The sequence below is a fragment of the Sciurus vulgaris genome, assembly GCF_902686455.1.
Source record: "Sciurus vulgaris genome assembly, chromosome: 1".
In the NCBI taxonomy this organism is placed as follows: Eukaryota; Metazoa; Chordata; class Mammalia; order Rodentia; family Sciuridae; genus Sciurus; species Sciurus vulgaris.
Genome location: NC_136461.1, coordinates 31,052,304 through 31,124,392, shown reverse-complemented (window position 1 = coordinate 31,124,392; position 72,089 = coordinate 31,052,304). Strand labels below are relative to the sequence as shown.

The 72,089-nt window shown below is 45.3% G+C and overlaps 1 long non-coding RNA gene across 1 annotated transcript; it reads right to left on the bottom strand.

The window, feature by feature from the left end:
* Nucleotides 1–31,564: 31,564 nt before the first annotated feature.
* LOC306663325 lies at nucleotides 31,565–62,998 on the bottom strand. Its single transcript, XR_013764451.1, has 4 exons — nucleotides 62,926–62,998; nucleotides 61,964–62,094; nucleotides 32,877–32,916; nucleotides 31,565–31,682 (listed from the first exon to the last, which is right to left on the bottom strand). It is a non-coding gene; the product is annotated as an uncharacterized lncRNA (long non-coding RNA).
* Between the last annotated feature and the right edge of the window lie 9,091 nt (nucleotides 62,999–72,089).

Here is a 72,089-nt window from a genome sequence, read left to right as displayed (position 1 = left end):
CCTACTCAGTCCTGGATTTTCCTTTGCTCCCCCCCACCCCCCACCCCACATCCGCTGCCTTTCCTTGTGTCTGTGTCCATCCCACATGTCTCTTCAAGACATTTCAGGTCAGAACCTGTCAATCCTGACCTTCTCCTTCACCAGAAATCTGTGTGCACTCACCTCTCTCTCTCTCTCTCTCTCTCTCTCTCTCCCTCTCTCTCTCTCTCTCCCTCTCTCTCTCTATCTCTCTCTCGCGCTCTCTCTCTCACACACACACACACACACACACACACACACACACACACACACACGCTCACACAAGCACACACTGCTCACGCTCACAGGGAAGCCCTGGGAAGCAGTCTTAGCCCACAGTGCATTCCCTGCTCTGTGGGGCAGATGGAAGGCAGAAGGTAGGGACTCAGAAGGTAGGAGCAGCCTAATCGCCCTACCCCAGGACGTGGCCTCCTGTTTCCTTATTCAGACCCACCAGAAACCCCGCCCCCATGTGCTCCTGCCGCTTATTTGCAGTTTCAGTACACACTGTGCTGTCCCCTGAATCTCTCTGTCTCTGCACACTCTGCCTAGAATGCCCTCCGGCTCTAGTTGTCAGGGACTCTCAGAGTTTTCAGGGACCAGAGAATTTCATGGATCAGTTAAAACTTCAAGAAAAAGTTTGGGGAGTGACAGAAGGTTATCAATTGTGGTTTTGTGAGTAAGGATATTTAATATAGAGCAACGATCCTCTCTCCATGACCATTTTATAAAAAGGACAATTTAATACCAACAAAGTAGGAAGGGCATAATCTCAGGATCAAGAGTAATCCTTTATGTTGAACACATTTAGCTTTATTTAAAACCCACCGCGTTGCCCTTTTTCTCATTTCGCCCCTGAGCCGATGAAAACTTCACCACAAATCAATATCTGGGACCACTGAGTCCTCGGCTCACACCGCCTGTCCTCCTGGAAGCCTGCCTCACGCCCTCAGGCCTCTTTCTCGGGTTTCCCCAGCGCGGGTCCCTGTCCTCTGCACACACAGCCACAATCATCATTGTTTCTCAAGGGCCCACCCAGTTAAGCACTGCCAGGTGCTTAACACAGATTATCTCGTTTTATCCTCATAACCCTGAAAGGTGAACATTTACAGATGGGACACTGTTAAGTGGCTTCCCCCGATCCTGAAACCCCTCACTGGATCCAGGGAGTAGTGGAAAGAATTGCAAAGACAGGACCAGCTGCCACTGTAGGTTTGCCCCTGCCTAGCTGTAAGATTTGGGCAAGTCACTTCACTAGTCTGAGCCTCCATGAACTAGAAAGCATAACACCTACTTCACCATGTCCTGAGGGAGTACATGCCAATCTCCTGCGCCAGTGCCAGGCACACAGAAGAAACTGGACAGCATGAGTTACTTCGTCTCCCATATTTCCCATTCTCCCCTCCCAACCCCTGTGACTTTTCTATACTGCATTTTACTGATGGTCTTTCTAGCTGTCTTTCCCTGACTTCTGTGTTAAACCCTATAGCTTTCTCCTCTCCCAAAATGGAGTGGACCAGGAGAAAATCCTTGGTCCTCTTCTCTTCTATCTAGTCTCCCTCACCAGCTGAATGCATCCAGTTTCAGGGCTTTCAATATCATCAATACACTGACTCCAAAATGTGACTTTCCAGTCCTGATCTCTTCCCAGAATCCAAATCTATATAATAAACTTCCTACTGGACACCTTTCCATATGGCCTCATGGGTCTTCATAAAAATTTTTTAAAATACATACAAAACAGACACTTGATTCCTTTCATTCCAATCCATTCTTCTACCAATTTTCCCATCTCAGTAAGTCACAACATCTCGTCCAGCTGCTCAAGTCAAAATCACATTCCACTCTTTTCTTTCTCTCATCCCTCACCTACAATCAGCATATTTCACCACTTCATCTCCAAAATGTAGCCCAAACCTTTCATTTCTCTCCATCTCCACTAATGTCACCCGAGTCTGAGCTTCCAACTTCTCTCATCTGGTTCATACCAATAATATCCTAACTGGTCTCTGCAACTACTTTACTCCTTTAAACTACTACTTTTAAAGACCATCTTCAAATCAGGTGGTGCAAGGCCTTCAGCTTTGTTCTTTTGCAAAATTGCATTGGCTATTCTAATTCCTGTGTATGTTTTATATCAATTTAAGAATGAACTTGTGATTTTTAACAACAAAAAACAACCTTACAGGGGTATTGATGGAGATTGCTCTGAATCTATAGATCAGTGTAGGCATACCAGATATCTTAACAATATTGAGTCTTCCAACCCAAGAATATAATCTGTTGGTCTATTTATTAAGTCTTTATTTCAACATTGGTTTATAATTTTCAAAACAATGTTTTCAGTATTACATGTGTTTTGCTAAATCTATTTCTAAGTACTTGATGTTTTTAAAAAATATTTTTAGTTGTAGATGAACACACTACCTTTATTTTATTTATTTATTTTTATGTGATGCTGAGGATGGAACCCAGTGCCTCACACGTGTAAGGCAAGCACTCTTCCACTGAGCTACTACCCCAGACCCAGTGCTTAATATTTTTATGCTATTTTTATAAGTTCTTAAATTTTACTTTTCCAATTGTCTACTGCTAATGTATGGAAATACAATTGATTTTTATATATTGACTTTGTATCCTACAAATATGTTAAATTCCATTATTAGTACTAGGAGTTTTTTGAAGACCCTTTAGGATTTTCTATGTAAATAATTATGTTGTCTACAAATAAAGGCAGTTTTATCTCTTCCTTTCCAGTCTTTATACTGTTTATTTTCTTTTCTTACCTTATTGCATTGTCTAGGACTTCCAGGGCAATATTGACTAGAAATAATGAGGACAAGCATTTTCACTTTATTTCTGAAGAGGAGAAAAGCATTAATTCCTTCATCAGAAAGTTTGGTATTGCCTATTGATTTTTCAAAGACACTATTTAAAAGTTTAGGAAGTTCTCTTCTACTCCTAGTTTGCTGAGAGGTTTTTTATTTGTTTGTTTGTTTTTGGTACTGAGGATTGAACCTAGGAGTGCTTTACCACAGAGTCACTACGTAGCCCCTTTTATTTTTTATGTTGAGACAAGGTCTTGCTGAGTCCAGGCTTCAAACTTGCGATCTTCTGCCCCAGCCTCCCAGCTTGCTGGGATTACAGGCATGCACCACTGCACCCAGCAGGTTTTCTGTTTTTTCACATCATGAATGGGTATTGAATTTTGTCAAGTGCTCTTTTTCTACATTGATTAAGATGATCTTATTGTTTCTTTTATTCTGTTAATGTGGTGAATTATATTGCTAGTTTCTGAAACGTTAAACTTTGCATTCCTAGAATAAACCCCACTTAGTAATAATGTATCATCCTTTTTATTTATTGATAGACCTGACTTGATAATATCTTGCTAAAGATTTTTGCCTCTGTTCTTGAGTGATATTGACCTATCGCTTTCCTTCCTTGTAATATCTTTGTCAGGTTTTGCATCAGAAGTATGTTAAAGATTGCTGCAATTTTTTTTTCTGCTCCCCTATCAAGAAGTAAAGTCTAATTTCGTCCCTTTTGTATCTGGGCTGCCTTAATGACTTACTTGACCGACAGAAGTGTACTTTCAAAGCCAGGTCAACAGGCAGTTTTGCAGTGTCTTCCCAGGCTTCCTGCAACACTTACACTCAAAGATCTGGGCTGCCGTGTAAAGACTCAACTCCCCTGATGTCCCATGCTGAGAGGGAACTTAAGCTAACCAAGAGGCCATGTGGAGAGGACAGAAGGATGCCCAGCCAGCCTCCAATTATTACATACCCCAGCCATTTGAGCCTTATGGGCCAAGGCCCTATTGTGGAGCATAGATGAGCCATCTCTGCTGTGGTATGTCCAAATTCCTGACCCCAGAATCACAAGATAGCATAATAATAAATTGTGTTTTAAACTGCTGCCTTTAGGATAGTTGGTTGTACAGAAATGACCAGCAGAAGGATTCTGCCAGGTTCATGAAAAGAGTTGGACTGTGTTCCTTCTTCTCTGTCTGAGAGTTTGTGTGAGATAGATATTATTTATTCCTTAAATGTTTGATATAATTTACCAGGGAAGTCATCTGGGTGGAAAATTTTTGTTATAAATTTAAATTTTTAATTGTTATCAAGACTTTCTACTTTTTCTAGAATGATCTTTTAAATGTCCATAAATCATATCACTTCCCTTATGAAAACCCCACAATGGCTTCCCCTTGCACTGACCATATAATGAAAGTCCCACCACAACTTAGAAAGTTCTTTGTGACCTAGCTGCTACCTGCCTTTCTCATCTCACCTGGAGCTGCAATCCTGATTTACAGGGCTGACTCCTTCATAAAGCTTAGGTTTCAGCTCAGGTGTTACCTCCTTAGGGAAGTCTACTTGATCAACAAGTCAAAACTCTCCCTGTGTCAATTGCTGTATATCATATTACCCAATTTAAAAATTTTATACCATCTATCATTCTCTGACATCATCTTTATTCTTAGTTCACTTATTTATCTTTATATGATCACAGTAACTTTCTAGAATTTTAGGTATCTGTAGGCAGGGAACTTGTTGGTTTCATTCATGTCTATATCCCTGGAGCCTAAAACCAAGTGTCATAAAAGGTCACAGAATATGGCACACCTATAATCCCAGCAACTTGGGAGACTGAGGCAGGAGGATCATAAATTTGAGGCCAGCCTCAGCAACTTGGCGAGGCCCTAAGAAACTTAGTGAGAACCTATCTCAAAAAATTAAAAGGACTGGGAATGTAGCTCAGTGGTAAAGGCCCCTTGGGTTAAATCCCCAGTACTCCCCGCAAAAAAAAAAAAAAAAAAAGTCATAGAATATTTATTTACTAAATTGTTGACTTGTTGCCCTGGACCTCCATCCCTCACCTAATTTCTCTGATTTGTTCCCCCAGAAATGACCAGCATCAGGTAGAAGAATGGGCAATTCCAGTGGCTACACCTGCCCATAGGTGTTCTCATCCTACCAGGGTCAGACTCCAGCTCCCTGTCATCATTAGCAACCAAGAGGCAATAGGCAACTCTGAGGCTACTGAGGAGAAGGGACCAGTGTAGTACCTGGGAGCAAAGCTGTGGCTACTAATTCCAACTGAGAAACTGCTCAGTCCATGTGCCTCTTTGGATAAATAGCTTCCGGTCTCTGGCTCTCGCCTGCTGCATCGTATACAGTCAGTCTTTCCTGAATAAAGATCAATCCATCCCCATATTTCTATGGTTCTAACTTGGCCCAATACCCTTGTTATAGGTGAGGAAACGGAGGACATCTAGGCTAAGGAGTTCTACCCATGCCACAGAGCAAAATAGCTGCAAGTGCTGGAGTTCATAGATTTTCCCCTGGATTTATGATCCCACCTACGAGGGCATCAATTGCAGAGATTAACAGCTGCAGATGATGGCATCAAACCTGCTGCCCCAGCAGCCCTCCAAGTGCATCTCCAATTCAGGTTTATCTTCATTAAGCAAGTAATTCATTACGGGCGGTAAGCATTCACATCAGAGAGAGAATATTAAAAAAGTAATTATATTTTTCACAGTGCAGCTTTCTGGGTAAATTGTATGCAAATTGCTGTCTAAATCAGGCTGGCAGATCCTGAGCCGATCTCCGCACTATTTGGGGGGATTTTTTGGAGGCTGGACTAGTCACTCTACACTCACCTCTGTGAGTATCCAGCACAGGGTCTAGCATTGCATCAGGGAACGCTCAAAATGGTAGCCATTGCCATGGCTTAACTCCATGGAGCCTCAGTTTCCTAATCTGTAAAGTAGGGCCCCTATTAGGACTAAACAAGGGAATAAAGAGGACAATCTCTGGCATAGTTTCTTCCTGGCATGGGCACTGGGGGCAAATGACTTCAGAAAATGGCAAGACATCCCTGAGGAGGACTGCAGGTTATATGAATGAAGCATTGGAATCTACGGGCTCAGGGCGGGGGCAGCTGCTGGGCTAGGCAGGGGGTACTGGTGAGGGGGCAGTAGGCCTGGTTTCCTTCTCATCCTGGCTATGCCAACAATTCACTGTGTATCTTCAGTTCACCATGTCTCCCTTCTGGACTCTGGTTCATACCCAGCACCAGTAAGTCCCGAGTAACAGTCACCAGCTCATGCACATGACCACATTGCTCCATGATTGCACTGACCTCTAACCTCTGGGAGTAAGGAGGCCCCTGCTGGAAGGGGGACCCCAAAAGTAAAAACATCAGTCCTCTCAGCTTAGAGGGGAAAAGGAGCCCAGAGAAAGGTGTCAATGACTTAGTGTCACATATCTGTTAAGTGAAGGAGTGAGGTGCAGAGTTCCATGTCATGGCTGCTCCAGCACATGCCATCAATACCCGATATCAAATAGGGCACTTCAAGGCCTAGGTTGGAAACGAGAAAGTGCAGTTTTTGCACATCTCGGGGTTGATATGTGATCCTGGGCTGGGATCTGGGGCAAGTTACTTCCCATCTGAACCTCAGTTTCTCCATTCATCAAGCCAGGTAGTTGGGAAACAGCTCTATGGAACCTCATTGTAAGACTTAGGAAATAGAATTTGAATGACATCCTTTCCCTTCCCCCAGGGAAAAAAACTCTGAGAAGAGATCTGAAACTGCCCAGGGACCTAAAGGCAGGGGAGGTTGGTTCCCAGCCTACTCCAACCACATACTGAAAACCAGCTGATGGGGATGGTTTAAGAAGATTCGCAGTGACTCTTTGTGAAGAGGCCACCTGCTACAGAGCCCCAGCAGGCCAGGGTCCATGTTACCCCAGAGACAATCCCAAGTAGGGTCACACAATTCCATACAAAGGTGCTACACTGGCATACAGTGCTACTCTGGGGACATGGCTAATTCTGGCAGCTACAGTCAGCAAAAATGTATCCACATCCAGACATACCCTCTGGTTGGCACACACCGCTACACCCATGGAATGTGTAGACAGGAACAAATATCCATACCAACCTGTCTGGATATGATTATGCCTGGTAATACTTTGACACAGGAACACCTACTGGTGGCCATCCAGTGGAGATACACCACAGTCACATGGGAATACTTGTTTACCCTCAGACACAGACCTCGCCAACCCAGCTCTTGTTCACAAAACTTCAACTGTGCAGACTCTTGATTCCACACTGATGGGGCTACCCCACCAGGACAGCAACTGCCCAAACTGCATGCCTAAGCAACTGCTTCCATACGTGGCCAGACCCACATGACTCTGCACCCGTACCTGCAAAAACCTTCTTGCTCTCCTGCCCAAGCATCACTTTGGAGTCATGCAGGGGATTGGAGAAAATAGCCCAGGCACAGTCTCTGCCTTCCCCCCACCTTGACCTCTCTGACACATAGCCTAGGCCACAAGCAAACTCGCTCTCAGCCAGTCAGCCTTCCACATCCTTCACGGAGGCTGGGTTTAGGGTGGTTAGAGCTGGGAAGGGACTTGTGGGGTTTTCTCCAGGCTATGAAAATCCTCCTGGGAGCTTCCTCTCTGGCTGGTATTTCTTCAACTCATCTTTCCAGAAGAAGCTCGAGTCTCTCCAGAATCCTTTCATGACCATTGTAGCAGCACTGCATCCTGGGTACAGCCATGGTCAAGCCTGGCTCCTGTCCTAACTCACTAGATGAACCTGGGCCCATCCATTTCTCTGGACCTCAGTCTCTCCTGCACCATGGGGTGGGGTGGAAAGGAATGAGGAGGACAGCATTGAACAGAGCTTGACAGACCCTTCGACCCCATATTTTTCAGGATGTGCTTTCCCCAAGGATAGTGGCAACCAGAACCAGACCCTCAACTCTGGACATCTGCTCTTCTGTTCTTTCCCTGTTCTGGACTGCCAACCCAGCACCACTAGCAAAGGCAGAGTGCGGCAGTGCAAAGAGCAGCAACATGTCAGAGAGGGCCATGGGCACACACTGTGCATCTCGAAGTTAGGCATCTCATGGTCTGGATCCGCAGCTTCTCCTGCAGGGTCTAAATACTGGAGTCACTTCGAAGACATTAGCTAAGTCGAATCCAATTCACTCCTTCCTAGCCACGTAGCCTTGGGCAGGCAACTTGTTGTCTATGAGCCTCACCGTCCTCCACTGCAATGTGGAGATAACAGCTCACCCCTGGCTACAGGCCATCACAAGGTTCCTTCGAGACTGTGCGAGGAGGTGGGGTGCACCAACAGGCCTGCGCTCTCACTTTGCTGGTCCCCCAGTGGGGATACCTAGGACTTGGGGAGGAAAAACTGGCCCCAGGTTCAGGATGGGGAGAGTTGACTGAGGAGGGTCTGCATATACAGCCTCCTGGCAAACAGCTTGGACTTCTAAGTAGGTTGCTCGTCCCTCTTGCTGCACTAAGGGTACTGCAAGGCTCCAGCAGGTTGCTGGGCTGTGGGGATAAGAATGGAGGATAAATACTCTCATACCCTCACCAATAAGTCATAGTGCCATCAGTCATTAGTCAGGAAGGAATCCACCAAGGAGAGAGGGCCCCTTTGTATCAGCCAGCGAAGCCCTTTCCAGAGACAGGTTGCTCCCTGCCTTCCAGGCTGCCTGTTCTGTGGCTGGGCAGCCCTCACTGTGCTGAGCTCAGCCTGCCTCCCAGGAGAGTCTGTGTTGGTTGGTCCCAGTTCTGCCCTCTAGGCTGCTTAAATGTATCTGCCCCTTCCGCTCGGGACAGCCCCAGACCAACTGGGTGCCCTGCCTCTGCCCTTCACCTCCCAGGCCTCCTCTGCAGGTGAGACAGCAGAGCAGCTGTGGCTTCTGTCAGCGGGTCTGCATCCTCTCACCTGCTTGGACATGCCCCAGTGTCTAGGCACATGCTTACACTTGCAGACGCACAGGCTCTCATCCTGGGAGGGCAAATCTACCTCCCCTGTGCCTGAGCTTCTGCCCCTCCTCTCCTGGGTCCTCACAGCTGTTTGAACTGCCCTGAAGACAAGGAGCAGGGAAAGGTGGAGGCGGCCCTGGGAGGATACATTTCCCACCAAGAGCCCTTCCTCTTCCCCCTCCCCCTGCCTTCTGCCACTTTCCTATGTCAGGGCCATGCTGATGACACCAGAGAATCCATCAAATGCCACCCCCATGTCAGGTCATGTCACAACATAATTAAAGCATTAGATCTTCGTGATGAAGCCGTTGCCATCAATTCTGAGAGTGACTGATCCAATCTACAGAAAGGGGAAATTCTCTCCGCCCGCCACAACCATCACAGCTGCCTTTTCCTCCCCAAGAAGGGAGATGGCATTGCTCATTCTGTTTGGGGCTCCAGGCCCCAGGCTGGGTGCCAAGAGCTGAGCTATGTAGGGGAAGGGCTGGCCTTGGGTTCTGTACCCCTTTTTCTCTGCATCCACTGGGGACCAGCAGAGCCTGTAGACCTGGGATTCCTCTAGATTCAGTCACCAAGTCATTCTGTGACTTTGGTAAAGACCCTTCCCACTTCTGGGATTCAGTGCCCTCCTCTGTGAGTAGGTGGGGAGGAAGGTAACTTGATCTTTAAGGACCGTGGAGATGGAAGGCACAGGAGCATGGCACCAGATGACGTGGGTTCCAAACTTGACTGTGCAGCTGTGGTCACGTGAGTTCTCTTTCCCCTCCCTGCTCCTGCAGGAAAGGTGATGATGTATGTCTTCTGTGACATTTAAAGATGGGGAGCGTACCAGCCTTGCTCAAAGAAAACGTCCCGACCTCTCAGCACCCCATCTCTTTGCCCTGGGCTCCTGGCGGGTTCTTCCTCAGACATTGGTCAAGGCTTGAATTTAAGCCTGGTTCTTCTTTACCTAGGACTGCTAAGTATGCACACAACAATGTTGGCTCTGCAGAGGGAGAAGGCTGACAGAAGAGATGGAGCAGGCAGGGACAGAAGGGATGCCTGTGCTACTTCTCAGATGATGTCACCATGAGTACGTCCAATATAAAGGGTAGAGGAACCAGGCTCATGCGAACCAGGGGTCAAGGACAACACAGGACAGAAAGAAAACTCCAATCAGTCAAGACCATCAGTGTATGACTGACAGGTCCAGAGAGGGATAAATAAAAACTGGGAAGGTGACCAGAGTCTCCAAACTGAGGCTGATGGGAGGTAGAAGCAAAGGCAAAGAAACCAGGCTGAGGCTATTGCAGTGACCTGAGCAAGGACGCTAGTAGTTTGGATGAAGTTTGAGGAGGAGCTGAGGGATAACTTCAAGGTCAACTGAAAGAGTTACCACTTATGGAGCTACCATTGATCAAGTTTGAACGTTCTGTGGAAGAAGGATGCTGGTGATAGTAATTAGGAGTTGATGTTTGTGACCCTGATTGACATGGGGTGGAAATGTGGAGCAAACAGGGGATCCACATATGAATTCAGGGCAGAGTTTGTGCTGGGGAAATGCACTTGAGACTCCAGAGTCAACAGCAGATAGACAGTCTAAAGCCATGAGCTTGGAGGAGATCCTTCTGGAAGTGAGGGGAGCAAAAAGAAGAGGGGCAAGGACTGAATCTGGTGTGCTGACTACAACATTTTAAGGTCAGGAAAGGAGGCAGAACCAACAACAGAGGCTAAAAAGGGAACTTCCAAAAATAAGAGAAAAACCAGGCCAGTGTGGTAAGAGAGGTGATCATCTGAATGAAGGGTCATGACATCGGAGGTAAGATGAAGATTCAGAACAGGCTGGTGACATTGTGGAACAAATATCTATTGAATAAACAGGGAACACATTGAAATCCCATCAATGGAACTAGGGTGTCAGATGGAATCCTGTCTAGGACCCAGACTCATGGATAGATAACTAGGCGATCCCAGATTAGCAATAGCCGAACAGCCTTGGAGCCCCCAAAGTCCTCCAGCTGTAGGTCAAGCAGGATGGGTTCTGGGAACTGGGAAGGAGACCCAAAGTAGTGATCCAGTGATGGCAACTGTGAGTGGAGGTAGACTTCAGAGGCGAGAACAGATTCAGCGTCAGAGGCAGAATTTAAATGCCATAAAAGCCTACTGAGCTGTGTTATGGGCCATGCACTGTGCAGAACCCGAAGGCACAAAATAAAATCTTTCCTAGAGACACCCCTGTCTAATGGGGGAGAAAACCAGGTGATGGAAACCCGTAGTGCCTGATAGATAGTGGTATTGGCTCCCTCAATTGCCCAGAGCAACTTCCAGAATCCAGATCCCACAGGGCCCCATAGAAAGAACATCTTGATTCTGAAGGGCTCTCTGGCCCATTTGGGGTTGAGTCTCTGGTTTCTGACATCATCTCCTAAGTCTCCTGTTTTGGACCTGACCCTCTGAATATGACTCTTGGGGGGTCCACTTGCACCATGACCCTTCAAGGCAGCCATTCATACAGGACCCTAGCTTGTCTGAACCTGCTCCCACACCAGTCCGGCCCCAGTCCTGCTTCTTTTTCTCTGAATCTGGACTTCTAGGACCACAGAACAAGCTCCCTGATTCTAGAAAATCTCAGTCAATGGGTCCCACTCAAGCCAGCCCCTTCAGTCTCAATCCCCAGACCCGAATTTGCACCATAATTGAATGTGGGGTTAATTTCGCCAACTGTGCCCTTGGGGCTACTATACAAGGAACTGGTTCTTCATCCTGGCCACTTGGCCTCTGCTCAGCTCTGGGCAGTCCCCCACCCCCAGCAGCACACCCACCCTGCCTGACCCAGCCCCTCGGGTGGAAGACAGATGGTCTGTGCTCTAGCAGGGGAAAAACAATGGCTGTAGGAGCACAGAAGGGGGAAGGATTGATTCTAGCCCAGGGGCTCTGAGGCTGCTTCCTGTACATGGTGCGTTCAGGCTGGGAAGGGGGTTGGACGAGTGCAGATACCATTGCGTGGGCAAAAGGAGACACCCCAAAGGACGGGTGAGCACGGACGAAGCACCAGGTCTAAGGAAGTCGTCTGCTGGGGAAAGGAATAGTGATATGCCCCTCAGGGTGGAGATGGGGCCCTGGAGGAGGAAGCTGGAAGGGGTGTTGGCAACGGCCACCAGCTAAAGCCTAGAAGTCGCCAAGTGTGGCTGAGAGTAGGAAGTCCCCACTCCTCCCACTGCCACAGCCTGCTGTGGACTGACCAGCTGCCTAGTAACGATTCTTCCAGATGCCCAGGTCTGGTGTTCCTGGCTTCATGATCCAGTGCCTTCTATCCAGGACAACTAAATTGGCCTCCAAAGGCTGGGTCCCCTGGATTAAGGTGAAGGGTGTCTGAACAATCCACAGCTTACTGTGGCCTGCATTTCCCCCAAGCCTTGATCCGATCCAGGGTCTTCAAAGTGTAGCTGCAATCAGCAGCTTAAAGATGATCTTGGAAATGATCATGTAAAGGGAGAGAAGCAGAGGGTCAGAGTGCCTGGTTTCTCTCTGGAGACCTGGGCTGGAGGAAGAAGGGAGTCACAGATGGCCCCGGGGGTTGGGGAGAGAACACGCAGAACCTCAGGGCACAGGATCAGAACCGAGATGGACCTTCAGGGTATGTGGTCACCCCTGTGCAGTTCCTCCCCATGCTTATCCTTGTCAAGTAGCTGCCCGGCCTCTGAGTGCAAACCACCACTGAGAGGGTGCTCCCTAACTCCTGAGGAAGTCCATTTTATCCCTGGACAGCTCCGAGTTCTTCTGTCTACATCTGCAGTCCATTTGAGCTCAGAGTCTATGCCTTTAGCCTCCACATAAATGATTCTGTTTCCCTCTACAAGCTACAGCCTTGCATGGAGCGGAGAATGGTAACCTCAATATGCCAGCCCTGAGAATTTTGAAGCCACTGAAATAGTTTGGGGGCCATCCCCCTGGCTTGGAAGTCTTGTATCCTGGGCGACCACGTGAGGAGGTGTACAGAGCACCATCTATGCCTGTATGTGTGTATATATATATATATGACTGGTGGCATGTGCACACTTGTGGTTGGGGTTGGCAGGTGTGCGGGCTAGCTCCGTGTCTGTGGATGTGGAAGAGCAGGACTTCCTATGGGACTGGACTGTTGTCTCTGGTGAGCACATGGCCAGGTGTAAGTATTCATGATGGTGGCTGGATGTGGACAGGAGAACTCATGACAGTCAGTGAATGAAGGGATGTGTGTATATGACAAACTACCATCACAAGTGTGAGTGTGCAAATGTGATTCTGCACACAAAGGACTTGTTAGGGTTATACGTGAACACTGCCAGCCAGATAGGTGCGGGCTTGTGACTCTGATTAGGTTGTCTCTGTGTGTCTGGTTGTGACTGTGTGTGAAGAGCATGTAAGTGTGACAGATTGCAATTTAATGCATATGTGAGACTGTGTTCTTGACAGATTGTAATTTAATGTGCGCGTGAGACTGGCTGAGGCTGTGAGTGTGTGAGAGACTGGTTCCATGTGTGACTGTGCACCTGTGTGTGCCAATGTAGTGGTGAGTGTGCGCTTGGGTGTGCTGGTGTAGTTGAGTGTTAGTGGGTGCCAGTGGCTGTGTGTGCAATGGTGGCTCTGAATGTCTGTGATGATGCAACGTGTTTGTGACTCCAGCGCGTGTGTGTGTGTGTGTGTGTGTGTGTGTGAGTGCAAACGAAGGTGCCTATGTTTGGAGGTGGAGGTGGGAAGGGTGAGGACGGTGCAGGATAAAAAGGGGACTAGCTCGGAAAGGTCTCCCCAACCCCATTTTAATCAGAAACGGAGCAGCTGTTAGTCTGAATAGACACTGCACAACGGCAGACGTCTTAATCTCTTCTGCATTGTGATTCACTCTGCGAAGCCCTATTACTCAGCTTTTGATAGGAGCTTACTTGTCTCAAGTGTTTTCATTATTGCCCTAATACTATCTATTAACATACTGGAGGGAGCTCACTGCTGTCTGGAGCTGGCATCACTGGGCTTTTAAAGATTATGGGCCTTGCAAATACATAACATTTTACTGCCTTGCAGACGTAATTCATTGGGTGTGGGGGGGAGCTCACGTAAATAGATAGGTAAATAGATAACCGAGTAGGAGAGAGAGGGCGCTGGAGGGAGAAAGAGAATCTGTGATCCAAACACGGCTGTCATCTCCAGCTCAAATAATCGCCTTTCAGGAGGAGGGGCCAGACAGACATCTGTCTCATTTGGGGCAAATCTAGCCTCACATTCTCATGCCTTGTATCCTGGGATGGAGGTACTGCCTAGCCCCATAGAGGAGAGTAGAACTTAGGCTTATCTGAGGGATGCCCCAAAGTGCAAATTGGGGCAAGATGCAGGGAATTTTGGGGTGGAAAGATCATAGGATTAAAAGGCAGGGGGCTCATGTCTTAACCCCAGGTCTGCAGCTGATTTACTGGGTGACCTTGTTCCCATCTCTAAGCCTCATCTATTAACTGCAAAATGAGGAGTCTAGATGATCTAAGGAGCCAGCTCCAAAGATCCCAGTTCTATCCCAGCGGGACCAGTATTGAACTCCATCGGCCTGGACTCCTGATCCAGAAGTGACTACAGCCCTCGCAACTTAACATCTCAGAACTGCAAAAAGCAAAAATGTCATCTTTGGCATTCCTGTCTTCCTGCTTTCTTTTCCTTTTTACAAAATAAATTTCACTGGAAGAATAGAAGGAGACCAAAAAAGAATGCATCCACTTTAGCCCAAGAAATCTAGAAATCTTGCCATGAGTAAATCAGACAAATCTGAGGACTCTCTAGAAGATAAAGATCAGAGAGATTCATGAAGAAAACTGGAGTGGTGGTATCAGCACAGAGGAAATTGGCTAAGGAGATGTAAACTGTCTTTTCCAAAAGAACTTTGGAGAAACTCCAAGAATCAGGGGCAGGGAGCAGGTGATAGCCCAACTACCAGGTAAAGAACTGCTGAATAAACAAATGGTCCAGCAGCCCCTTCCTCTCAGCCTCCACGGAATGTCGGCTGTGGCTTTTGTCCTTGATGTTGAAACCTGGTGCCTGCTTTCTGAACGAGATGAAAGATCACCTTAGATGTGGCACTGAGCCACATAGATATGGCACTGAGCCACATCTCTCCATATCCACATCCTGTGGAATCCCTCACACGTTGATATGCCACTCAGCAATATAACTCACTTTGGCCAATGGGACATCAGCTAGCGTGACAGAAGCAGAGGCCAGATAAGCACTTAAACATTGGTGCTTGTCCCCATGGAACTCAGTCTCACTCGAAGGAAGTCCACACTACCTACCGAGGAAGAGGCTCGGAAAGATAAAAACTGACATGGAGGAGAGGCCACCTGGTGGAGAAACGAGGTGCCTCAGTCAGCTGGCAGCACCGAGGCCCCACACGTGTATCCAAAGTCTTCTTTCCTTCCAACTGACACAGCAACATTAGTGAACCTAGCCCAATGCCATGCAGAACAGAACAACAACTCCAGGAAGTCCACAGAACCATGAGAGATAATAAAGCATTGTTGTTTTAAGGCACTAAGTTGTGTTTTGTTATGTGGCACTAGATAACTGACACAGGAAGGATGGCTTGGGTACGTTTTGAAGCCAGAGAAGTAGAATAGGGCTAAATTTCCACAATGGATATGGGAAGGAGGGAAAAGGCAAAGACAGTGAGACAGTTCTACTCAGGACTTCACACACAGAAAACAGTCTCCCTTACTTTGGCAATTGTGAGGGTCTCCTGCCACCCTACGTGGAGTTTTCTCACTGTTCCTAAAGGGAAGCCTCCAGAGACAAGCTCTTCCTACTCTCTCACTCACACAGGGCTGCACGCAGCTTTCACTCAAGGAAAAGGCCCATCCTGGAAATGAGTCCACACAACTGTGAAAGAAATTCACATCAGTCTCCTAAGTACACAGATCAACCAGTTATTAACTTATAAGACTGAAATGACCACCATAGAGCTAGATATTTGAGGCAAATCCATAGTATGAGAAAGAACAAGATGAAAAACCCAATATGATTCATCCTAAAGAAAATGGAGATAATGTAGCAGAGGGGAACTTTAAAAGAATTCTAGGTTGTATACTCAAAGAGATCCAAAAGATATTTGCTTTTTAAATAAGAATAGATTGCTATGGAGAAGGGACAAAGAAGAAATCATCCTTGAAAATTAAAAGCAAGAAGATAAAGTTGAAGAAATCCCCTAGAAGATACAGTGAAAACACAAAGATACAGGATATGAGAAAAATACAAGACCTAATATTTACCTTATAGAAGTTCTAGCCTGAAATAACAGAGACTAGAGGTGATGAAACAATTTAAAATATAATTTTAAAATATTTTCCAAAGCTAGAGAAAGATCTGAGTTCTCAAATTATAAAAAGACTCACCAAATGCTAAGCACAAAATACTAAAAAGGCACACACATCCTGTGACATTTCTAAGTTACAAAATAAAAACAAAATTTTCATTGCTTCTGGATTTTTTTAACCTGAAACTCTATATCAGCCAAACTATCAAGTGTGAAAACAAGTCCAAGATATTTTCAGATAATAAAGGACAAAGAAAATTTACTATCCATTCATTCCTTCTGAAAAAATAATTATGTACTTCAGCAAACAAAAAAGGAACTCAAGAAAAAGAATGTCATAAGATTACAAATTTTTAAAAAAGAAACTAGTACATATCTAAGAGTCTAAATAATAAGTAAAAATGAATCTATAAGACTTCATACAGTTTTTAAGAAATCATTTCTTAAAAGTATAGAAATAATGCAAAATAATAACATTTGAGACTTAGGTTTCAGCAAAATATGAGAGGTAGGAGGAAGTTTAAGACACCACTGGAAGGAACATGTACCTTGCCAATAAATAGAGAAAAGTAGAATAAAGAAAAATCAATCAAATAAAAAGCAGGGGGGAAATACAAACATATCAGAAATCATAATAAATATGAATGGGCTAAACCCTCCTCTTAAAGTACAGAGACTCTCTGTAGAGTAGATGAAAGAACTCTCAACAACCTACACAAGTATATGTGTGTATATTCATGTCCATACACAATGAATCACATGGAAACAGTATAACACAAGTCTAAAAAGAAAAGAATGGAAAATGAATATATGCTAACAAAACAAATGAAGGTATAGGAATATCAATATCAGGTTAAAGAGAATTCAAAATAATAGTACTCTAGGGAACAAAGAGATACTTTGTAAAAGGCATGATCTACCCAGAAGGTATAATAATGAAGTGAATTTTGTATTGAACAACAAAGCATTGAAATATAGAAAGAATTAGTTTTAGAATTACAGAGTGTCAAACTTGCAAGTATACTTGATTTTTTACACCTATCCAGAAATTGAAGCTACAGGAGAATTTGAATAATATAATTTAAGTTTTATTTGAGATGTGTATAGGAAAATTTACTGAAATAAGAATACATATTGCTATGGTTTGTATGTGTCCCCAAAGTTCATATGTTGGGAACTGAATCCCTAAAGCAAAAGTTTGAGTGGTGAGATCTTTAAGAAGTGATAAAGGCAGAGCATTAGTGAATTAATGCCTTTACCTTGGGATTTAGTTAGTTACGTCAGGAGTAGTTTCCTGATAAAAAGCACGAGTTCAACAGCCTTCCACCCAACCATGTGATACCTCCCACCAGAAGGTCTTCACCAGATGCAACCCTCAATTTTGGACTTCCGAACCTCAGAACCATGAGCCAAATAAATTTGTTGAGTATAAATTATCCAGTCTGTAGTATTCCAGGAAGTGGAAACCATTTAGACCATATTTTCCAACTACAAAGTAAAAAGAACTAGAATCGATGACCAAAAAGCAGTAAAACAATATGACAAAAACTCAACAAGTTGGACATTTAAATGCACTGTTCTATTTAACACTCAGGTTAAAGAGAAACTCAAAATTGAAATGATAGATTATTTTATAAATGACATGGAGAGCAACATATAATGAAATCAATTGTCAAGGCAATGCAGTACTTATGGAAAAAAGGAATAGACTTGAACACATTTATTAGAAAGAGGAAAGAGAACTGAATATAAGCAGCTGGGAAAGAGAAAACTAGAAGAAAAAAATCCTCAATGGAAAGAAGAAATTAAGAGAGATAAAAGCAGAAATTAACAAGATGGAAAACAAATGTAGACTTGGTAAATAAAACCAAATGCTGGTTCTTTCATTTATTCATTCCCTAATGGCTCAAGAAGAGGTAAAAATATTAATATCCACAGAAGAAACGAGCTCATCAAAGATCTGCTTCTAAAAATGACATCAGGCTCAGAGTGGATTCAGGGGTGGCTTATATCAAACTTTCAAGGAACAAATAACTTCTGTTATTTAAATTGTTATAGAGTGTAAAACAAAGATGGAAAACTTCCCAATGCATTCCGTTGGGCTAGTTCAGCTATAGTAGGCATCTGTTGTTTTTGCTCTTCAGTGCTCATTCATCCATCTAGCAACCACACCCCGGTTTTCCTCAGAGGGAGCCCTCTCCATCCCTCTCTGTAGCTATGTACTTCCAGGGAAGTTGACGCCATCCCCAGTTCCAAGGCTGGGCTCACAAGCCTCATCAAGCTTTGCTTTTCCTTACTGGCTGCAAATGATTCAGGGATGGGTATGTGCAAATGAAATGCAAGAGATTTTCCCATGACTTCTAGAAAGAAGTTGCTTTTGAAACTAAGGTTACAGATCCGGGAGCAGCCACTGAATGCCACGCAGAGTCTGAGGCCAAAGTTGAAACAGGGGAAATGTGGAACCCCACATGAAGAGAATATGAGCACTGACTGTAGCATTTGTCTGAAGGATGCCCTCCCCCATGCCCTTCAGCTCAGCGGGGACAACTAAGGTTGTCATTTTTGACTGAGACACTAATCTTGGTGTACCAAAGCTGAACAAAGATACACATAAGGACATATAGCCCAATCACATTGCACAGCTCAATGACCCATACATAAAATGGTAACCAACTTAGCCTAATTTTACATTATAAAACTGATAAATTGTGACCAAATGGGTTTTATCCTAAAAATCAAGCATTGATTTTTAATGTCACAAACTCAACTTTGCTTTTTAATTCACTACAGAGATGCATTAAAGAGAGAAAGCAAAGTTGGCAACTTTATAGATGATAAAAACTTTATAAAATTCTTCCTTTACCAGATAAAGGGTCCCAGAATTGTCAGTTTCATGTGTCTAATTTGGATAAACAACAATCCCAGTTATTCAGTCAAATACTAATAATGTAAGTGTTTGCTGTGGAGGTATTTGGTAGCTAGGATAAGGTTCATAATCAGGTGACTTTGATTAAGGGAGCTTATTCTCAATATTGTGGATGGGCCTGATTGAATCAGTTCAAAGACTTTAGAAGCAGAAAAGAGGCTGTTCAGAAGAAGAAATTCCACTGCTGGACTACAGTTTCAACTCTAGTCCTCCCTGGTAGCCTGCCCTACAGGTTCTGGACATGCCTAACTAGTCCCCAGAATCACATAACCTTGAGATTGATCTCTTAATATCTATCTCCTGATAGTTCTTATAGAACTGCAACTGATGCAGGTATCTAACTGCTGCAAACATCAGGCATACCTGTGGCCTCCAGGAAACATTCCTTCTTATCCAGGGATAAGATAAAATGGCCGTTATGACCAACATTTTAAAGGGGTGGTCAGAGAGGCTTTTACTGGGAAATGCGATAGGCCAAATCATGCCTCTTCCCCAAAATGTCCATGTTCTAGTCCCCAGAACCTATGGATGATTTCCTCACATGGCAAAAGAGATTGCTGGTGCGATTATGTGAAAATTCTAGATGGAAGAGAGGATGGTGGCCCCAGTGCAATCACAAAAATCCTTATAAGGCAAAAGGAGGAAGAGAGTCAAAGAAGAGATGTGGCCCCAAGCCAGGGAATGTGGGCAGCCTGTGGAAACTGGAAAAGCAAGGAAGTAGATGCTCCCAGAGAGCCCCCAGAAGGAAGGCAGCCATGCCAACCCATTTCAGACTTCCTATCTCCAGATTGACAAGATAATAAATTCGTGTTGTTTTAAGCCTTGTAATTGGTTACAGTCATAATAGGAAATGAAGACAGGGGCTAATATTTGAAGAAAGATCTGGGGGAAGAGAAGTTGCAAAACAATCAGGTATCTGGGAGAATAGAGTATCAGACAGAGGGAAGAGTAAGAGCAAAGACCCTTGGTGAGAATTCTAAAGGAATACAAAAGATCAGGAGGTCCTGAGCAGTGGGACCAGAGGGAGGGATCAGGAGGTAGGTCCTGGAAGAGTGATGGGGGTGAAGCCAACCCAGAGGCCCTGGATTGTAAGGGCTTTGGCTTTTACTTTGAAGGAGATGTAAACCCATTTAAGAACCGAGAGCAGAGAGGTACCCGGTTCACCTTTCATTTTAAAAGGAACTTTCTGTCTGCTGTGGGTGACCAGGGACAAATTTATCATAAACCTCCCAAAGCTCTAACCTCAAATTCGACCCTGGCACAGGCTCCTTGGAAGATCCCAACCACACACTCACACAGTGGCATGTTTTATAAAATTTGCAAAAGTGGGCATTTTAACTGGAATTAGTGAAGGCCACTGGGTTCTTTCTTGACTCTTGCATGTATCTTATCTCAGTGCTGGAGCGATCCCAAGCATTTTGAGGATCCTGTTCAGGAAAACTGAGTTGGGATACCTTTAGTTTGAGTTTAGTGGGATATATTTGAGCCGTTTACAGTGCTCTCCATGTTATTGGAAGTTACTGCCAGCTGTCCTGGAGCAAGAATGGCTTCCAGGAATCCTCCTCCCGCCCACTCCACTGCCAAACCCGAGATCTTGACGTGAGAGATTTAATTGAGTGTTGTCAGCTCACAGAAATTTTTAAAATTAGTCACCGCACAAGAAAACTTGAAAAGCCCAGACATCTCGCAGCTCGTGTATAAAAGAAACTTGATAAAGCTTTTCTGAATTCAACAACTCTAAAAACTACTCAATTTTACCAATAAATTAACCAATAAGTTGTAAAGGTGGAGGAAACTTTTCTAAACAATTGATAATTAAAAAGCTTTAATCAACCATAGTAGGGAAGATTTTATATTCTTTCTATTTAAAAAAAAAAAAAAACAGTACAAATCAGAACATATGAACCAATGATCAAAGAAAACGAAGCCCTAAATATATAGGGGAAAAGATTAAAAAAGCAATATACCAGACCATTAATAAAAAAAAATTAGTTTTTTTTCCTGGATTATGTCAGATGTTTTTGGTTTAATCTACTGTTGAAATGTATGTAATTTCCTATTATTTCTTTTTTTTCATCCTAAATAAATATGTGCCTGTATATCTACTTTAGAGTTTTTTGACTTTTAATTTTTTCTTAATGAGAATCTTCAAAATTGCATATGCTTTAGGCCCCACAAGACATGAGTGTCCTGGGAAAGAGTAGAGAATGGGCAGGGTCCTGTGTTCATATCCCTTGCTGACCCTTGCCCTGCTCTGTTCTCTACAATAGAGAAGTGACCCCGCAGCCTGTTTCAGGGACCATATTGCAGCCATCTTCTCCCAGGACCTGGCCAGTGAGAGCAGGTGGGAGATTAGCAGGCCAGATGAAAGGAGTAGCCAGCTCTTCCTTCCCTCTGCAGCTTGGGAGGCATCCCTGGCCTCTGCCTTCTGCCTCCACCTCCTGCCAATGATGAGGCAGACATCCTTGGTTCCAGCTTCCTTCAAAGGAACTGTGGCCAGGAATGTGGGTGATGCCACATTTTTCTAGGCGTGGTTGCAGCTTTCTGCAGTTGGTGATCACCAGGCTGCCTCTCCATCCCGTTTGGCTTCTCACTCTTCTATCACCTGTGTAATACCCGAATCACACTGGTATCACCTTCCTTCACCAAATGGTGCCTGTTTTCCTGGGGTGGACCCTGACCAAAAGAAAGAGGTAAGGGCAGAAAGAGAGACTTTGTTAAGGGGATAATGTGAGCATGCAGGTGAAAAATGAAGGTGGCATGCTCCAAAGTAATAGCTTTGAAGGTAATGAGAAATGATGGCAAGGACTGATTTGCTTATCGATTGAATGCGGGGAGTAAGAAAGAGAAGAACCAGACGTTACCACAGGGCATTTGACCTAAAGCACCTGAGGAACACAGTTACCATTTAGTGAGGAGATGCAGCTTCAAGGGGACAGGAGGAGATCAGGAATATTCATTTGAGATGCCTATTTAATATGTGAGTAAAGATATCAAGTTGGAAGTTGGTCATATGATACTTCTCAGGGAAGAAGTTCAAGATGCAGATATAAATTTTGGAGTTAATAGGAAGTGGGTAGAAATCCTCTGAACATCGATGGACACCAATGGGATGAGTATAGGTAGAGGTCACAGACTGAACCCTGGAGTAAACAGATGTTCACAGGTCAGGAGGATGAGGAGAGGTGGCAGAGGAGTCTGGGAAGTGTCCCAAGAGGTAATGTGTCAAGTTCTGCTCACAGATCAAGTACAATAAAATCTCAGATTGACCACAGGGTTTTGCAATATGTTGGTCATCGATGACCCTGACAAGGGCAATCTCAGGAAGAATGTTTAGGGTTTAAAAGCCAAAAGACTTGGAGCTGGAGTTGTGGCTCTGGGAGAGCGCTTGCCTAGCACACGTGAGGCTCTGGGTTCGATCCCCAGCACCACATAAAAAAAAAATAAAAAACTAAACTAAATGAACAAAATAAAGGTATTGTATCCATCTATAACTAAGAATATTTTTAAACATTTTTTTAAAAGAATAAAATCTGCAAGACTGAATATAAACAATTTTGGAGTTTGGTTATAAAGTGAAAGAGCAAAATGATAAAAGAGCTGAAAAGGAAAGTAGGGTCAAGAAAGGAATATAAAAATATGTACATACATAAATACACATTTATATGCATGCACACATGTATAATAGCTTTTTGGTAAGGTGTAACATGCAAACAAAGCAGTCGGTGCACAATTGTAAGTGTACAACTCAGTAAATTTTCACAACTTCACATATCAGTGATACCATTACCTAGATTAGGAAAGAACATTGCCAGTATCCAAAGTCCCCTGGGCCCCCTCTCAGTCATTCTTCACTCCTTCCTCCCCAAAAGGTAACTAATATTCAAACCAAATATTTGTTTTGTCTACTTTTGAAACTTATATAGTGAAATCATACAACCTGACTTCTTATACTCAACATTGTTTGTGAGATGACAATAGCGACAGTCCATTCACTTCCTTTGTCATATAGTGTGCCTTGATATGACTATTCCACAATTTACATATCCATTCCACTTCAGATGCATTGACATTTGGATTGTTTGTTATTTATGCTCTTACATTTAATGTTGCCGTGAACATGCTTAACCATGTCTTTTGGCACACAAGTGTATACACTTCTGTTTTGGTGTAGACCTAGTCATGGAATTGCTGGATCACAGGGTAGGTGAATGTTCAGATTTAGTAGGTTTTGACAAACAGTTTTCCAAACTGCTGTTCCAACTTACACTCCCACCAGTGGAGCGATCCAGTTGTTCCACATCTGACACTGCCCTAGGCCTTTTTAATTTCAGTCATTTTGATGGGTGCGTCATGGTGTCGGGTGGTGATTTTAGTTTTCATTTCTTGATAACTAATGATGTTAAACACCTTTCCAAACGTTGAACGGCCATTTGGATACTTTCTTATATGAAATAGTTTAAGCTTTTTTTTTTTTTTTTAATATTTTTTCAGTTGTCAATGGATATTTATTTATTTACATTTTTAAAAATTATTTATTTTGCTACATTGTAAACAAATGGGGTACAACTTGTTTCTCTGGTTGTACATGAAGTAGTCATACCATTTGTGTAATCATACATGTACATAGGGTAATGATGTTTGTCTCGTTCCGTTATTTTTTCTTCCCCCCATCCCTCCCACCCCTCTTTTTCCTCTGTGCAGTGCTGGGGGCCTCACACAGGCCAGGCAAGCGCTTTACCCCAACCCCTCGCTTAAGCTTCTTTTGCGGTGCTGGGGATCGAACCCAGGGCGTTGTGCTTGCAAGGCAAGCACTCTACCAACTGAGCTATCTCCCCAGCCCTGGTTTAAGCTTTTTGAGGAACCATGAGGAAGTGCTTAATGAGAGAGCAGAACGGTGACTGAATTAGGGACATTCACCTTACCTGGAATACCAAGGGCCCTCTCGAGCTTTGTGGCCATGAATTTAAGGCGAGACTGCTCGGCCTATCATGTGTTTTTCTTTAGACTCATTTTAGTTGCAGAGAAGAAACAGGCATCAATGAACAACTGGAATCACCAAGTTTGAGAGTAACCCAAATAAGTGTGATGAACTAGGTGAGGGGCACCGGGGATGAGGGAGTGGGCAAGGGAGTTAGGATGTGAACCGTGGACTCTAACCTGGGTGGAGTGAAAAATAAGGGCAGTGTCACTTAATCATAGGTCCTGGCGGGTTGAAGAATTGTCAGAGTAGAAGAAAAAGAGGAATGAGCTAGAGAGATTGGATGTGGCGATCTGAGAGGTGAATTACTTAAATTGAGGTTGTAGCGATGTCAGAACAGTTGGTCCTGATCAGGTCTATGGTGTAATGAAGCTCTGAGTGGATAAAGTGGTGGAGGCGCAGATTATAGTGGAAGAGGAAGTCAAGGACTAAGAGATCCTAATGTATTAGCCCATTTTATGTTTCTGCAACACAATAACTGAGTCTGGGTCATTTATAAAGAATAGAAATTTACTGGTTATAGTTCTGGAGGCTGTGAAGTCCAAGATTAAGGTGCTGGCACCTGGCGAGGGCCTTCTTGCCCTGTCATCACATGGCAGAAGGTGAGAGGGCAAGAGAAATTAAACCCTTCTACAAGCCCTTTTTATAATGGCATTAATCAATTAAATGCCTCTTAAAGGGGCCACCTCCCAAAAAGATCACATCAGGGATTAGGTTTCAATCTGTGAACTTCGGAGAGGATACAAACTTTCAAACCACAGTGTCAAGGAATCAGAAAGATGATCTATTTGAATGTTCAAATCACCAAGAATTATCACTGGATTAGAGTTGGAGAGAAGGTATGATCACTTACCAGTAGAAAATATTATCAGAGAAACAAACATATAGAGCAAAGGATCCAACAGAGTTGAGGAACACATCATTTACACATGGGAATTCACTATTTAAATAAGATGATATTTCTAAATAGGGCAGAAAGGATTGATCATGCCATAAATAGAGTTGGGACAACTATATCTCCAGGAGGAAAATAATAAAATTGCACCTGTGCTTTATACCATCTATAATAATAATTTCATTCTTTTCTCTCCCTTTTTTCCTCTCTTTTTTTCTTTTTCTGTCTACAGTTCCATGCTACCAGATTAATTTTTAAATGGACTAAAAGGGCTAAACATTAAAAACTATATACTTACTAAAAGCAAATAGAAAAATATTCTTATCACACTGGGATGGTAAACTTTTCTAGGTAAGATATGAGATCAGAGACAATGGTAATAGTTAATGTTTACTGCATGGTGTGTTATGGTGGTTACCACTCCATGAACTTTTAATGTGTATTAATTCATTTAATCCTATGCAGTAAGTACTCCTCATTCTACATAAGAAAATTGAGGCACAGAGAGATAAGGTGTTTGTCTCAGTAACACAGCTAAGTCCAGAAGAGAATCTAAACAATGGACACATAAATATGTAACTTCTACATGACCAAAAACAAAATAAGTAAAGTTTAAAGAAAAAGGACAACTGAGAGAACTATTTATATTATAAATTATATAACTTTCTTTTTTTAAACAGCTTTATTAAAGTATGATTGACATACAATATACTGCACACATTTAAAGTGTAAAATTTGATGAGTTTTGACATAACTATACACCTGTGAACCCATCACCACAATCAAGAATGAACATATCCATCACCCCCTAAAAGTTATTTATAATTTGCAAACTATTTCCATATCATACATACATAAGGAGTTCCTACAAATCAATAAGGCAAAAACATAAAAATGGGCAAAGGATATGAGCAAGAATTCACAGTTCAAGACATACGAATAGCTAAAAATCCTATGAAAATACACACAACCTCAGTAATAATGCTGGGGATGGAAGTTAAAAGGATGAGATAGTATTTAACCTGAGTGATGAAATTTGGCAAGGATTGATGCTACCCAAAGTTAGTGAGGGTGTGGACACAAGGCTCTCTCATAAACAGTAGTGGCAATAGGTATTTGCGTACCTTTTTTTGAAATAGGGTAGATAGATATACTCTATATCTAAAATATAAGTCCCCACTTTTCTAACAGATCAGTTCTCTAGGAATCTCTCCTTTCATAATACTTGTGCTAATACATATGTGGTAATATATACTGCAGCATCCAAAATAAGAAAACATTGAAACTTTAGTGGTGGGTTATTCCAAAATTCCCAACAATAACTAATTAATGTTTAAAACGGTACAAAGAGATTCTGGAACATTACATATCTATCAAAAAGAATAAGTGAGATTTCTGGGCACTAACAGGCAAAGGCAGAACCTTACTTTAAAAAAAAACTTCATGGGTATGAAAATGTTCACCTTTTACTTTACATATTTTTATAATTATTTCAATTCTTAACAAGTAGCTTAATAATACATGAAAATGAAAAAGTAGTACATGCTTGTGAATAAACAAATTTGTGTAATACATAACTGTACAGAGGAAGACTGTACATTCTTCCTACATTTACTAATTCATGAAACAAGTTAAGTGCTAATTGTGCGCCAAAGATGTGCAGAGAGTTTGCCCTCTATCAGAGAAGAACAAGCAAGTGTGTTACCTGCAAGTGAAAAGGAATACCTAATTTAGGTTGGAGGGGCAGAGACCTCTTTGGAAAGGTGAGGACTGAAGACTAAAGGGTAAAGAAGGGCTATCCCAGCAATGAACAAGGAAGAGTCCATGAAGAGGGAGCAAATCATGCCAAGGCTGGAGGCTGGCGGTAGGACAGGTGTACAGCGCACGGGAAACAGAGCCCAGAAAGAGCTTGGAGACTGATTAGCCACAGGAGGATGCATGAGAGAGAGAAGACTCTGGATTTTTGAACTCTGTTAGTCTCAGGACTACATGATTTATATTCAGGGAAAGTCATCTTTTTTCGGTAGACAATTTGATGAATGCTGATGTGTATGTACGGTCATAAGATGATCACCACAGTCAAATCATAGAACATTCTTATTATCCTGGAAAGTTCACTGGTATGCCTTTGTTCTCAAGCCCTTCCAGGTGCCATCAGCCCTTGAAACACTGATCTGCTTTCTATGACCAGTTTTGCCTCTTGAAGAAATAGTCATAATGGATTCATAAAGTATATAACCTTCTTGACTGGTTTCTTTTACTCAGAATAATACTTTTGAGATTCATCCATGCAAATGTATCTATTGGTATCTTATTGCTGAGAAGTATATCATTGTATGGATGCACCAGAATTAGTCTATCCAATGGACATTTGGATTTCTTTCTTTGGTTGATTGGTTTCTCTGGTTTGGAACAATTAGAAAAGCTGCTAGGGACATTTTCAGGTCTCTATGTGGATGTATCATTGCACTTCTCTAGAGTCAATACCTGAGAGTTGGAATTGCTGAATCATATGTGAAGTCTATGTATAACTTCACAAGAAACTGTTTTCCAAAGTGTCTATCCCATAGTGCATTTCTACCAACATGCATGTGAATTCCAGTTGTTCCCATTCTCACCAGCACTTGATATTATCTGTTTTTAAAAAATTATTACTTTAACCATTCTAACAGGTGAACAGTAATACCTCATAGAAACTTTATTTTGCAGTTCCCTAATGATTAATGTTAAATGTATTTCTTTGTTTATTCACTATCTGAATCTCTCAGGAAAGTGAACTTCAGAACTTTTAATTTCACATTAAATTATTTGTAAAACTCCAAAATGTTAAGTAATAGTAAGTGAATATTTTAAAAAGTTGGGACCCAGGAGTCCTAGCTGCTCAGTGTCCTTCACTGCTGTCTCCTTTGTCTCCTTCCCAAGTCCTGAACTTTGAGAGGTATATTAGTTCTTTTTTTGTTACCATAACAAAATATCAGAGGAGGCAGACTAACTAAAGAAAAGGGGTCTGTCTGATTCGCAATCCTGGAAGTTCAAAGACACCATAGCAGCATCAACCTGGCTCTGATGAGGACCTCATGATGTATAGCATCTCAAGTACAGGAAGGCAAGCAAGAGAAAAAGCCACACCTCCAAACAGAAAGCAAGAGGGGCGAGGTGGAGCCAGGCGCAGGCCTGAGAGCAACCCTCTTTTGAGAACTAGTCTTAATCCCTTCTGAGGGCACGCCCTCAATTAACCGTAGAGCTCTCATTAGGCTTCACCTCTGAAAGGTTCCACCCCACCTCCCTGGACTGCCTCCCTGGGGACCAAGCCTCCAACACATGAATCTTCGGGGGACACAAGCAAACATAGCAAGAGCACTCTGCAGGGCAGAAGTCCCATCACCAGACTAAGGCCTGGCTGGACAGTCTCCAAAGATGGCTCTCCAACGAGCCATGCCTTCCAGATCCAGGCCCTTGTGAATCTGAATCTGGGCTGACCATATGTGACCAAGAAAATGCAATAGAAGTGACACCTCATGACTTCTGAGGCTAGCTCAGAAGAAGCCAAAAATTTTCCACGTTGGTTCTTTAGCAGGCTTACTCTGGAGAAGCCAGCTCTCGTGTGTAAGCTCAACTGTGTCCCGTAGGTGGCCCTGGACAGAGGCTGCATGAAGACTCAGCCCCAGCCGTACCAACCTTCCACCAGGCAGCAGGGATGTGAGTGAGGAATGTCCATCTGGTCAAGCCTTCAGATGACTTCAGTCCTAGCCACTTCTGACTACAACCCAACCGGAGTCCACGAGGTGGGGGACTGCCTCGTTGTTGACCTCATGAGAGATAATAATACAAGGTTGTTCTAAGTCACTAAGTTTTGGAGAGGTTTATTATGTGGCAATAGGTCACTGGTACGTGGAGGATGCCCAGGTTTGAGGGATGGTGACTTGGAAAGGTGGAGGGACCATCCTTGAGATTGGGAATGAGGCAGGGGCTGCTGGTTGTTGTCACGTTCCTTCTTTTCCCTTCTACATTCAAACTCCCCATCTTTACGCTGTCAGTGCCAGAATCGTGGGTGGCTACAAGAAAACGGAGACTGGCAAGAAACAGGAACTGGGAAAGTCAAAGCAGATGCCAGGCCCAGGAATGAGCCCAACTCCAACAAAATAGGAACAGTAATTCCTTGCATGTTCACAGTGCTTTACAGTTTCTAAAGCACCCCAAAATGTGTTCTCTTATGTCACCCTCATATCAGCCAGGTGAGGGGGACATTTAACTAGGAAAAGAAATAGGCTCAGGGAAGCCAAGGGTTGTAGAGAGCACAGCCCTGGTGTACCACAGGCTGGGAGGAAAAAGAGGACGGGGACAGACTCAGGCCTGGCCTGGGATGGGGACTGGAGCAATATATAGGAAGCTGGCAAATGCAAAGCCAAGGCCTAATTATTTACTGAGCATCTACAGACAAAAGCTGCTTCTTACATACCTCGTCCCCTTTACTCTTCCTGTGACCATAAGGTGGACGCTGTTACCATCCCCATTTTGCTCCAGATCTCCGGCACCAACACGTAACCACACGAGCCCGCGTGTCTTCTGCGCGTCATTACTGATCTCTTGGATACCGCTTCTGTGGTTGGAACCTAGTGCCTGCAGGGGAACGCAGGGTGCTGGCTGGCCTCCTTACCCCTCCCATGCACACTGGTGTCCTCACTGCCCTTGAATCCCGTAGAGTCATGCTGTTTCTGGGCTCTGAAACCACCAGGGGCTTCTGACAGGCCACACTCTTCATTGATCCCCCAGCCACAGGCCTTGCCCAAAGTTTGGGACAAGTTGACCCTAGTTATAGGGATTCATTCATTCATACGTTCAACTGATATTATTAAATGCCAACTGCGTGCCAAGCACTGTGTAGGGTGAGAGCATAGTACCTGGTATGGTAAACACTTTTCTTGACCTCAAGGAGCCTGTGTTGGGTCTGGAGTGTCCTCCAGTCTCATGTGTCCCCAGTGCAGCAATGTCCAGAGGTGGGGCTTTGGGGAAGCGACTGGATGATAAGGGATCTGAGGACTGCTGGCAGATGGGACCTGACTGAGGAAGCAGGTCAAGGGGCGTGCCCTGGAAGTCGCGATCTTCTCCCAGTGGCCCTCTTACTCTCTCCTCATGACAGCCTTCATGAGTGGAGCAGCTTACCTCTGCCACACCCTTCACCGTGGGGTTCTGCCTCACCTCAAAACCAAAGGAGTAGGGCTATCTGACTATGGACCGAGACCTGTGAAACCATGAGCCAAAATAAACTTTTCCTGCTCTGAGTTGTTTTTGTTAGGTATTTTGGTCACAGTGACATAAAACTAACTAACATAGCCTGCAGTCCAGCAGGGTATACAGACAACAAGTAACTATAAGTTCCCTAAAGAGACTTGTAGAGAGTTATGGGAATGTACTGTAAAGGAAGTAGGGGGAAAGTATAGGGGAAAGCTGAGGGAGTGGGAAGGGCAGCATGAGCAAAGGCCCTGAGGCAGAAAGGAGAACTACACATGTTCCAGATGAGGCTGGAACAGCAGAGACCAAATCTTGTGGGACTTTCTTTGCAGGTTTAATGAGGTATTTTGGTTTTGAAGTGGGTATGGGAAGTGTTGGGACAGAGACAGCAGTGAGAAACTTTTTATTAGTAACTTGATCTGTCGGCTGACTCCATTTGGATCCAAGGTTTCATCTTAGATGACTAGATCCTAGATTTGGTCTCCCAAAGCAGAGCGCTTGCCTTGACGACTCTCCAGCAGCTCTGTCCTATATCTGCTGCCCTGTGGTGCTGAGGTCTGATGGAGTAGAGATAATTCACTATCTACCCAGGATCTTCCTAGATCCCTTGTTCTTGATCCCTTGTTCCTAGCCAGAGTCTGGCTGTATTCAGGCATTCTCCTTTCTGTACGGGGCCTATGCTCCAGGGAAGCTGGCCACAGCCCACCCACAACCCAGCTCCAGAGAAGGGTCCTAACTGCATGAGGCAGTATTAGCATCCCATTCCCCTTGATTGATTTAGGCACAGGCATGTGGGGAGGAGCCTGAAGAGAGAGGGGCTTCTGAGAAAGATATCTCACTCAGAGACAGCCAGAAGGAGAATGTCTTTTCTTCTACTGGACATTGCATTGTCTGCATGGGATACCTGGATCTGGGCAGCCCTTTTGTGACTATGAGGGAAGTCAGACTAATGACAAAGAACCCACTCAGAGTAGCTGCAGAAGACAACAAGAACATTGCTTTGATGGCATCACTGAGCCGCTGTGGAGAGGCTCTTCCTTCCTCTTGAGAGAGTTCTTGCCACATGAGATAATGCATTTTCTTATCACTAAGGCCACTGAATTGGAGCTCTTCTGCTACTAGCATCCAAAAGCATGATCTATGTCCCTCGGGTGCTCCCTGCTCACCACCTGCACCTCTGAGGCTGTCTCGTCCTTGTACACCTGCGCAGACCACAGAGAATTTCTGTGGCTGCACTCCTCTGACCTGCCAGAACCTTGTAAGTGCTCTACTGATGGCACCAAAGTCCCCTTTCCCTCGCTTCCCAGCAATCTAGTGTTAGATCTTCTACCATGTCTGGGACTTACGTCCCTCAAAAGTGACTTGGACCTTTGTGCATTGCATTCGGCGGGTCCTTGTAACTAGGGATAAACAGGCTCTGCCAAGTCCTGGGTGCTCTCCAGCTGGACTGCCCTTTTACTGGCCACTTGGCTTATTCAGCAAAAGATGTTCCCATGTTGAGATTAGCAAGGCTGTAATCAGAAAACAGAGTCAAGGTGAGTGCTGGGGAAGACCAAGAAGCCACGAGGAGGGGGAAGACAGAGGCTGGGTTAGGGCCCAGCACTTGGAGGCAGACAGGGAGGAAGGAGCAGGTAGGAGACAAGCAGACAGGCAAGATTCTGACTCCTAACTCTGCTCCCCCTCCTGTCAGCCCCGCCCAGGTCTCCTGTAGTTCTCAAAGTTCTCTCAGTGAAGCACTTGGACTCTCCCTGTTACCGTGGTTTATATTTGGACTCCAAATCAGTTTGATTCAACATACAGATCGCCTACTCCTGGACCAGGTACTGGAAATGCATTGATGAATTGTTGCCTTGGCTTCTAAGAGTATGCCATCAAAATAGCTTGCTGTCCCTGCCCCGGGCCGTAGAGACCCTGTCCCTATCCCTATTCCTTGCCCCTGAAGCCAGAGCATTCTCCTCTTCCTTCTACACTCTCCTTCCTTATGATTCCCCTGAATCTTTACCTCTGCCAGGGAATTTTTCCTGCCTCTTACCAATTGGTACATTTTATGCCATTTCAGCAACCCTTGGAAATTTCCTACTGAATTCCATCCAGCTAAGATTAACACAGCACGTTATCCTTTGGTCTTCAGAGAAGAGTGTGTGTGTGTGTGTGTGTGTGTGTGTGTGTGTGTGTGTGTGTTTGCCTCATTCCTGCCAAACACCACTTTCCCCAGTGCATTGTCATCTGGACAAATGTAGAAGGCAGCTGAGCCCAGGCCCTCCTGCCCCAGGCTCCCTGCTGAGTCCCTGCCCTTTTTCTAGATGTGTCCCCTTGATGTTCTTCCTAGACCTTAGATTCGTCATGCCCAAACCTTCATTTCAACCTTCTCTTCCTCTTCTTTCCCTGTTCTTGGATGATAGCCACATCGGCCACCCAGCCACATGGACGCAAGACCCCTGATTTGTCCCCAGTGAACACATGCAAACCACTGCTCAGCCACACACAAAAGCCATAGACTCCACAGCTCCACAGATCTTCACCCGGGTACGGTCACGCCAGACACAAAACATGAAACTCATATTCCCACACTGTCTATACTCAACCCAGAGGCCTGGTCGGTTTCACAGAAATGAAATGAGAACCACAGAGAGGCAAGCAGAAGCCCACCTTTTCATGGAGTCGCAGCAAGTCACGCAGGATGATAAATACACGTGCACACTCACACACATGGTCCTGGGTGACACGCTTTGCACCAGCAGCATCCTGGGGAAATGAAACATCATTAAGTCCATTCATCTTGAACCCAGACCCAGGACCCAAGTCCATCAATCCTGCTGGGGAAGGAGACGGGTGTTGCCTTTCCCCTGTTCTTGACAGCCCCATGATTTGTGGCTGCTCCGTGGGCCCTGATGCCATAATTCACCCTCAGTGACCACGATCTGACTGCCCAGCCTGGCATTTTGCCTGCCTCGGACTCCAGGCCTGTCCTTCTGATCCCAGAACCAAGCTACGTCCATGACCTGTGGCCCTGGAGATCACGTAAGGACTGTCCACATGCAAGGCTGTAGAGAGGATCTCAAGATGCTCCCCCACCCCTACGTCTTCCAGGACCCCCTGAGCTGAGCCCTGGCCAGGGCACGTCAGGCGACACCCTCCCTGTGTCTAGACCACAGTTAACCCACGCTGCCTTAAACACAGCGCAAAGAGGCCCCTGGCAGCCGGAGCCTGGGGATGGCGGCGGTGAGGATCCAGGCTTCCTGCACCGCCGGGAGGCTTCTGTTCCCGGCGCCCTGCCTTCCCTTCCCCATCTCCACCACGCGCACAGGCTGTGGAGGCTCCAGGGCTGCCTTCCTGAGGAAGGGCGGTTCCTAAAGCACCCCTGGGCCGGGTTCACCGTGAAGGTGCAGCTGCGTCCTCCTGGGGAAGACAGGGGAGATGGCACAAACGCTGCTGCGGTAGGATGCGGGGTCTGGGTGAGTGGGGAGACTGCGGTAATGATGGGGTGAGCTTTAGGGCAGAGATCCAACTCACAAGGCCACTTGCTCTGGGCTCCAACATGAGAAGGACAGACTTTCTTCTTAATTGCTGAGAGCCAGGAACAGGCTGTCCAGTGCATATGGAGCCTGCTGGAAGGGGCTTTGATAAACCCTGGGTCAGACTCAGTTCCCCTGGTATTCTGCCTCTGCCCATTGGGAATCACATGAGGAGGGAGTCTCCAGGGATTAATTAGCCACAATTAGCTGCAAGCAGGCCCCAGGGAATCCCATCCCAAACTGCTCTTTTGACCTATTGCCCCCCTTCTGTCTTGGAATGTATATTTTAACCCTTGTCTATCTCCCTGGTCCTCATTGGAATACTCAAACGTTGTTGGGAAAACTGATCAGTCCTTTAGAAAACAATAAAACTAGTGTCACGCTTCATTCTTCACACCAGAATAAATCAAAGGGATAAAAACATAAAATATAAAAAGCGAAATGAGTGTGCGGACAAGTACTAAAAGTATAAATGTTTGTATTGTCTAAAGGAAAATAGGCCTTTCTCAGCATGGTGGGATATATAAAAGTTGTAAAGGAACAAGCTGGGTAGACGTAACCATATAAAAATCAAGTACTGAGGAAGGACAAAAATAAATATTGTTGAAAGTCAGGAGGAAGTAGAAAAAAATATTAGGGTTACTAATATGCAAAATAGCTAATAAACAAGTAGCTCCCACAAACAAGAAGTAGGCAAAGAACTTGACCGGACAACTCAGAGATGAAATATGAATGTCCATTAAGAACAAAGTACAAGTGCTAGTTCAATACTCACCAAAGAAATGCAAATTGAAAAGAAGTGACAATTGTCACCTCTTGGGTAGACAAAAGTTTGTTTAAATGGACAAGGGAATTTGCTGTTGGTAATAGTGTAAAGAAAGGGTCTCTCCTACTAGTGGGAGAGACGTGAACAGGTTCAGTGTTCCTGGAGGCCATGGACCACTGTTGCCATGGCAGTAGCTAATAAACACAGCCCTTACTGCACACCCAGCCCTCGTTCTAAGTACTTTGCATGTAGTGGTTTATTTAATCTAAACAGTAATCTCATGAAGCGAACCCTACTATTATCCCATTTCACAGATGAGAAAACTGAAGCCCAATAAGTTTCTGTAGTTTGTCAGAGGCACCTTTGCTAAGAAATGGCAAAAATGGTGTTGAATCTCAGATACCTGGCTCCACTATGCCATTCTATTCCAAAATGTTAATTATGCAAACCCTTTGTCCTAGAAGTTTCTCTGCTGGGAATTAATCTTTAGAAGTTAATTAGGCAAGTGCACAGAGATATATACATTAGAACATTGCTCTCTGTGTCAAATCTGGCAGTGAAAAAATGGGAAACAACATAAATGTTCATCAATAGGAGATCCATTGACTAAATTATGTTACTTCCATAAGACAGAATGCGATGCAACCATTAAAAAAGTATGATGTATATTTATATTCACTGATATGGAAAGATTTCGACAACATATTGTTGAGTGGAAAAGCAGGTTGCAAAACAGCATGCATAGTATGATCCCATTTAGGTAAAATTATATATATATCACTCAAGATCTGAGAGGATGCTCACCAAAACGCTAAAGGTTATTATCTTGAGATGGCGGGGATTTCAGGGAATTTTTATTTTCTGCTTTCTTCCTTTCTTGTGTTGTTCAAATTTTGTACAGTGAGCATATATTATCTTTGTAAACAGAAAAGGCAATTTTTAAAAATGAGCCTACTTGAATTGGCGTCTCCTTGCTCATATCTCTCAGCTCTTTGTTCGAGCAGCCTGGAACGCCTGCCTACTATGTGTGAGGCCCAGGAGCCGGAGGACACAGAGAGAAAAGGACACCAGGAGGCAATGGGACAGAGACCAGGCCTCAGTGGGGAACAGGGAAAGAGACACACTTCTGCTGAGGGCTATGGGAACAAGCAGAGGCAGAAAGGCGTGCTGAAGATGGACCAGCCAGTGGGGAAGGCCAGAAGGTAGACACAGGTACTTGGTATGGGCGCCATGTCCTGGCTCCCAGGTTGACTAATGCTGTCCTGTTAATGAAGTGAGTGATTAATAGCCAGGGGGATAGAGAGCTGGTATATGAGATTAATCCCAGTTAATGAATCCATTGTTAACAGCATTAAATAGCAACAGGGGGAGGGGGAGCGGCCTGCTCTCTCCTCTCAGTGCACCCAGGCTGGCTGCCTGTGCAGCCGCTGGAGAGGCAGGCTCTTGGCCAGAGGCAGGAGAGCAGGAGAGAAGGAGAAGAAAGGCATGTGCCCCACACGCCTCCTGTGAGCCAGTGCTTTCTCGCACGCTCCCACGTCTTAGGTGGGCAGCGTCATCACCCCTGTCTTGCTGGGTTGCCCCTGTCCCTGGCTGCTGTGCCCTCTCTCTGATGCCAGGCCAGGTTCTTGCTGTCAGGCCATAATCCCTTCGAGGGCAAGCTGGGTGACAAGGCCCAGAGAGGGGAAGGTGCAAGGGGAGGCCATGAGGGAAAGCGGCCACTGGTCACTGGAGAAGAAGGGACAAGAGGAGCTCTCCAAGAACCAGGATCCAGAGACCCCTTGGGTGGTAAGATGGAGACAGAAAAAGTGGGCCAGGAGGTGCTCAGAGGAGCAGGGGCTAGGGAGGGCCCCCTTGCATGCTCTGCCTCTCTTTCGGGACCAGGTCTCAGGGCCTCCCAAGGCCAGGTGTTGACAGAGCTGTCGGCCAGCCCAGAGCCTTTCCTGCCATCCCGGGTGCCTAGCCAGAGCTGTCTGAGTGGATGAACCCAGCTCCTTCCTGCCTGCCTCAGTCCTCCTCCAGAGCGTTCTGCTGTCGTCTTCTCGGCCTGAGCCTGTCTAGGCACTTCAATAGAAGCTGCAAACATGCTACCTTGTTTGTCCCTCACGATGACCTGGGTAATCAGTGACATCATTTCCATTTTACAGATAAGGACACCGAGGCCAGGAACAGACACTGTCCTGCCCAAGATCACACAGCAAGTAGAGCCTGAGTTTGAAAGTGTTCTACCAGCTCTAAGCTCCTTCTGCCGCTTCCTCTACCTTCTGAAGGCCCAGCAGCCTTCAGAGTGTGGCCTCCGGGCCCCCAGCTACTGGCAACTTGTTAGAAACGCTTTTCTTGGGTGCCACCCAGACCTGCAGGGTGGTCCCTGCCATCTGGTTTAACAAGCCTGGATGATTCTGAGACCCGCTGCCCAGCATGGAGGGGGCTTCTCTCCCCGGGCAGCAGAAGGCCTTCCAGGGAAAGCAGAACGAGTCCTCTGAGTCCTCCTGCTCTTCAAACCTGCAAATGCCACACTCCTGGGGACCTCTTCTCTTCTCTGTCTACGCCCTCCCTCTGGGTGATATCATCTCATCCCATGGCTTTCAACAACATTTCTATGCTGACAGCTTCCCAATTTATATCTCCAGGCCTGACATCTCCCCTGAACTCCCATCTCATACATCCCGCTACCTAGCTGACATCTCCACTTAGATGTCTAAAGCCATCTCAAAATTAAAGTGAACCCTCACTGTCCCCAAACCTGCCACCCCTCCCCCACCTCGGTAAGCAGCATCTGTATTTACCGGTGGCTGAAGCCCAAAGTCCAGGAGTCATCCTTTACTCCTCTCTTTATCTCATAGCCCACGTTCATCCAACAGGAAACCCAGCTGGTGCTATTTTTGAAATATATTTCAGAGCTGACTGCTGTTTACCACCTCCACCCTGCCACTGCTCTCCAAACTGTCTTTCTCTTCTCACCTGGACTTGTGCAGTAGCTTCCTACTTAACCCCTTGGCTCCCAATCCTACTCCCTGCATTCTGTCTCCCAAGTGATCCTTTGAAAAGCTATAGTTGAGATTGTCCTGGTCAAACCCTGCCCAGTGACTTCCCAATGGATGTAGAATTAAAACCATAGTCTTTGCTTTGACCTGTAAAGCCCCCCATAGCTTACAACTCCCCCATCCTTTACTTCTCTTCAAACTCATCCACACTCACAGGACACTTGCCTTCTTGGCACCCCTTGATAACAGCAAGCATACTCCCACCCCAGGGCCTTTGCACAGGCTATCGCCTCTTCTGGGAAGAGTCACACAATGGCTAAATTCAGTTCTTTGCCTAAAAGTCAGAACTACCTGTCCTACCACCTCCTGATGCCCTTAATTTCTTTACTCAGTTTGTTTTTTGCATAGCATAACCTGTCATTACACCATAGGTTTATCAGTTTTTGTCTGTCTCCCCTTTCAGATGGTAAGCTACATGGGGGCAGAAACTTTTCAATCACTCAGCAACTAGAATGGTGTCTGTATTTTCTGAGCCAGTCAATGAATGAATGAATGAATGAATGAAGAAATGGATGGATGGGATGCATTTCTCTGAACTTCTCTTTCCTCACTTGTAAAAATAGGCATGCTCTCTCCTATCGTACCTGACAAGTAAACACGTTAAAATACATAGCTCGCGACTAGCAGTATTGTGGATAACAAATGACGGATTTTCTCATTTTCTCATTCTTGCCTCCCTCCCTTCCCTTGCTTCAGAAGCCGTGTTGTCTCCTTATCTCCTGCCACCTTGCATGTGAGCCTCGAGTTGGCCTGGAGTTGACCAGGTTTTGCCAAGGGTTAGTAAATAGCCTGACAGTGGTCAGGTCCATCTTGCCATTGTCCCTAGGAGAAAACATGACAACAATACACTCGCACCTGTATGAAACTTTACAGCTTCCGCTCCTCTGCTGACACCAGTCTTCACAAACACCCCATGAGGTCTGCGCGTTTCACCTGTGGACGGCTCAGGATGGTGGCAGTGGTGGGAGTCAGTCCCTCATCCTCGGACACCATCCTCTCCGTTCTCCCCCCACCTCAGGCCCCAGCTCCTTGCTCCCCAGCTCTCCCTTGTGCTGATCGCCCTCTCTGGGCTTCAGTCTCCGAGTTCCACTTGCACACTGATCTCCGGCTCCCCTGCTCCTCCTCCTAGAAGTCCTCTTGGGTCTCTCTCTCTGAGCATCTCCTCTCCTTGACGCTGGACTCTCTTGCTCTGCTTGCTGATGGTCTCCTGTGTGGTTTTGCTCATCAACTATAACAATAGTGGCACATAATTCTTAGGTTGTATTTGCTCTCGATGTAGGCGAGCACCTCCAAGATGTACAGAGGAAAAAGTCAAAGCTCCTCTTCCCTGCCTCCCTTCCCCAATCCCATTCCCCCTTGTAGTATCCACTGCCCACACCCTGGCCTGGCTGCTCGCAGCCCCTTCCACCCATTGATGCACCTATGTAGGCTCATAAGCCAGAAATGTCACGTCAGAGATGGGATCATGCAGTACTGATGCTTCAACTTGACCTTTTCTTCACTTGGCGATGTTTTCGAGACTGAGCCCTGTCCGCACAGAGTCGCTTTATAAGAGCTGTAAGACTACAGATGCGCTTTGATTCATTCAATCGCTTCTGTGCTGGTGGACATTGGGGTGGTTTCCGACTTTTCACTATCAGAGAGAACCCTGCAGAGAGTCTCAAGTGGACGTCTGTGAGCACGCGTGTGTTTCTCCCAGAGAGAAAACTGAAGGTGGAGACTCGGGGCTGGCACCATAGCTCACTGGGAAAGTGTTCGCCTCACATGTGCAAGGTCCTGGGTTCAATTCTCCGCACTGCAAGAGGAAGAAAAGAAGAAAGAAAGGAAAAAAGAGAAAAAAAGTGGAGTCACAGGGGTAGGACACCCCTTCAAAGAAACTGAGGAGATTTACACTCTGCCGGTGGTGTGACACACTGATCCTGTCTGAACTTACAAAGCACTTCTGTGAGCACTATTTCATTTGCTCCTCGCAAGAACACTTAGAGGCATAAGCCTGGGACCTTTGACAGGTGAAGACTGGAATTCAACCCCATCTTGCCTCTTTCCAAGGCTCATGCTCGGGTCTGGTCATTCAGATAGGTCCCCAGGTCCCAGGACCAACAGTGGGGTGGGTGTGTGCTGGGGCATCCCAGGGGGGTCATGAGCAACAGAGGAGCCTGGGGGGGTCTCTGGAGTGGGGAGTCTAGAGGTTAGGGTACTTGGGGGGGGCTTCTTCCCACTCCTACCACGGCTCAGAGGAGCCTGGGCTCAGGCTGAGAAGCAGGGCTGCTATGTTGCCATGGAAACGAGGGCTCCTCTCTCCCTCACAGCAGGAATCACGGTGATTGGGGGTGGGGGGTGGGAGGAGGACGTTTCCCTGGCAGCACCAAGGGTTGGGGCTAGGAGGCCGGTCACTTCTCCCCCTTCTTCTCCCCATTCTTCCCGACAAGGCCCAGCAGCCAGCAGTTGGTGGTGGTGAGGCGGTGGGGCTGGAAGGAACTGGGAAGGGAGACAGCCATTGGGGGTCGGGTAGGAGTCAGAGGCTCCCCAGAGAAGCTGTAGAAGGTCCCTCCTCTTAGACATCCAATGCATCAAGGGTGCACAAGTGCCCCAAGCACTGACCACCCACATGCAGACCTCCCTCCGCTGGCACTCAGAGAGTCAGCACCACACTGGAGCCCAGCACGCCCAGGCTTACCCAAGGCACATGTGCATATGAACTTCCTACACACATACACACACAGCCAGCCACTCACGTGCACAGTCATGCACTGACAGGTTTGCACACTCATTCAAACACTGTCACACCCACACGCGCACGCTGCAGGCACCTGCCACCTGATGCACGCATGTGGCTACATAGTCACGCTCGCATGTGAACACGCACACGCACACCTTTCTCTGCTTCGTGAGTGACTGTCAGTCCCTGAAAGGGCCTTTCGTCTCTCTATCTCCTCCTACTCACTCCCCCTCTTCGCCACCTCTCCCCTCGGCCCTCAGACTGTCCTTGGTGGGAGCCCTGCCCTCTGGGCTCAGCCCTGGAAGAAGATGCTGTCATTTACAAGGGAGAAGATTCTCAGACATAGACAGTGCTCAGCCTTGAAAGGGGAGGAAGGGCTGGGTTTGCTTGGTGCGTTGTTGAGTTTGATACTCCACCCACCTCTCCTTCTAGATGATACTCCTGCCTGATCCTGTGCTGGATTTAACAGCAGCAAAAACTACCCCCCCCCCAACAAAACAAACAAAAACCTCCCACAAGCTTGCCACAGTATGTGAAATTGTGAATATCCAAGTAACTATGGTTAATAATAATTGGCAGCTAAGTAGCTATTTGCAGAGGCCGGGAGTAATAGGTGCTATGCTGTCAATGGTAGCACTTATTCCTTATGTCCACCTTCCAGTTAGGGAATATTATGTCCATTTTGCAAAGAAGGAAACTGAAGCTTACAGAGCTCCCCTAGATTCCACGTGATGGAACTGGGCCAACAACTCAGATCTGCCAGACCCACTGATTCTAAACCAAGGGACCCTGACCTTGCATGGCCAGGTTTGCGTGCACTGAGCTCCTACACCATGCAAGGGCACTTGGACTGAAGATCTGGACAATGGCAGGTTGACTGACACCAGGAAAGCAGACACCTGCAAGCTGAAACTTCATACTGGTTACCCCTCTCCCTAGGTCCTGGGATCATTCTCTATCTTCCAACTGGGGAACTCACAGATGGTCTCTGGGACCCCAACTGCCCTGCGTTGCATTTGAACCTCTTCTTTCAACCTTACCTCTTCACATCACTAGCTTACTGAGACTTCCAAGTTCCCAACTGCACATTGAGTCTTTTGCAGAGAATTATTCTAGTTCCATTTCCCTTCTGGTTCACTCAAACCAAGCCCAGGGAGCTTTTTGGTATAGACACAATGGTTCATGGAGATGTCATGCTAAACATGGCTTAGTTAATTCCTGAGAGGAATTCTGTTCTCAGTTATTATATTTTTTCTTCCAGCTATACTGCAATTATATCCTCCTAGTTTCTTAAAGGTAAAATGTTCTTTTTATTGAATGTGCTGACTTGACAAAATTTTAAGTTGCCCGGCTCTATGGGTTCACCATTTTTTTTCCCCTTTCCATAAAAGGGTCTGGGAATTAGGTTGCCTACAAATCTAATCTAACCCCTTATTTTCACAAACTAGAAAAAGGAATCCAAGAGAAGAGGCTTAACTTGTCAAAGAATCAGCTTTATTTGTGAGCTGTACAGACTCTGGGATCAAAGACCTGGTTTAAAACCAATCCAGCTATTTTGTGACCACAACTGGGCAAGTCACTAGACCAGGGTATGGCTCAGTTTCCTCATTTATTCATGGGCTGATCAAAAAATAAATAAGACACTGCATGGTTATCACTTTGAACCTAAAGTGTCATGGATTGTTAGTTGTCATAATCCTTCAGCTGCACAGCTGAGCCTGTAGCCAAGCTTCCTGGCCCATGTCCTATTATTCCTCCCTGCCTCAGTGTGCTCCAGAGGGACAAGGGTAGGCTATGGAGTCAGAGACTTGGCTCAAACCCCATCAGTGCCTTCACTAGTTGCACAACTATGGAAAGAAAAAAAAAAAAAAAAAAAAAAAAAAAAACTTGTGTCCTCAGTGGTTCTTCATCTGAAAAGAGGGATTATAACAGTTACTTTGTGGTTGACAGGATTATATGAATTAATATACGGGAACATGGTTGGCTGAAAATAAGTGGGTATTCTCTCCCTTTCTCCCAGATCCCTTTCTCTGGCTGTCATTTCCTGAATTTCTTCAGTGGTGACCAATCTTCTACTTTCTTTGAAGGAGGATTTGATTTTGGAAAGAGACTAAGGTCACAAAGTCTCCCCCAGCCAGGGAGGCAGAGGGTAAGTAATGGAGCCCAGGAAGGAATAGCCTCTGTGTCCAGGCAGGCTCCAGCTCTGCAGCAGGGAGGAAGAGCTCCTCCTTGGGTGGCTCGGGGGCCAGTTCAGAAGGAGATCAGTGTTGCCGGGGGCCCACATTTCCACATTGCATGGCTTCTTCTGGAGCCTTCAGGGGAATCGGGTTTGTGTCTCCCAGGACAGGGGTGGTCATCATGTTGGCAGTTCAGAGGGGATGGCTCTGGCCTTGGAGACTACCTTTCATCCTTGTCAACCAGATGTCAAAGCCAGAATGACACATCATCCAGTCCACTCCCCCAGGTTTGATAAATGAGAGAAGTGAAAGTTTTCCTCCCCCACATGTGCTCTGATGGACAGTAGGAAAACTTCAAGTGCAGTTCAGATAGTGCACACTAGAAAGTGACCTTGGAAATATCTAGCCCAACTCTCCTTCCTTGCCCATCCTAAATTACAAATAAGGAAAGGGAAGGTCAGGTTGAGAAAAGCCACATGCCCAAAGTGACAGAGCTCTTGTACACCCAAGTCTCCTGACCTTCATTCACCCTGTGTCAGGCTACTGCTGAGAGACACAGCTGTCTAAATGAAGAGCACATGCCTGCTCTCCCAGGCTTTCCTGAGAACAGCCAAGGAACAACAAGAGCAAGCCCAAGAAGAAATGCTAGGAGGAGGTAGGCCTCCATCTAGGAGAAATGGGCCACGTCAATGGGATGACACGTTAAGGGGAAGCTTTCTGCTAATGGCTCTTCTGTCAGCAGAGGACAGCAGGCTAGCAGCTGTGTCCCTGACTTTCGCGTTGGCCAGGAAAGTCAACTCCTGTCTGGTCTTCACCTTCTCATCTGTGAAGGAGAATGGATGTGGCATGTGTAATCTCCTGACCCTTTCCCCACAACCCCAAACCCTGCAACCCCCAGGATCCCACAGCAGGCTCTAATGGCCACAGAGTCAGAAATGTCCCATGCCACTAACTCCCACAATGCTCACTGGAGGAACAGAAGGGATAACTGGCTGCAAGTTTTTACCTCAAACTCCCACTTTATTCATCCCAGTATCGTGTTTGCCCTTGTGTCCCCCCATCTTCCAACCCCGTTTCAGCAGCAGGGCTGGGGCCCGAGCCTGGGAAAACTGCGCCACCTAGGGGCAGACAGCCTCCGCTGCAGCGTGGTGGAGGAAGAAGACTGCGCAGCTGTGCGTTCCCTGCTGGCATCAGGGATGGCTCCCGATTCTTATCTGTCTTCTGGGTCTTCATGCCACCTTGAGAAGGCCGGACACAGACGGTCCAGTAGCAATAAGGAGGCAGAGTCCAGGCAGACCTCAGGCTTCCCGGTTCCAGAAAGCTTTTTCTTTCCCCTCCTATTCCAAGGGCATCTCTAGGTGGAGTAACGGTTCTCAGGTAAGAAATGAGTAAGTCTTCCGCAACCGCTCTTCAGTCGGGCAGAAGTAATCTTAAATCATTGGGAAACATTTTTGTTTCAATCAGGATTTAGAATGGGACAGTGCTGGCTGTGAGCGGTGAGCAGCCTGGTAGAGACACCCAGGGCTTGGGTGCCTGACACACAGGGGCCAAGTCCTGGCTCTGTCAAGGATTAGCGATCCCAACCCCATTCCCTCCTCCAGGGGGAAGTCCCTGAGCTACCTGCAGGGCAGAATTAACTTCCTCATTGGGTTCTTGGGAGGATCAGCAACGAAATCTGTGAAACACTTGACCCATGGCCAGTCTCTGGTAAGCCTGTCCACCAGGCAACAGCTAGAGCCATGCCACCCCTCCTCCATAAGCCCAAGGCAAGAGCCAAAGGCCCATGGTGGCCTCGAGGACACTCAGGACCTACCTCCCTTTCCATCCCCTACCTTCTCTTTCTCCACTTCCACTCTCACTTCCCACCCAATGTCACCTCCTCTCCCTGCCTGCCACCTGCCACTGGCCGGCTCACTGTCCCCCCCACAGCCCAGTTGCAGTAACTGCTTTCTCATTGCCTGAGATAATGTATGCATGACCTGCTCCCTCACTGCCTTCAGGCTTTTACCTAAATGCCACCCTTCAGAGGGTCTTCCCCACCTCAGACTCCAACACCTGCCCTGTTTTTCCTCTCTCAGCATTTGTTGCACTTCTTTTGTTTACTTTCTGTTTCCCATTCAATGTGTTCACTGCTAAGTTCTTGGCATACAGAAGGGGCTCAACAAACATTTGTTAAATGTGTGGACGACGATTCAAATAATTTATGAAGAAAGTAAAAACAGAACACTACCCCCAATGCCCCAAATGAGTTTCCAAACTCAGAAGAGTTCACATGTGTAATACTTTCCATTTTTAAAGTCCTTTCCTCAGAGGTGCCCAGCATTTCCCACCCCCAGGACCCGAGGCAGGGGAGGGGTGGCCATGCCCGCTCTGTAGGTGGGGAAGAGGGAGCGCGGCAGATTGCAGCGCTCACATCTGGGGCCCACAGCTGGTAAGGGGTAGCGCTGAGGACCCAGACTCCAGGCTCAGTGACTGCAGAGCTTTCTCCTTCCCACGCTGCGCCTTCTATGGAGTGGGGGACCTGGAAGTACTCACACTGAAGCACTCGGTTGAAGTATTGTTCTTAGCATAAGCACAGTACTTAAGTGGCCACCCAGTCAGCTTTCCGAAGGCTATCTCAGGGGAAAGCAGAGCCTTTTGTAACATGCATGAAAGCTTACTGGGCAAGGCCAGAGACCAGTCCAGGGCAGAGAAAACCAGACCATCCAAAGTAGCATGGCAGCTTCCCAAAGCAGAGGCCACTCTGTCAGGGAGGGGATGAAGATGGCAGAAAGCAGTGCAGTGGCCGGTGGGAGAGCACTGGAGCCAGGCTCGGGGTCCTGGGATTGAATCCCAGCTCCACTGGAGGCTGTTGGCTGGTTTTCCAGGGCTCTCCTCTATTGTCACCTTGCAGCCCACCTCTGGCACAGCACTTAGCACACTGTCTTAACATGTTTGCTTTCCCCTCTGAGCCAGTGGATCTCAATTGGAAAGAAATGGAGTCCCCAGAGGACATGTGGCAATATCTGGAGACATCTTTGGTTGTCATAGCTGGGGGGCTGTTACTGGAACCCAGAAGTTACAGGCCAGAGATGCTGCTATACATCCTATACTGCACGACATCCCTTAAGAATCATCTGGCCCAAAGTGTCAACCATGACAATGGGCCTCCAGACCTGAGTCCCTGAGGTAGAAGTGCCTGAGTATTCTCTGCACACCCAGAGCTTGATGTGGCCCTGGAGGGACATCCATGAGTGTTTGCCAGTGCAGTTGGGTCAAACACAAAATCTCTCCATCTGTCCTGGCCCTAAAATTCTGTGGTTAAGCCCCTTGATTCTACACTGCAGGCCTAACACTGCCTCTCAGGTGACAGGACTGATGGACCTGGGGTCAGAGGTCAGAAGATGTCCACAGGAGAAGGGGATTCAAGTCACCTTTGTCTGTGGCACTACCTCTCTGCTTGATTCCCAGTCCCTGCTCTGCCCTGACTCACCTGTTCTCACAGGCGGCCCTGGGCATTTAGATTGAACCAACATGAGCCCAGTCGGCTCTCTCCACCCTCACCCCCTGCCAGCTCTTGGTGAGACACCTCACTCCCTTCTTCCCTGTAAACCAGGGTATTGTCTCTGACCTGCCCAGGGGTGAAGTGCTAAATAGGCATGAAAAAGTCTCACTACTGAAGGTGACAAGTTGGCTGGTCCTGTTAGGAGGATCCTGATATCAAGAACCTGGCTAGACAGGACAGCTTCCTAGAGAACCTCTGCTCAGTAAAGCTCTGGCCAACTGAAGTGCCCCAGGAGCAGGATCCAGACCAAATCTTCAACAGGCAGCCCCAAAGCAATGACCTCAGGCTGTTCAGGGTAGTGAGACAGTCCCTAGAGAGTGGAGCTGCTCCTGACATGGCACATCTCCTGGTGAAATATGGGGTGAACCTCACATCCAGTGCCACCCCCTGAAGGTGCCCCCACATCTGTGCCCTGACCAGCATGTTGACAGCCCTGCAGGGAAGAGCCACATTAGAGGAGCTGAGGCCTACAAAGGTGAAGCACTGTCGGTGGTGTCTTGGGACTTGAGCCCAAATTGTTCTTGAACCAAAGCCCCCAGCCTGCCCACCAATCCGGCCTGCATCCCCTCTATCCACTTCTCCAGGGAAGCTCGTGTGAAGGGCATTTCTAGGAGAAACCCCTTCCTCCAGCCCAAAGCAATACCATGTTGTGCTGTGGGGAGAAGAAGGGAGCCAACTAGGATTCTCACTTCTCCACACATCCTGCCCCACCTCCAGCTTTGTCCTGCCCAGTTTGAGGGAGTCCCCAGAGCTGGGAGAAAATTAGCAAGCATCCATCACCATCCCTGGCAGTTTCAGGACTGAAAAACCAAAAGTCTGCCCTTCCCACCAGCAACCTGTGAATGCTATTCCAGAGCCTCTGCTATGATTTAAAACTCTTAGCTACATTTCTAGGATACACACAACAGGGCATTCAAGACTATATTCCTCCATCCAAAATTCCTATTTCATCTTGTGCCCCACCTCACAAAGACAATTTGCTCTTCTACAGCGGGACTCCCAGCCATGTCTGCCTGGGCTGCTCTCTCCACTTGGAAATGGCTTTCCCTAGTTTTTTGACCAAGCAAATTCCTTCTCATTCAATGTCTTGAGCCCACACACTTGAGGACTCATGAAAATGTTTTGATTTCTTTTAAAATCAGAAGGGAAAAAATGAAATTTTAGGACAAAGAAAATGTTTTAATCTGTAATATTATTTGTCTTTATACCAAGATTGTGCTAGTCAGTTTTCTGTCTCTATCACAAAATGCCTGAGACAACTAACTAATAAAAAGAAAGGTTTATTTTGGTTCATAGTTTTGGAGGTCTGTGATCCTTATTGCTCTGGGCCTGTGGCACAGTATCACATTGTGGAGGGAACATGTGGTAGAGCAAAACCAGTCACCTCATCCTCTAGGAAGCAAAAGGAGAAAAAGCAAGGAGACAGGAGTCCCACAATTCCCTTCAGGGGGCATGATCTCAATGGCCTAAGGGCCTCCCACCAGACCCCGCCTCCTAAAGTTCCCCAGCACCTCCCAATGGCACCACCCTGGGGACCGTGCTTTTAACACAGGGGCTTTTGGAGAATTCAAGATCCAAACTATAGCAGGGGTTGTAAATATACTTGTTAAGTACGTGTGTGTGTGTGTAAAAAGGACCCACAAAGGCAAAAAGGCCTAAGATCCAAGAAAGTCACAATGTGGACCTGTCCCCAGCTTCAAACCCTTGTTTGGCCACTTCCTTGACTGTGTTTCACATTCCCGTGCAAGTAGCTCAGGGACAGCACAATGGCTGGCACTCAGCAAACGTTCCTGAATTCAGCGGATGTCCCTCTGCACAAATAAGGAACAGAGGCCTCCTTCACCCAGGACGCACAATGATGTCCACAGTAGAGCCGTTTCTCTTCACCTATTTATTCAAATATGTCCACAGTGTGCCAGGTACTGTCCGAGGCAGCAGGAAGCAGAAAGCATTAAGAAAACAACAAGACCCCTTCCCTCACAGAGCTCACATCCCACAGCCCCTCTGGCCAGTCTCTACCCTGCTGCCCCCATCCTTTCCCCATCCCGCCCCACCGATGTCCCCCAAATCCTTGGGACCGTGAGAGAAAACACAAGCCCAGGTCTCCTGCCTGACCTGCGCCAGCCCCTCCTCAGGCCCCATGCTTCTCTCAGAGGGACTGTATTCCCTCCTTTCCGCCCTCTCGGAAGGTGACTACTCCAGCTCCCGCGTGCTCATTAATTTCACGCTCCGTCTCCTGCGTGACTGACCTACTTTCTGCTTTTTCCCCAAGTGGCTGCCCAGGCACTGGGTCTCTCGCACACCTGGGGCTGGGTCTCCCTCAGCCCCTCCCTCTTCCCGGCAGCCAGGTGTCCCCTCAGGCCTCAGGCCTCCCCGTCCCCACCACTGGAATGGAGGCTTCTGTGGCCCTGGGGAAGGCAGGAGCAGGGGGCTTGTGTGCACAACCCTGGAATTCGTGACTGGATTCTTAGCCCCATTCCTTCTAGGTGCAGAGTCCTGAACAAGCCATCACCCAATCTGGGCCTCCATTGATTCACTTATATGTCTACCCTGTGTGTGGTTGTGAGACAAAAGAGTCTATTGGTGGGCATTGCTATGGATTCAAAAATATTCCTTGTCCAACTTCCCCCATGAACCTCCTATCCCAGCTGGGATACCTCAATTTCCAAAGAAGCTTGCTACATCCCTCTCTGTTCACAAGGTCCTTCCTGCCAGGCCCCTTTATCTGCCTCCTTCCAGGCCAAGCATGGAGAGCCCCTCCCAAGCAGTACCCTCATCCCTTCTCTTTTTATATCCCCTCAAACAGCAGTCTGCAATTCTTTATAACTTGCCTCACTCAGAAACAGACATGAGGCAGGATTTTTAATTGCTAATCCTCATTTGGTATTCATCACATCTGGGCTTTTCTGGGAGCACCCCAATGTCAAATATCCTGCCTTCTCATCCCCATGAACACATTTCACAATAATAAGAATAATAGCTGACATTCACTGTGTGCTACTCCAAGACAGGTGCTGTTTTCTAGGCTACTTAAATTGGCTTGCTAAATCCATGACTGTTCCTATAAAGCAGGTAATATTATTCCTCCTGTTTTTCAGATGAGGAAACAGAAACAAAGGAGAGGAAGAAACTTGCCCAACGGGGTGGAGTTAAATTTGGAACTGAGGCAGACTGGCCCTGGAGCCCAGCCCTAAACCATTGAGGAAGCCCAACTACTATTGCTTATGCTCAGAACTGGTTCGAACATTCCTGTCAGGGTTGGGAGTGTAGTTCAGTGGTAAAGGGCTTGCTGAGCATGATGCACAAGGCCCTGTGTTCCATTCCTAGCACTGAAAAAATAAAACACAAGTGTCCACACAGTGTATGTAATTTTCCATACAGCAAATAGGATCATTGGTCCTCTTTTCTTGGGGAGGACTGAATGGCAGTGTTCAGGCTTCTAGAACTCTTACTGGACTGGAACCAGGGAACACTGGGTTCCTTGCACACTACCTGGAAGGCCAAGGTCAATGCTGGTCCCGGCAGGGACAGGGCTCAGCTGCGTGGCTGCTCTTGTGTTACTTGGATGTTGGATACACAAAGAGCACAGAAACCATCTGATCTACTCTGAGGCTGCTGAGGAGGACATATGGTACTGCCTCAGGGGGCGGGGCAGTACCTGGCTTCAACAATGCCGTGCAGAGAGGCAGGACATCAAGGAGGATCTTCCCATTTTGCAAACTGCATTTGAAACTATGTCCAGAGGGAAGAAACAGAGAAGTCACTCAGCTACAATGCAGAGCGTGGCAGGGGCCTTAGTTCAAGGAGAAGTGCCTGGACAGTGGTCTCCCTCCGGTGGAGTTAGCCAGAGGGGAGATGCTGAATCCCGGTGACGCCACTTGAGTGGAGGGCTGCAGACATGACTTTTTATCCAGCAGAGTTCGTTTAGTTTTAATAATGATATTAGTTTGTGATTATAAAGATAAAACATGCTCATTGTGAACATTAAGAAAAATTTTAAAAGTCATCTATAATTCCACAATCCAGAAATAAAAACCACTAACACTTTGGTGCCTATTCTCTGAGCCATTTTTTTTCATGCCTATGTGTTTCCACATCATTAGGATTCTAACAGTACATGAGTATTTTCCCATTCTGAAAACCCTCCAAACCATGATTTTTAATGACTTTGTAATATCTGATCCTACAGGACCTATCACAATATATTTAACTCTTCTCTTCTTTTTACATATTTAGATTATTTTCTACTAAAACTGCAAAGACTATTGGAGCAAGAAACAGAATTGCCCGGTCACATATGAATGAAAGAAAGAACAAATGGAAGAATAGGGTTGGTCCAGATGTTTAAGGGTCTGAACAGCTGGAGAGGGGAGTGCGGAGCCAGTGCAGGGGGAAGATCTTGAGCTGGCCGTGGGAATGCTCTTTGAAGCCTTCGGAGGCAGGTGCTGCAGACAAAGCCCTGGCTACTGGTGGGCTGGTGAAGAGGCACTCCCACTTCAGGTCTGGCCTCGGGGACAAAACTCAGCAGGAACCCCAGGGAACTTGCCAACCCAGCTTCCCTGGTGGTGCAGGACTGAAAGAGGCACTCGCTCTACTTTTCACAGCATTCAAAAGCAGAACTGTCAAAAGCGGGGCCCCAAAATGTTCATATTATGTGGGAGAAAGTCTTGGGGAGAAAATGAGGAAGGAGGGGAATTATGCAATTGAAAACATGTACCAAGCCAGACAGAATAATGAAGCACAGACATAAGATTTTGCACTCAATGGAAATTGCATTTAGCCATGTTTTATGGCTTGAGAAAAAGAGAGAGACTGACTCAGAGACAGATGGAGACACGGGGCAAGGAGAAAGAGAGGGGAAAAGAGAGGAGACAGATGTGAAGAGAGCAGCAGCAGCAGCCAGATGGAGTCCCTGTGAGGAGAGCGTTGGGAGCAGTGGGGCTTGGGGCAAGTGGTCCTGTCTTTTGCACCTGGTCTGTAGGGCCCAGCAAGTCCAGAAGACCCTGACCCCAATCTGGGGACTTGGGATTATTTTGCTATATTTTTGTATTTCTGAATTTAAAAAAAAAAAGTGTTGGTGCATACCTGTAATTCTAGTGACTCAGGAGATTGAGGCAGGAGAATCACAAATTTGAGGCCTGGCTTGGCAATTTCGTAAGAGCTTGTCTCAAAATTTAAAAAAAAAAAAATTAAATGGGGATGAAGTTCAATGACAGAATGTTCACTTAGTACATGTGGAGTCCTGAGTTCAATGACCAATAAAAAAAAATCACTCATGGACTACTACTTAACAATAAAAGGAGCCATTACTAATAAATGCAACAACTTGGATGGATCGGAAGGGCCCTGTGCTAGTGAGAAAAGTCAGTCTCCAGGGCTACCACCGGTGCAATCCCACTTACATGCCATTCTCAAAATAACAAAATTATAGAAACGGGGAGCAGATTAGTGACTGCCAGGGCCAGGGATGGTGGAAGGGGTGGCCGTGACTGTGAGGGCTAGTGCAAGGGGGACCTGTGGGATGATGGGATAGTTCTGTATCTTGGGGGTGACACCAGTCTGTACATGGGATAAAAATGATGCAGGACACACACATGTCAATTTCCTGGTTTTGATATGGTCCCACGGGGAAACTGGATAAAGGGTAATGGGACCTTTGTACTATTTTAGCAACTTCCCATGGTGGATCTATAATTATTTTAAACTAAAAAGTCACCCCCCCCAAGTTGTCAAAAAGCAGATCATGTCCTCTGTGTGTGTGTGTGTGTGTGTGTGTGTGTGTGTTGCAGAATCAGACACTTGGGGATGTAGGTCAGTGTATCTCCAAACCCACGTACTATTCTTACAATCAGCTAAGTTATCCCAAGATGTTAACCACCACACAGATGAACGCTAACATAGTCATGACAGAATGTCATGACCCAAGGGTTATAATCCACACGGAAATTCTCACATAATCTAAAAACCCACCCTGAGAGTAGAGGGCAGAGCAGAAGCCTCCTGGAGGAGCTGGAGAGCGGGCATCTGAGCAGGATGTGCACCGCCTCCTCCCGGTTGTGTGACTTCACCTCTCTGTCCAGGTTCCTCACCTGCTAGAAGGACTAAGGGAGACAGTGCTCCTGACGCTCACAATGCTCAATAGATACAAGGGCTCTTCCTTCCTTGAGGCAGCCACCAGCTACCACCTGGGCTGGGGGCAGGGGCTTCCTTTCCCTGCTGGGGCCAGGAAAGAAAGTTAATGCTGGAAGTATCCTTAAGAAAATGCCTTACTGAGCTAGCAAGTGTGTTATAAAAGCTTTGTTTTGCTTTGCGGTATGGGTGATGGAACTCAGGCATGCTACGCAAGCTCGCTTACCACAGAGCTACACCTGGAACCCTACAAAAGTTTGGGGGGGGGGATATCCATTTTTTTCCTCAGAATGTTTTTCTAGAATTATATTTACCTTTAAGAGTTATTTTAAAGGGCATCTTAAATGTGGCAGAATTTGGTAGTGGGGGGTGTGGACTACTATGGCTTTGAAATGGAAACAGACAAAAATGGTAATTCCACTAGTATTTTTCAATTGTACAGAAGAAGGCAAGTCTTTCCGCTGTGGTAACTGTAAAACACTGAAAATAAGGCAGTAATACTGGCCACTGGCGTCACCTGCTCAGAGTGGACCACAGGTGGGTAGACGTGTGTCGAGAAGGCCAAGAAGGCTGAATTTTCAGGGACAGTGGAGAAGTCCGGTGTCACCTGGCCTCTGTGTTTCCCTGCAAAAGACTTTGAGGACCTCCAGGTTTGAGGCCAACCCTTTCATTCACAGATAAGACCCACAGAAGAGGAAGCTCATGCCCAAGCTCTGGGGACTGGTATAGGGCAGCAACCTGGGCTGAGAGACTCACTTTCAGAGTGGCCATGCAGCCTCTTAGCACAGGAATAACATTTCAGCAACACTTCACAGTGTGCAAAATGCTTTTGTGGAGCCGTTAGCTTTGCTTCTCCTTCTTGCTTTAAGCCTCCCTCCATCCAGGGCCGCACTGGAAGGTCAGCTGTCCACCGCTTGAGTTCCTCCGGTGACAGCAGCCCACTCCTTGTTGGACAGCTCCTGTCGTTGGAAAGCTCTCCTCGGCAGCCAGGTGTGATGTCTCTGACCCAGCCAATCAACCCCACACACAGTCTGTCATTCCGCCATTTGAATTCCATTCCTGTACATTTTAGAGATGAAAACATCTTTATGAGTCCCTTGTTGAAATGCAAATATGGCTGTGAACACCTAAAGCCCCAGGCAGTGAAGACCTTTGGGGTGGAGTGCTGGCAGGATGCCCTGTGATGGGGTGACTGGGGAGAATCTGGAGCCATGAACCAAAGGCTGGGGGCCAGGAGGTCTGAGTACGCTTTGGGTGCTCCAGGGCCTGCATCTTGTTAGCAAATAGAACAGGGGCTTCCAGAAGGGCAGATGCCTTTCCTCCCTGCATCTGCATGCTGGCTACTAGAAACAACCCTAGCCAGTCAGGGGGCATCTGCCTGCAGAGATTGAAGGGTCTAGAAACTTCTGGTGGAGATAGTGCTGCAAATTCATGTTTGCAATCCCACCTCCATGCACTAAATCACAGCAATGACAGAAAAAGGTTGACTCCAAACAGGAATAGCCCTTCTCAAAATCAGGATATACATCTCTGTAGACCAGAAATGCAAAAAGAGATGGGTGGCCTGGGGTGGCTCAGTAGCAGGGCCAGCAGCCCGGAGTTTGACTCCCTTAGGGTATAAGTAGCTGCATAAGCCCCATCTGAGACGGCCACCAAGTGACTACATATGTGAACACCCCACCCTCACTAAAGAAAGAGAGCCCGAGTCCTCAGCATAACACCTGACTCCTGATGGGGTCCCAGGAGTGCAGAGAAACCATCAAACCACCATGCAGCATGAACCCACCCAAAAAAATTAGTCCCACATCGGAAAAGCTTACAAACTGAAATTCCAGAATACTTGGAGAAGATGAATGCTGACATAGACAACCAACAAAATCAATCATTGGGAGAATGAGCCCACGACAGAAAAACGTAAAATGACAGAGTTATCTGAAAACAACTTCAAAATAAATAAATGTGGGGCCCCTCAAATAACATCAAGAATAACATCCATGGACTGGAACTGTGGCTCAGTGGTGGCATGCTTGCCTGGCATGTATGAGGCCCTGAGTTCGATCCTCAGCACCACATATATATAAAAAAAAGCTCCACTGACAACTAAAAAATAAAAAAATAAAATAAATTTAAAAATTTTTAAAAAGAATAACAACCATCCATGAAAAGAATAATAAATTACAAATTAAAGACAGGGTAGACACTAAAGAACAATTTAGAAACACTGGTAATGAGAAACATACATATATATATAATTGAAATAAGCTAAAGAGGTAGAATAAATCTAGGTTGGACAAGGTAAAAGATAGGAGTAATTATTGGGAAAAAAGAATGGAGATTTAACCTAGGATGCAGCAAAAGGAGAAGAGATAAATTATGGGAAAGAGCCCTGTAGGAGTTAGAGAATGCTCTAAGTCAATAGATAGGCTGCAGATACTGCCATTGCCTGGCCCACATTCCCCTGGCTGACCCCAGCAGTCACTTGACAACAGCTCTGTTCAGGATGACAGCTTCTGGTGTCTCCACTTAAGAGCATTTTTCTGGCCACAGGTGCATTCTCTGATCCTCAACTGTACCCAGCAGTGCCTTGCCCGTGATCGAATCCTTTGTTAGCTTTATTTCCTTCTCTGTCTCACCTCCCTACTTCTTCACTGTGCTCCCTGGGATCATTCTCCAAATTGACTACTTGCATACAAACTTTTGTTCTCAGGATCTGCTTTTGGGGAATTCAAACTAAGACCTATAGGAAAATAACTAAGGCTTAAGCAAGAATCAAGTCCATTCTCTCATGGACTGGTAGGTCATCAGGTACTTTAGGACTAAGAGGGCAACCACATAAAGTTGTCAAGACCCAGGCTCCTTTCGTCCAATTTCTACTTCGTGGTTCATCTTCATCATCATCTTCAGCCATCTCATCTTCTAGAGAGTGCCACAAGTCTCCTTCTTATATTCATTGTCCAATGCTCAATTATACGTCCATATGTTGCTCAATGGAAGCTCAAAAGTGTAATTTTTTATCCCAAGAGGCCATGTGACTACTTAAAAGTTAAGAGATTTTATTAAGGAAAGGAGGGGAGCGGTAGATACTGGGAGACAACAGACATTCCATGCCCCAAGCAGTTAAGAGATGCCAAGTATAGATCAACAGAGTGCTATGTAGGAGTTCCAGAACAGGGGATGACCAGGGAAGCATGATAGAAGAAACAAGGGATTCTTCAGGATTAAAGAAGGATTTGAAATGCATGCTCAATAGGACAAGTAAAAGTAAATTCACATCTTGCCTACAAAAATAATCTGGGGCCAGATTCTATGAGTGGGGCTTCTGTACAGCAGTGTGCTAGGTCTCTTGAATGCTGATTGTTCACATCTCTTCCCAGTTCTGAGCTTGGTGACGTCACATTGGAACCATGAGACTGGCCATGGATGGAGAATGTACATCATTCTTAGCAAATGCTATGGATTAGGGCACCCTAACTCTGCACTCCACTGTTTATAGGTAGGATGAGAAATTCGGACTCTTCTAATGGGAATAGAAAGCCATCAAAGGGTTTTGAACTGTGATATGGTTTCATTCTAATAACACTGCTGTAGAGAACAGATCCGCAGGGTACAAAAATGGAAATAGGGAGACAGTTATGGCGGCTACTACCATGGACTTGGTGAACAAGGGTCAGGAGCTGGCCTGGACAGGTCCCAAGGAGGAGCTACTTGAGCTATTTTGTGTCCTATTTTCTTGTATTACCTCACATCCTGATTTGTCTTTGTTGACAGAGTGAGTCTGGCGGCTGGGAAGAACATGTTCTCCTGGAAAGAGCATGGGATTTGGGATCAGTGGGCCTGGAGCCACTTCTCAATACTAACCCTTGGGGAAATTATTTTTCTTCTCTGAATCACAGTGCCTTGTGTATGAAATTGAGATACTACTGGAAAGGGTGGGTGTGAAGATTAATGGAGATAAGAAACATGCAATCTCCTTTTATCCTTCTTTCCCCAGGCAGAGTGCCCTGACCCTCAGACCCCCAGGAACTATAAATTCCTTATCCCAGAAGTAGCAAGAGTGAAACTGTAGGTCATGGGATTCCCAGACTGGTTGTGGTGCTCTCCAGTTTCTAGGTAGGCCACCAGCGCCACCTAGTGTCCATTGTGGGCTCATGCAGGCCAGCCTCTCCCCAGAATGATTTCTTGATATTGAAATCACCTCAAGGTTAAAAAAAATTCCACTGCCAGATGGAGCCAACCACATATCAACTGTTGTAACATTCATTGTCTAACCTGGTAGCAAACTTGCTCTCGGATACCCCGTGATCACGCTGGGGCATGTCAATCTTGCCTTGGTATCCAGATTGTAAAGGACAGGACCTGTGTCTTTAGCATCTACTCCTTTTTCTTGAGCAATTACTTTGGGTCAAGTCTTCGGACTTAATTCTTAAGGAAATTATATACTTATTCTTTATCTGGATAAATTGAGTCCAAAATATAAAAAGTGACTTGTTTAAGCACCTGGGTAAACAACCAAAGATTTGACTCCGGGGTTTCTCTCTGCAAATCTGAGGTTTTTCCATAAACACATCCAGCACAAACTGGGCACACAGCAGATGGTCAGTGGGTAATTCTGTTTATTAGACTCTTTTAAAGTAGTGGTAAAAAGAGAACACTGAACAAAGTCAGGAGACCTACACTCAGGTCCAAGATCTGTCATAAAAACTCACTGTCATCTTAGGTGGATCAATGCCCCTCTATGGCCTTCAGTATCATCATGAGTAAAACAAAAGGATTGAACTACTGGTCTCAAAGGCTCCTGAAAATCTTAATATTAAACAGTTGGAAGGGCTGTGGGCAGGGATTAAGAAGCTGCAGCGTGGGGGTCGGGGGGTCTGAGGCCTGTCTGGAGCTTTGTCCGTCAGTAGCTGTAAGACTTTTGGGCAAGTTATTTGATTTGGCCTCCATTTCCTTGTCTGCAAAATGAAAGTAATGAGATTACTCACTCTACTTCACAGTTATTGAATTATCTATCAGACCTTCTTAAAGCTGTGTTTGGTATGTAATAGGTGATAAATTTGTGTTTAAGAATTAGTGATTCTAGGGCTGGGGATATAGCTTAGTTGGTAGAGTACATGCCTTGCAAGCACAAGGCCCTGGGTTCAATCCCCAGCACCACAAAAAAAAAAAAAAAAAAAAAAAAAATTAGTGATTCTACCTTCCACCTAACTCTTTTTATTAAGTCATTGGGCCAGATCAAATGAAAGTTTTGTGTATTACAAACAAGGTTGTCCAATGGTTAATTTCTCTAAGGTTGAGTACTGTCACATAAAAATATCGTAAATAAAGCAATGATAAAGGTTGTATGTCTGACATACAAGTTTCTTATAGGATCTTTTAGACTATAACTTCAATAAAATTCTTAAGAGAAAGGCCCAAATACCATTACTGCATCCTAAATCCAATATCAAGGTAACTTGGACATCTAGAGACCTGGATCTTATACCAGGCCACTCTGGGCCTCAGTTTCCTCATTTATAAAACTGGGGGTGAAACTAGCTGAGTACTTAAAAATATCCCTATTATGAGACAGGCACTGTAATAGGTCTTCACATAACTAAATCAGAGAAAAGAGTGTATTGTCAAAGGGACAAGGACCCCTGCCCTCTGATTTTGATTATGTGACAGGAACCAAGATTAGGCAGTGGAATGCAGTATCCTCTCCATCCGATTCTTTGAGGTCTCCTGGAAAATACACAGGTGGGAAGTTGGAGACCTTGAATTATGATGGGAGAAAGCCCTCTTCTTTTCAGAATCATAGGTCTCTAGAGCAGTACAGTCCACTAGAATTTTCAGAGATGATGGAAGAATTCAATATCATGTGCAGTTCAATATGGCAGTTATGTCAATCAGCTTTGTGGTTGTGACAAAATACCTGAGAAAACCAACTTAAAGAAGGAAAGATTTATTTTGGCTCATGATTCCAGAGGTTTCAGTCTGTGGTCACTTGACTCCATTGATTCTGGGCCTATGATAAGGCAGGATACCATGGCAGGAGCACATGGTAGAGCAAAGCTGCTTACATCATGGCAGCCAGGAAACAGAGAGAGCAAGGAAAGAGCTGGGGGATGAGATATTCCCCTCAAGGGCACACCTCCAGTGACAGTTTTCCCAAGTAGGTCCTACTTTCTACAGTTTCCACCACTTCCCAATAATCCATTCAAATATGAGCCCATTAGCAGATTAGTCCACTGAGCTTAGAGTTCTCATGATCCAATCATCTCCCAAAAGCTCACCTCAGGACATCACTGCATTGGGAACAAAGCCTTCAACACTTGAGCCTTTGGGGAACATTGCAAATCTGAACTGGTAGCCATTAGTCATCAGGAGCTTTGGGGCGCTTGAAAATGTGGCTAGTACAACTAAGGAACATTATTTTAAATTTATTCACTTGAAATAAATTTAAATTTCAGGTCCTAGTAACTGATGGCTACTACATTGTATACAGCTGCTGTGAAGCTCTAAGGCCACACAGGCATCTTCCTGAAGCCATGAGGAGGTAACCGAGACAGTGAGATCTGGTGATCTGCCTAGAGGCATTCAGTGACTCCATGACAGAACCAAAATCAGAACCTGGGTGGCTCCTGTCCATGATGGTCCTCTCTCCCTGCATCACTGCTGCATGCTCAGAGACCTCTGCCATGCTCTACAGGGCTCCCTGCCTCCCCACAGTTCAGTAGTACCCTGACTGCAATGCTCTTCTGACCCACACCTACACTCTCTGCATAGCAAACTCCTACTCATACTTCAAGACCCAACTCAGACATCATACCTTCTCTACATCCCTGCCAGTTCTTCACTCCCTCCCCATTCTCCTGCAGCATTTTCCTGCCTTTTTTTTTTTTTTATGTCTACTTAGAATACTTGTGATGGGATTTTTGTTTCTCTCCCCCATTTGACTAGAATTCCATTAAGATACTAACAGGCTTGATTATTTCTGTCCCCAGAACCCAGCCCAGAAGACAGGTCAATGTGTGTAGAATCAAATATTCGATATATACTAAATATACTACAGACTTTAAGTTAAACAAACCTCATTCATAAGATAAAGGAGGCATAACTAGCAATCAAGGGGCAAGGTTTCTGCTTGTGAGTATGGTAAATTGTATTCCGTCTGGACCTGAGGAAGTTGGAATGGGTCATCTCCAAGGCAAGTCTCAGCCCTCAAGAGGTACATCTGAGCTTGGGCAGGTGGAGGTGGAGACTCTGGAGGTGGCTGGAGGTGGCAGGAACAGCTGGAAATGAGGCTGAGGTCACTGGACCCAGGGCTGCTGGGAGATGTAGCTATGTTAGCAGCTGCTGCTGGATCATGGGACCAGAAGAGTTCAGGGACTCAAGAATTGGTGGAGGGAGGGTTGGGAAAGCAGTAGAGGAGGAAAGGAAAAGTATTAAACCAGCTACGCCAGAAAGAGAAGGAAAACAGGAAAAGCAACAAAATCCTGACTGTAGAAAGTCATTCAAGCATTTTACTCATTCATTCAACAAATATTTACTCACATATTTCCTGAGTGCAGGGGCCCTTAGGCCATTAGAAAAAGGAACTGAAGCCCAAAGCAGGGGGATGACTCGTTCCAGGTCACATGAAGAGTCACTGGCAAGTCCAGGACCAACAGCCCAGGTGTCTGCCTTCTCAAACACCCACCATCGCACCGATGGAGTCAGCCGCGTCCCTCGCCAGCTTCTGTTTGACAGCCCAGCTCCATTCCTCCTTCTCTTGAATAAAACTTAATAAACATAATTGCTGAGTTGCCCTATTCTCTGACAGCCCCTACTTATAAGTCTTTCTTCACGCACTCCTTCTGAGATGTCCCTTTGTGCCCCTAGGTGTGCAAGCCCTCTGTGTAGCATGGAATAGTCCTAATATCGAGTGCAGCTGCAGTGTGCTCCTGGTGGTCTTTTGCTGTGGGGCTTTGACAAAGATTTAAATGGTGGAAGTTCAGTCCCCATGACAGAATAGTAGAGAAACACACACACACACAATTTTTTTGTGTATATATACGTATACATATATACAATATATTATATATATCATACATGTGCATATATACATATATTATGATATATGATATATATATCATATATATATATTATCCAAAGGATCTTTCCTTCAACTTACACATTGTGGGTGACTTATTACTCTGGTCTAACTAGTCTCTGGCAAAATTTGAGAAATAACTGTCATGGAGAGGGGAAGAAATGGAGACAAGGAGAGATTAATATTCACAGAAATTTGATCACATGCCAGTCTCTATCTCATTCAATACTCACAACGCTCTGTGGGGTTCTTACAGCATTACGCTCCCTAGCTGTAGGATAGGAAACAGGCCCAGAGATGTGTGTTAAGTATTTGGTGTTAAGATTTGAAGCAGCTCTGACTCCCAAGCCCCTGTTTGGTACACCCAGCCTATGAATGCCTTCACCCTCTCCAAGAAAGAAGTGGTGAGCAGAGCAGGGTCCACTCTGCCTCCTTATCCCTAGTGCCCAGGCAAGCTGACCACCTCAGTGCAGCCTCCTCTAGCCCCACGGCCTGGGGCTAAGACCTAACAATTAGGTCTAAGTGAAGCATAATTCATTAGCCATCAGACACCCTTCAGGCATCCTCACTTTATAAGTGGGGACACCGGAGGCCCATGGAGGTAAGGCTGTACTCCCTGGGCCTCCTCTGGTGCTTCCTCAAGCTGGCAAGGGCCAGTGATGTAAGTTTCTTCCAACTCTGTAATAAGTTGGACTGGTAGCTTGCTATTCCTCATGGCTCAAGCACGTACCATGAATACTAGCAAATGCTTCAGATCAGGGTGTTTCTTTTTTCCTTTTGGGTTGCTAAAGAGATTCGATTGTTAAACATTTATCAGGACACAAAAGGAATAATAAACATTAGTGGGATGTATGGGAGAAACTCCTGTCAGAGCACAGGAAAACTGTAACTTTTATCATTAATATACATGTGACCTGTGATTACTTGTGTTCAAATAATCTGAGGATTCTGTTGAAAATATATCCTGGGCCTCAGGGAATCAGAATCTCTGTAGGTAGGACCCTAGAACCAGCTTTTTATCAGGTCTCTGCAGATGATTTTTTGGTTCCTGAGTTTGAGTATCATTGTTCTGTATCCTCCCTGGCACATTAAATAACACCTCAGACAGACAGGGAAATTTTTAGATCCCCTAAAACTCACAATTCTGCCTCAGTTCTTGAATGCCTGCCACCTGCTAGCTGAGGGTGGATAAGACAGGTCCCGGTCTCCTTCTGTCTCCAATTCCCTGACTGTGAGGTGACATAGAATCCACTTGTGTAGAGACATTGAAATCAGACAGAATTTTCTAGAAGAGTTTGCCTGCTAGATCTTCCAATAGAACCTATTAATACATGGAAATGTATAGCTGATTCTTAATTAGCCAAATAATTCAAAGTCAAAAGAACTGGGTTAGAGTCCTGGATCTGATTCATCATGTTTTTGTTATATAAGACAAATCGCAGAACCTCTCTGGGTGGGTGGGGTTGCTTCCTCTGTAAAACCAGCATCCACCTCAGAGGTTTATGAAAATCAAATGAGACAATTCTGGGAAAGCAAACTCATTTACACACCACTAAGTACACAGGCATTTCCTCAGCTATCTCACTTTTACAGTGGACCCTCCTCAACCCCAGCATCATAACTATCTCCCTCACCATGCTGTGAGCACCTCAGTGAGGCCTTGGGCTTACTCGTCTCAGGGTACACTTGGCACACTAAGTACTTTCTAGAGGTCTGTGGTTGAATATTAATTGTAGTAGCCAGGGTTTTCCAGAGAATAGAACCAGTAGGAAAGAAAGAAAGAAAGAAAGAAAGAAAGATATGGGAACTTATCGTAAGGTATTGACTCACATGATCATGGAGGCTGAGAAGTTTCACAATCTTCTTTCTGTTAGTTGAAGACCCAGGAAATCCAGTAGTGTGGCTCCAAGGTCTGAGAGCTAGAGAACTGAAAGTGGAGACTTCAGCCCAGGTCTGAAGGCCTGAGAACAAGAAGTGCCAAAGGCAGGAGGACATCAATGTCCCAGCTCGAGCAGTTGGGAAGACAGCAAATTCAACCCTTTTTTTGCCTTTTTGTTCTGTTCAGGCCCTCTACAGATTGGATGATAGCCCCCCACACTGGGGAGCTACTCCCTTCAGTACTAAATACTAATCTCTTCTGGAAGTACCCTCATAGACATACCCAGAAATAATGCTTAACCAGTTTTCTGGGTATCCTGCAGCCCACTCAAGTTGACACATAAAATTAACTACCACAAATATGTATGATCCAAATGTAGAAACAGGCATAAAGCCACCCACACATAGATCTGTTAGGGGATTACTCACAAAGAGGTTGGATGGAGGTATAATCATAGGACTTGGGTCAAGGGTTGGAGTGGGCATTGTATCTACTGCTGCGTAACCATGGACTTACAGGCTCAAAACCACACGCTGATTATCTCACCGGTTTATGGGTCGGGAAGCCAAGTCCAGCCGAGTCCTCTATCTCATGTCTCACAAGAATGCAGTCAAGGGGTTTTCCAGGGCTGGAGTCTCACTCATGGGAAGCCTGGCTGGAAGGATCTGCCACCATGCTCGTTCAGGTTGTCAGCAGAATCATTTCCCTAGATTGCAGGACTGCCAGCTACCGTTTCTTGTTGGCTGAGTCGGAGGCCGCCCTCAGTTCTGTTCCTCACTTCTAGGTGACCCTTGGGAGTTATAGTAGCTCAGGAACTTTGGAATATCCTGGAATATCTGCAGAATAATTCAGAATCCTTACGGTGACACACAGGGCCCCTTTGTCCCCCTGCACCAGGCATTTTTAATCTCACCTCTTGCTGTCTCCCTGGTATCCAAAGTTCCAACACAGAGAACCACTGTGCTTCCTGGTTGGCAGTCTCTTCCTTTATATATTCTCAACTAGGAATACACTTCATTTTCTGTCCCTAGAAAACAAACAGGACAAGGAAAAACTAAATAAATAATTAAAAACAATCCTTTGAGTCCCAATTCCAAAACCACCTTCTCTGGTGAGAACTTCCTTAATTTTTTTTTTTAAAGCTTCTGTAATTTCATATAGGCAGAACTAACCCCTCCCTCCATTCTGCCCTAAGAACCTCTTGCAGGCTCTATGGTAGCCCCCTCATATGCACAACAGTTGTTTCTGAGTTCTGTTTCTCCTATGACACAAGGACCTTAAGGCGGGGTTGTTGAAAAGACGTGAAACTAATTTGGTTTAAACAAGTCTTTCGTGCCAGCTGGCCCTGTCAAAAGACTACCACAGTCTCCCGCTGAGCTGAGACACCAACACAGCTAATGAGAGTATTTATTTCAAAGCAGATGTCTCTAGAAGCTCATTGCAAGTCAAGGAAAGGCTAGCTCGATCCCCACCCAATTACATTCTCTTTTGTAGTTCACCCAGTACTTCAACCCATTGAGGAAATCTTTATCGATCGACTGTACAGAATCGGATTACCATTCAACAATGGTAATTGATGTATCCCAATGACTGACCCCTTACTAAGAGTTTGGGTTACAGAGATGATGAATGAGACCAAAAAAGGGGGGACATGAACAATCCAAAGCATATTTTGGAACCAAAATAGCACCTGACTCAGAAACTAGACTTAGTTACTTATTAGCTATATGATCTCGAGCAAATTATTTAACTTCTCTAGTATCAGTTTCCTCAGTTAAACAGGGAATCACACCACCTGCTCCATGAAGGGTGCCACATGGATTATAGGCGATGTACCTGCCTGACACATTGCAGGTGCTCATCAAATGTTAGTGGCCTGCTCCTTACCCACCCATAGAGAATCAGTGTCTTAGGCAATAATTTCCACACACTATGATCAGTGCTATGACAGATACAAAGTGCTAGGGAAGCATAGTGAATGGAGGGACTTGTTCTATCAAATAGAGAAAGGGAAAGGGAAAACTTCCGACAGAATGAGCGGGAGCTGGCCAGGGGGTTCAGTAGAGGGAAGAGTGTGTTCAAAAGCAGCACTGTCTTACACACCTAGGCTTCATTTTTATCTCTCTCAGATAAGGCAGGTTCTAGGCCCCAAAGTTAACAGAGATAAAACAATCTCCTCCTCCTTCCGTGACAGATAACTGATGTTTTTATTTCTGCACTGTACTAGAGAAAGTGTTTTCTCTCTCAACCAAAAATATGAGATAATCCAATTTGCAGCTAAGTTAATGCTGAGAATTGAAATGCACTGAATTTCAAAGATCTGATTCTAAGAAGAATGTCAAGTGAGTCTCACCCCAATGCATGTGCCACATTTTGGAATATATCTTAGATGGGAGTTCGATGCTGTTGATTTGAGACATATGTATAACCTGGGAGTGATATAGTTACTGTAGGAACACTCAGAATCTCCTAACATTCTTGCATGCATAATTTCATGATTTCAATAACTTAAGACTCCCAGAATCCCAGAATGTTAGTACTAGAAGACCCCTCAGAGTTCCAACCTCCATATCTCCCTGATGGATAAACTGAGAGTAATATACAGAAAGTGACCTGTATAAGACCATACAGCAAAATCCTTACTTTCTGACACTGATACTTATGCCTCTAAGCCTCAAATCCAGTATTCTTTCTCTGGGACTACAGGTCCCCTTGAGGCATTGTTATCAGTTTAGATTGGGGTCTTTTCAAATTGTACACTTCAAAAATGGGTGTTCATTTTGAGAAAGATCCATTCCCGTTAGGTCTAATTGGTTACTTTAAACGAGGTCAGTAGTATAATACTCCAGGTTCTTCACCATTTATTTCCTTAGTACTAAGACCCTGAAAGTGATAGAATCACAGAATCTTAGGATAAAAAAGGAATTTTAGAGATTTATTTGGTTCAACTCCCTTTCCACCAAAGAAATACACTTCTTGAATATATCCACTGATGCATTCATTTCTCCCAAGGAAATTCAAGCCATTATTTGGCCACAACTTCAAATTTCATTGAACAGAACTCTTGTTTCTCTAATCTGTCCACTAAAAGAAAGAGAAGGAAGGAAATGGTGCTCACTTATTGAGCACTTATAGAGCACCATTTGAGTCCAGACAACTGTGATGGCCTTGGATAAGTCATCTCATTTAACTCTTAAAACATCTCTATAAAGTAGACATCTTTATTGGCTGACTATCCCTTATTCAAAATGCTTGGGAACAGAAGTGTTTCAGACTTCAGTGTTTGTCTGGGTATATTTGCATAGATTCTACTGGTTGGGCATTCCTAATCCAAAATTCTGAAATCAGAAATGTTCCAAAATCTAAAACCTTTGAGCATCATGTTGGTGTTCAAGTTTTGTATTTCAGATTTCAGATTAGGGATGCTCAACCTATATCCCAATTTTAGACTGAAAAATACTAAGTTCAGAGAGTTCAGAAAACATGCCCAAGTTCTTCCATGACAAGTAGTAGCTGATGAATGCTTCGTTGCACTGAAGTGTCTTGCTTTCTCCACTCCCTGTGTCCTTCAGTCCAGCGCCATCAGCCCTCCTCATTGAAGCTCTTCTTTAAAATAAAAATACCCTGCTTAAATGCCTCTGATGACTCTTCAAAACCCACTCCAGGTAAGTAGTCCAAACTCCTTAACTGGATAATCCAGACCGTGACAATCTGGCTTCAAGCAGGCCTTGCAGGCTCACTTTCCTTCATTCTTCGAGTGCATCCTAGGTTTCCCTTGAGGATGCTTTTCTGTCTCTGAACGTGCTGCACTTGCTTCCTGCATGCCCTTTCCCTCTTCCTCTGACCAGAGCAATCCTGATATTCCTTTAAGGTCCACTCAAATGTCACCTCCTTAGTGAAGTCTTCCCTAGTCTCTCTGGGACAAATGAACTCTTCTCTGTTTTAGCACATTGTACAGTGGACTCCTTCTGTCCTAAGAACCTCCTTTGCATTGTCTTGGTCCTTTGTGGTCTACTACCCTCAAGGACAGGAGTTGTTGTTTTGCTTTTCTTCGCATTCCCAATTCCTAGCATCTAATAAATGTCCCTTTGACATTTATGGAACATAACAGGCTTAATCTTTTCCACATTAGCCTTTCAATTATTTGAAGACCTCACTCTACTCCTAGTTATTTCTTCTCTAGGATAATATACACAAGTCTTTCATCTGTTTCTTGTAAAGTCTGATATCCAGATATCTTATCTGCTCATTTGCTCCTGGGCATTAACTGTTCAACATCTCTCTTTAAGTACATGACACCTAAAACACAACTCAATGGCCCAGATGGTCTGGCTGCAGCAGAACAGTGAGAGGATTTCAATTCATAATTTGGAGGGAACATTTCCTTTATCATTGCTATCGGCCAGGAGTCTTTACTTGCCTTGCTGTCTTCCACTCATGAATAAGCTGGTGGGGTAGATGCTATTTTTCCCATTTTATAGATGAGGATACTAGCCACCTGGTCAGGCACTTTGAGAGGAAGCTAACTTGAAAGTCACAGCCCAGAGCACAAAGTGAGTTTGTTTTTATGTTGGTTGCTGTCAAGTTAATATTTTTTTCATTACCAGCTAGTGATAGACTTAAGGGCAACTGAGGACAAAAAGAAACAGTGCCTTTAGAAGGGTGTGAAACCAAAGCACAGAGAAAAGGCATGTTGGGTTAATGACCAACTTCCTAACAATAACAGCCTTTATCTAGGAGCTTAGACAGAGTCTGGAATTTCTCAACCACATAGTTTCCTGGAACTATTTTTATTTGGTATTTTATAAGAGGAGAAAGAGTAGAAGTGTCTTAGAAAAACAACGAGGCTTGGGGTTCAGCACATCTCTGCAAAGCACTCACACAATCAGAATCTGAGTAGCCAGTGGGGCCCTGTGTTGCAGGTAGACAATAAGCAACTGCCTCTCTGGCCTGTGGCTTGGGTGTGAGAGGGTCCCAGTGTACATGTTCATTCCACAAATATCAACTGAGCACCATGGTCCAGATGTGAGGTGTTGGGATAGAGCAAAGAACACAGGCAGGGTTCCCATCCTCTGGAGCTTCTAGTAAGTCCAACGATGAAAGTATGTGCCCAGGGTACTAGGGCAGGAGGAGGAGGGGCATTTCACCCAACCTTGGGTAAGGAGGTAAGAGAAGGTATTAGAGGAAGTTCTCAGGGAAGGTACTCTTAATTGATGAGTAGGAGTTAATCTGAAGAAGGCAGAGGAAGAGACAAATGAAAGAAGAAAAGACTCCAGATGTGAACGGAGAGAGTCTCAAATGCAAGAACAGCATCAAGTTCCCACAAAGTGTGGGAAGAATTACAAGCACTTCAGTGTTTAAAATTCAAGAAGCTAGGGAGGTAGACAGGATTATTAAGTGCCTCTTGTGTATTAAGTGCTGTGACAAACCTCTTACATTATTTCAGATCATTAACTCTCTGTGTGACTTTGACCAAGTCATTGCACCAAGTCTGGGCCTCCCTAGTAAAATGAGGATTAGTAAATTCTAAGGTTCCATCTCATTTCAGACTCTGGCATAATTGAGTGGAAAGGCACTCAAATCTGTGGTCTGTCTACCATATTTACAGGTATACTGTGAGGTTGATTGAGCATCAGGACCATGCATCCCCAAGTTATAGGCAGAGTATTCAAGAGGATCCTATTCAACCTAAAACATTTACCACACATATACTGTGCATCAAATTTGCAGAATATAAAGATTAAACTTGCTATCTGGTAGGGCGGTCTGTGCTAAATGATACTGGAAAGGGTAAGATGGTGAATTGTAGACAGCTCAAGTTGGGAGCGAGCACAGTTGGTGTGGAGGGTGGAACAAGGCTTCTCGGAGGAGATGGCATTGTGAGGGACCACAGGATGCAGCGCTGAAGAAGAGGCAGAGTGGGGGTGTTCTGGGCAAAGGGAGCAGCAGGAGCCTGACAACATTAACCGAACCCTGCGCTTCTGCTCCCTCCATCAGCCCCTTCCATCGTGCACCTCCTCTGTTCTCCCAACCTGCCCTCAGAATTCTCAGCTGACATTTGAGACTCTCCATAGTTAAGCGTAGGTCCCATGTCTCCCCTATATGGACTCTCTGCTCCAGTCATACAAAATGACTTGGCATTTCTTAAACATGCCCCTCTGTTTTCTGTCCCTCATTATATTTCTCCATACAATGCCCACTTCCCTAATATTCCCTCTGATCAACTTTTTCTACCCAGCATTCAAGGCCTGCTTAAAATAAGTATTCTTTTAGTAACCCTTCCTGAATCTTCCAAATACCAAAACATTCTGATGGCATGTCCCTCGTGGCACTTTTAACTTCCTGCCTTGTGTCATGATATCTGTCCTCACCATACTGTAAACTCCTTAAGAAAAAGTGCTATGTCATGTTGGTATCTCTGCAAGGGTCCCCCATGTGGTGGGATTCAGTAACCAACTAGAAGGCCAGCTGCACCACAAACACACAGTCTCTGAGCACAGTGTTCAGTCTAAAGGAACTTTCTGTATGTCCATTACTTAAGGACAACTAGAATCATTGTTCTATCATCCTTTGGCTATTCCTGCATATATTTCCTAATCTCAGACCTGTGTTTTGGTGGTAAAAGAGCCCACCTCTAGTTCCAGCAGTGAACTCTGGTTAGCTTCCCCATCTTTGTATTTGTTTTCGGAATGGGAACTCAGGATAAAGCTGGCTGAAGGTGTAGATGGCATCCATGAAGCAGGTGGTTGATCTGAGGGGGATAAAAATAAACCTACAAAGAAAGGTCCTGCAAAGAACGTTAGAGAGGGACTGGGATGGTGGCTCAGTGGGAGAGCGCTAGCCTAGCATGTATGAGGCACTGGGTTTGATTCTCAACCACACATAGAAAGAAAGAAATAAAAATAAAGGTATCGTGTTATCTGAAACTTAAAAAAAAAAAAAAAAAAAAAAGAATGTTAGAGAATCTCCATTTGTCCAAAATTTACTACTCTGTGATGTAGGTACATTTGTTCCATGGAGGAACAAATTCAGAGAGTTCAGGGGACCAAAAACATTAAGAAGCTTCCCCAGGGTCATATGTTAAGTAGCAGAACCTAAGCATGAAGTCAGGTCAGATGCACTCTGCCACTCAACATCACAGCTAACTCTGAGGGGACAGGAGGCTCAGAGTTCCTAGTAAATGGATCTTTCTCCTAGATCAAAAAAGTTTCCAACATTTCCTCTGATCCCAAATTCCATATACAGATGAAATCTGTTTAAACTGCCCATTTGATGACTTTGGGCACCCTTGAAGCAGAAAAGGAGTCACAAAAGGCCAACAACCAGGAACAGATATGGAAGGGAATCATCAAAATCAAGGATGTAAAGAGCTTGTGTGTTTCAGTGCCTACCCCACTCCAGCTTCCTTTAAGCACCAGAAACCATCTCTTGCATTTCTTTCATGTCCTCTCCCCCTGGGTCAACAACACCACAATAAAAATAAAATGTCCCTCAATGTCTGTGACAGAATGATCACTTCTCTTTCCTGTCCCTTACAGAGGGCTCTTCCAGGTTTAAGTCCTTAATGTAATACATAAACCAAGTAGAACTGGGGTATTCTAGTATCCCTTATTTAAAAAAAAAAAATACATCCGGATTACTTTTCCTTTTTTCATTCTTCTCTTTGCTCTGTACTTCTGGCTTCCCTTTGCCCTTTCCAAGGGTCACAGGGTCTGTCATAGCCCAATTCTGTTCTCTACTACTCTCCTTTTTAAAAATATAAGCATGAGCCAGGTGTGGTGGTGCACCCCTATGATCCCAGCTACTCAGGAAGCTGAGGCAGGAGCATAGCAAGTTTGAGGCCAGCCTCACCAACTTAGCAAGACCCTCAGCAATTTAGAAAGATCCTGTTTCAAAGTGAAAAAATAAATAAAAATAAAAAGGACAGGGGATGTAGCTCAGTGATAAACTGCCCTTGGCTTCAATCCCCAATAAACCTTCCCCATCCCACCAATACGAACAATGCCACTTATAATGTGCTGTAACGTGCTGTGCCCTCAGAAACTCAGTGGAATACAAGTGAAATTTGTGTGCTCAAGGAAACTAGTCTAACTTAAAATCCCACAGTGTGATATATTTCATACAAAGATATTTACCAATCGACGTACAGAGAAGGGAGTGATTAACTCCTCCTGAGAAGTGTCAGAGAAGTTTTGAAGTGGATCAAAAAGGGAAACAGGGATCCAAAAGTCAATGTGTATACTTTTAACTTTTTTCTTTTTTAAGCAAACATGTAGGAATATCTCTATGCCAAGCTAGTCTGAAGCATTGGAGCTACAGGTGAGTGAGGTCCCTGATATCAAGAAGTCTTCGGACTAGAAAAGGAGTTTCCAAATATACCCTAATAATGGCAATACAATGCCATGGAAAGAGTTATAGAACAAACTGCCAAAGGGGAATGGCAGAAAAGTATTTAAGAGATCATTTCTCACTAGGTGTAGTAGGCAGAATTCTAAGATAGCCCCCAAGATTCCTGGCACCTGGTGTACATCTAAATAATCACTGAGCCATGACTGTGATGGATTTTACTTCTGTGATTAGGTTAACCTTAAGCTGACCTTAAAGCAGTGAGATTATTTGAGTGATCCTGACTTACTTGTCTTTTCAAAGCTCAGAGTAACTTCTGATTGGTTGAAGAAGGGAAGTCAGAGTGTTCCAAAAGATGGAATGGGTTCAATATGAGAGAGGTTCTCTGTTGGCGAGCTAAAGGGGACCTCCTGGCAAAGACCTGAGAGTGGTCCCCAAATAGGCGGTGAATAAGAAAATGAGGATCTCAGTCCTATGACCACAACTTGGAATTCTGTCAACAACTTGTAGACCTTCCCCCTCGAGCCTCCAGACATCTTGAGTTCAGCCTTATGACACTGAGCAGAGAACCCAGCCACATGACACCAGGGTTCTAAACTCCAGAACTGTGAACTAGTCACCTGCTAAGTTTGTTTTAATTTGTTACACAGCAATAGAGACTAACATAAACACTAATAACACCGCATTCTCCTAGCTGTTAACGTATTTGCTTCCTCAACTGTGAGTTCCTTGGATTCAAGTTGATCTAATTGTTCTGTAACCCAGATGCTAATTAAAATTCTATGGAATGAAAGTTGAAATGAGACACAGGAATGCAGTTCAAGATTCTGTCCATTTTCTTTCCCCAATTGTGGGTAGACTGACACTGAGACCAAAACCTGGACTGAGGGAGGAGGCTCCCCTCCAGTCAATTGCACCAAGGCCAGTCCAGAGACAAAGCAGGGAGCCCAGCCTTGCCTGCCCAACCCTGGCTGAGGCAGATTTCCCTCCCAAGAGTATTGCTCACAGAGGATCATCACCCACCCCTGGAGTGACCAGAAAACTGCCATGTTCTAAATGATATCCATACCCACTCCACACTCAGCACAGTGGAGGTCTCAGGATTTAGATTTCATTTAAGTATAAGCTGTGTGTGAAAGTCAAATTTACATAGTTTTTGAGCAGCCACAGTGGAAGTCTTTGAACCTCATTTATTCATTTCTTGTTTTTAATATGAAACAAAAAAAAAAAAAAAAAGGGTAACTCAAAGACCACAGTTACTTACAAATAGTTAAAATCCCCTGTGGACTCCTCCCTGATGACATCCCCACTCCCAAATCCCCAAAGAGAGGCACTACCTAAATTTGGTGTTTTTTGTTTCATGCATTTCATTATATTTTTATTACATGTATGTGTGTCCCTCATCAAAACTGGCAGTTTTATTTTAAAACTTTGAAGTGGCATCACACTGTGCATCCTTTGGTTGTTGTTCAGTACTGTTTCTAAGATATTTCCGTCTTATTACCTATAGCTCAAGATCGAGGGTTGGCAAAACTTTCTGTAAAGGGCCAGCTAGTGAATATTTTAGGTTTTGTGAGTCATAAGGTCCTCTGTGGCACAAAGACAGCCATAGCAAGCTGAATTACAATAAAACTTTGCCATATAGTTTTCCTACTCCAAGAAATATTACTCCTTTTTTGTTTCTTTTTTTTTTCAACCATTTAAAAATGTCAAAATCAATCTTAACTCCTA